Source organism: Silene latifolia, chromosome X (genome assembly GCF_048544455.1).
Source record: "Silene latifolia isolate original U9 population chromosome X, ASM4854445v1, whole genome shotgun sequence".
NCBI classification, from domain to species: domain Eukaryota; kingdom Viridiplantae; phylum Streptophyta; class Magnoliopsida; order Caryophyllales; family Caryophyllaceae; genus Silene; species Silene latifolia.
Window position 1 is genome coordinate 249,519,984 of NC_133537.1, and position 72,089 is coordinate 249,592,072.

Here is a 72,089-nt window from a genome sequence, read left to right on the forward strand (position 1 = left end):
ATGTGCTTTGGAGAGGGATCCATTGAATTGGGCCCCCACACGGTTGTGAATTCAACCGCCCAGAGACAGAGTGACTATCACCCCGAAAAGCTATTGTCTAGAGGTTAACCAGTTGCCTAATAAGTGATTGGCGAAAGCAAAGGACACTAGCCCGGAAGGGACAAACCCCATCTTAAATTTTTGAAATGTGAAAGTTAAATGAGGACAATTTTGAATACTAGTCATATCCACCCTTTGTTTATAAAGATTTGAGCATTTCATTCCCAAAAAGCCTTTTGTCAAGCCACTTTGTCGAGCTTGGGACGATCCATGACCTTTACTTTTGTAGAGAATTCGAGATTTGTCATGTCATATGCTACTAGCATCATAGGGATCATTATTCCACCACCATCCGATCGCTCTTGACGAAAGCATTTGGAAATTGAGGAAGAAAGTAGTCTAGTTTAACACCATTTGGAGGTGATTTAGTGCCATCCTCTTAGCCTTAGTAATTTGTTGAACTAGTATTTGTGAAGGATTATAAGCTCTTAAAATTGTTCTCTTTTAGTGCCTCCGCCACTTGATGAGGAAGTGGCTATTCCTTTTGTAGATGCATCCATTACTTGATTTTGTGTGCTTTAATGATTGGATGTGTCGCCATTTTGGCAAGACCCACCTTGCCTTGCAAGAAGGCATCCTACCTCATGTTTGTCTTGTTGTGAGTTGAAGGGGCGGTGTGAGACCCGCTAATTGTCTCATATCGGCTATGTTATTAGGTTAGTTTAAATAATGGTCCTAGTCTTTGTCACCTCTTTACTCGGGACGAGCAAAGGTTCGGTTTGGGGATATTTGATGTGACCATAATTAGCGCATATTTAGCCCCCGAATTAGTCTTGTTCCCATGCTTTTTAGTGCATATTTGGGTCATTTATTGTCTTTAGTTCTTTGTTTTGCATATTCTTTGAGATTTTGATCCCTTGGTAGGAAAGGAGTGCAAATCTTGCATTTTCATGGCAAAACGAGACTAAATTGATTGAATTCAATGACCAAGCATCAAGGAGAGACAAGATTAGATGGCCTTTGTACATATTATAGTAGATGAGGAATGTTGACGAGAAAGGATCCTTGCATCCCCAAGGAAATCCCCAAGGATTTTATGAAGAAAAGGGAAGAAAAGAAGAAGAAACAATGCTGAGCTACAATCCGAGCGGATTGCCTTGAATCCGCCCGTCCTCCACAGCACAATCCGTGCGTCTTCTGCCAAAGACGCCCGGGTAAGCAGCCACCAGAATCCACCCGGATTCCCTCGAAGACGCCCGTCTTCCCCTGCTACAATCCGCCCGTCCCGACACCAATACGCCCGGATTCCAGCCCAGCACGAATTCGTCTCTTCATGCATCAAAGAAAGAAGCCCTTCCTTCGAAAAATACCGGCTTCTCCCCGCTCAATCTAAAAAGTGTAATTACTACTTTAGCCCTTAGTTAACCCTAATGCATCCACCTAATTTCCACTATAAATACCCCATTAGTCTAATTAGAAGAGCATGTTCTTCTTATCAATTATTAGAGTAGTTAATATCAATCAAAATCTCTCTTTAGTATTGTAATCAACAATTAATCAAGTTTTAATACAAGTTTTATTTCCTTAATCTCTCTTTTGTTCATCCTTTATTTTGGGTAATTGAAGATTATTTGGGTTATTATTGGGAGATTGACAACCTCTCAATCAAGCATCAAGTATTTCTTTTATTCTTTGCTTTATTATTGGAATCATTAGTAGGTATAGTTCTCTTAATCCCTTTTTAATTATTGTTAATTACTTTCATTTGTTCATCATGTTTCCTTTTGTTGGTATGATTGACAACCTTGCTAGCATAATCAACATGATAATGAGTGAGTAGTGACCTAGCTAGGGTTAATGGGTAATTAGGGGAAACCAACATGGGGAATGATTCATGCTTAAATTAATATGCTTTCATGGTTTATTTGCTTGCTTGTTTTGATCTCAACTCATGCACATGTTATGTTTGATGAAATGTGAGCCTATGAATCCTTGCATTTTTTACCCATCGCCTATCTTTTCAATGATACTTGTAAGACATAAACCAACTCGAGTCTCATTAGACCATGCATGTTGTTGAGTAGTAAAGACTAAGTCGACTTGTAGGTGTTGTACAATTTAATCGATTCGGCTCCGGGACCCAAATATTCCTAGGATTGTAAGATATAACCCAACTCAATCCATCACAACAATAATTGCTTGCTTATAATTTGAGAACATGTTTGTATGATCAATTTCCATGATTCCCTATGACCCCATGACACCCTAGTGCTTTTTATCAATTGTTTACAACCCTTTTATTTCATCTTGCTTATTTACTTTCATTGCTATTTAGTTAGTGACCTTCTACATCAACCCAAATTGTGACACCCCTAAGACACCACTAGTTTCAATGGAAATCTCATCTCAATTCCCGTCCCTTGGGATCTGACCTTTACTTGCCTCTTTACTAATTGTAGAGTTGTTTGTGAAGTTATAAATTGTGTTTTGATTCGGACGTGGCCCAACGACAACATCTATTCAATTGTGAACACGAAATAGACCGATCAACAGAGCTTAGGTTATAACACAATCCTATCTTGTGTTTGTCCTGAGTGAGAGAAAAGTTAGTTCATTTTCCCAACTGCATCAAAACTACAAAAAACAACCCAATGAGTGAAGAGAGACTTGTTGGTATTGAGACAAAAATAGAGAATCTAGCAGGAAATGTGGATACTTTGCTCAATGTTGTCCATGTTGTCATGGAGAGATTTTCAAACCATGACCAAAGGAGGCAACCACCACCTTTCAGAGGAAAAGGAAGGGGGGGAGGGATTGCAATGGGAGTAGTAAGGAGACAACCACATCATGATCCTCATGAGGAAGACATCTCTGAAACAAATGATTCAAGAATGGAGGAAGGAATCTATGATGCCAGAGATAAAGATGTAAAGGTAGACATTCCTGATTTCCATGGTAGTTTAAATTCTGAGGATTTACTAGACTGGCTTAGGTCTGTTGAGAGTGTCTTTGAGTTTAAAAATTATGATGACATAAAAACTTTTAAAGTTGCTATTTTAAAACTCAAGGGCTATGCATCTCTTTGGTATGAGAGTATGAACCACCAAAGGATTAGAGATGGAAAGGAACCAGTCAGGTCTTGGCTTAAGTTGAAAAAGAAACTAAAAGAGAAATTAATAGCCAAAGACTATACCCAGGATATTTTTATTAAACTAACTCGGTTGAAACAAGAGCAGTTATCTGTTGAGGCCTACCTTAGGAACTTTGAACAACTAACCCTGCAATGTGAGGTTACTGAGAAACCTGAGCAAAAGATTGCTAGGTTTGTTGAGGGTGTAGATCCTAAGATAGCTAGTAGGGTATGGATGCAGCAGGTTTGGTCATTTGATGAGGCAGTTAACCTGGCCTTAAGAGTTGAGAAACTGAGGAAAGTGAAACCTGTAACACACAAATTTCCCACCAAACCAACATTTAAACCTTATATTGGTGTCAAAATCACTGAGACACCTAAACCAGCTACCTAACCCACATCAGACAAAGGGAAAGCACCCATGTATCATAAAACCAACCCACCTTTGTCCAGGGATAAGATCAAATGCTTTCAATGCCAAGGCTTTGGCCATTTTAAGAAGGACTATCCTTCTACCAGAGCTCTCACAGCTATGGAGATTGAAGAGTGGGAAAGGGAAGGTCTAGTTGAGTATGAGGAAGATGAGACATTGGTCCCAGGAGAAATGGAAGCTGAGGAGGAAACTAATCAAGGACAAGTTGTGGCCCACCCTGATATAGAGAACAATTTGGTCCTATGGAGGGTTATGTACTCTCAACCAACTCCTCTAGAAGCTGATCAGAGATCTATGATATTCAGGAGTAGGTGCACTGTCCAAGGGAGGTGTGTAATTTGATCATTGATGGAGGTAGTTGTACTAATGTAGCTTCCTCCTTTATGGTTAGCAAGATGAGTTTGCCTACCTAGGAGCACCCCAGTCCATAAAAGCTAAGATGGTTAAACAAAGGATCTGAAGTAAGAGTTGACAAGCAGTGCATTGTTCCTTTTTAAATTGGGAAAGTGTACAAGGATGAAGTGTTGTGTGAGGTGGTCCCTATGGATGCCTGCCATCTACTGTTAGGAAGGCCATGGGAGTTTGACAGGAATACCACTCACCAGGGGAAGGAAAATATCTATAGCTTCAAACACAATGGCAACAAAGTCACCCTGACTCCCTTGCCACCAAACCAAAGAGGATATGGAAGTCCTAACATGCCTGAGGAAGTCAATGGAGTGTTGTTTCTATCTGAGGCAGCTATGATCAAAGAGCTAAAGCAAGAACAACCTGTGTTGTTTCTTCTATCAAGGGAAATCAACACTGAGGAGAGTACTGGTGTGCCTGCAGAGGTTCAACCTCTGATTCAGAAATACAAGGAGGTTTTCCCAGCTGAGTTGCCTAGTGGTTTGCCACCCCTGAGAGGAATTGAGCATCACATAGATCTTGTACCTGGTTCTGTGCTCCCTAACAGACCAGCTTATATATGTAATCCCATAGCAACCAAGGAACTGCAACATCAGATTGAAGAGTTAATAACAAAGGGATTTGTGAGGGAATCATTGAGTCCATGTGCAGTGCCTGCTTTACTGGTACCTAAGAAAGATGGAACTTGGAGAATGTGTACTGATAGCAGGGCCATAAACAACATTACAGTCAAGTACAGGTTCCCTATTCCAAGACTAGATGACATGTTAGATGAGCTCAGTGGGGCCCAGATCTTTTCAAAGATAGATCTCAGGCAAGGATATCACCAGGTGAGGATAAGGGAAGGTGATGAATTGAAAACAGCTTTTAAAACCAAACATGACCTGTATGAGTGGCTTGTCATGCCATTTGGTTTATCTAATGCTCCAAGCACCTTCATGAGGCTAATGACTGAAGTTCTAAGGCCCTGTCTTGGGAAATTTGTTGTAGTGTACTTTGATGACATACTCATATACAGTAGCAGTCTATCTGAACATCTGTTACATTTGGAAGCAATTTTTAAAATACTCAGGGAGCAGAAGCTGTATGGAAAGCTTGTGAAATGTACCTTCATGGTCTATGAGGTAGCATTTCTGGGATATATTATATCAGAAAGAGGGATATCAGTTGATCAGGAGAAGATTAAGGCTATGCAAACATGGCCAGTCCCACAAATAATCACAGAAGTAAGGGGATTTCATGGTCTAACATCTTTTTACAGGAGGTTCATTAAGAATTTCAGCTCAATTGTTGCACCAATCACTGAGTGCATGAGAAAAGAAGATTTTGTTGGAGTAGTGTCCTCCACAATGATTGCGTTTACATATTAAATCTCGTAAAAGGAATATCGGGGATTTAATTTATTTATTTATTTGTCAGTTGGTCATCGTTAATCGGTAATGATTGGCTGACTAGAGTTTGACATTACTGTCGTGTGACGGCGGTGATCAGCTGATCCCTTTAGGTCACACCTATAGGATGACGCCCAAATTGAATAAATTAATTGTTTGTATGAGATACGAGATAATTAATTCCTTGTATTACTTGACTTTTAATTAGTCACGTAAAAGTATTATTTGATGACGGGTTACGAACTCGGGACAAGGAGATTTATTATTTAATTATGTGATATTTAAATAATAAATAATTAGAATTTATTAATTAATTGTTAATTAATTAATTTTATACGATATGTGTTTTTGTTTTGAAATGGAATTAATTAGCTATTTAATTTTTACAAGAGGTTGTAAAATTAGCTAAGTGGGATAATATTGACACATTGTATGTTGATAAAATGGTCTTATGATTACTTAATGGTTAAGTAGATATGGTAGTTAATTTGTATTATTTAAGTGTTAAATAATTAAATTAATATTTAATTATGTAAGATAATTAAATTTAATACTTATAAGCATTTGTGGAGCAAATGTCGAAAACCGAAATGGACTCAAATATGTCCACTTGACCGATTTTTTGAGAGGACAACAAGTGTCCATTAAGTGGCAATTTCCACTGAGTTTTGTTCCGCATTTTTGCCTATAAATATCCACTTAATCACACCATTTCTTATGTTTTGGAAAAATTTGAAGTAAATTTGGTCCTTTTATGTGCCTTGGCCAGTTTACCTTCATCACCAAGAGACTAACTTTTCTTCTTATTTTGTTCATCATTTTCATCTTAAAACACATATAAAAACTAACTAATAATATTATCAAAATAATAATATTAATTAGTACATCAAATATGCAATTATAAGGTTACTACTATTATTAACTAGTTATTAATTTTAGTAGTATTTTTGGTTAATCTTGGGTGCCACCAAAGGAGATTACCTATATTGGTAATTGGTGTTCTTGGAGGATCATCCATAGTTGAATAGCTCAAGAACTATAAAGGTAGGAGACCTTTGTAGTGCCCATATTTGCCTTATAGCAATGTAAGGAATTTTTGTCTTAAGATGGTTTAAAACCATCTTTTATACTTTTTATTTGCATGCATGTAGATTTAGACCACTTTAAATTAATTTGTAATTTTAATATTATAAATTGAGTATTAATTTGGTCTAAATAACTAACAAGTGGTATCAGAGGATTGTTAAATACATGCATGTTGTCTTAAGACGATTTTAGTAATTTATGAGATAAATTAATAAAATTGATATTATGTTACTAAAATTCGTTTTATCGCATAATATAGTCTTGCATGTAAATAATCTGGTCTTAGGATGATATGGGACGAAAATTTGATTTTTGTTAAATTTTTCCACTTTTTATAACTTAAATTGGCATAAAATTGAGTAAAAATGCATTAAAATTAATTAAGAGTTAATTAAAATTGATTGCATGTTAATTTTATGCATATTTATTTATAAATAACCACATGCATGTTCTATTTATGAGATAAGTAGATACTTTAGGTTAATGTGATTAATTTAGGTAGTTTATTGATTTTTATTTGATAAACATGGGTAAATAATGGTTATTTTGTAAATAAATTTTTATTTAACTTTAGGGCTCGAAATTTCTGAATTTTTAGCTCCTGGAAATTGTTCCAAAATGTAAAAATTTTTATTTTAAGTCATTTCAATTTTTATGGTTTGATTTAGAATTAAATCGTAAAAATTGTCGCTTTACCGATTAAATTGTGAAATCGTTTTAAATAAATTTTAAAATCAAAAAATTTCACTTGCATGGCATTTTTGGTGTAAGGCCAGAATGTTCATGGTTTTGAAATTTATTTTTCCATAAATTTTTATATTAAATGGAATTTTTGTATGATAATTGTGAATTATTATATCATTTTTTTTTCACAATTGTGTTTTAATTCCCATATAAATTCAAGATAATTGTTGAGAATAACTATTTTGATATTAGACCTGATTAGTATGATAAGTAAGTCTGAAAAGTGTTTTAAGAATTGATTATGAATTTTTATTGGTAAAAATTCCGTCAAGGCAAGCTCAAATGATCGTTGTTGGTAAGTTAGACGATTTGGCATGTCATTTTCCATAATGCATTTTATTATTCATTTAGATGAATGTTTTTTTTTAGAATTATAATTATGTAATTTTTCCTAATATGGCCATAGGTAGAAGTTGGTATTTCCCGAAATGTAAGGGAATATTGATTTGTTTTGTAATTAATTGTGATTTCGCATCGCCTAATTTGTAATTAATTAATAGTTTTATTTTAAATTTATTAAAAATTGTATAATAGGGTATTGTTATGTAATTTACTTATTAGTAATTAGATGAAGCTACTAAAGACGGAGTTTTCATGAAGACGGTGTTTTCGGAAAGCCGTTCCGAAATCCTAAAGAAGGAGGCCAATTTATGAAGACTCAAGGGACCAAGGAGTTGGTTTCCGAAGTGTAATAATTTTAGTTAATTAGATTAACTAGGTGGCCATATTAAGACTTGTTTATTTTAATTCTTTTATGCATTCATGCCAAATCGTCACTACATGTTTTATTTTTGTTGTTATCGATTTAATTGTCTAGCATTCACCAATTTAGTTCACTTAAAAGTGATAGACAATTAAATTGATAAGATCTCTCACATTTGTTTAAAATTGAGATTAAGCCTTACCAAATAATAGCACCTATGAATCCCTTCTTCATTAGAGGTAGGTTCGGATCACCGAGGTACACTCTTTTTACGTTGGGTAAGTAGGGTAATAAAAGTTATTACGCGTGAAAATTGGTTGGACTCAACGAGATAAATATGGGTTGAATCGGTCCACCGTGCCCATATTTATTCTGGGGCTAAAAGATAGATTTTAAGAAAATCCGTCAACCAAGAGTTCTAGTAGTAGAATCAGTCAAAATGTTGACTCACCAAATTTATATAAATATGGGTTGAATCGGTCCACCGTGCCCGTGTTTATATAAAATTGGATCTTGGAATCATTTATATAATTCAGTGGGAGATCATTATATAAATGGGAACTTGTTAAATTGTTTCACAAGTTAAATATTTCTAGACGATAAATGTTAATCTTTCCTTTATTTCCTTTGTAGTAATCACGATGACTTCTACTAGTGAAACCGCCACCATAGCTAGAGATTCATGGCTACGTTCTTTTATGGACAAATATGTATTAAAAGCCGACGGTAGTAATTTTAAAGATTGGGAAGAACAACTTCGATTAGCTGCCGCAGGTGATGGCAAATTACGCTACCTTGTCGATCCCTCTCCCTCTTCGCCTAGTACTAGGGCCACTGCCGATGTAAGGGAGGCTTTTTTCAAATTATCAAAAGGAATCCGCTGCAATAAAAAATGTTTTGATTTTTTCAATGGATCCTGCTTTACAAAGACAATGTGTCAAGTTTCGTGATGCACATGAAGTATTCTCGAGGCTTTCCACTATGTTTTCTCAAGCCCCGAGAATAATTCAGTATGACACCGCTGTTCGTTTCTTTGAGGTTAACCTCAAAGATGGTCAACCTGTAAGTTCACTCGTACTTAAAATGATTGAGTACGTGGAAACTTTAGAGGGGTTGGGATGCAAGATCCCCGACGAACTTGTGGTGGACCGAGTGCTCCACTCTCTCTCGCACGTCAAGGGATTTACCCAATTTAGGGTAAATTACAATATGACAAACATGAGAAAGAGTTTACATGAGCTCCATTCTCTGCTTGTGCAAGCAGAGAAGGACATGGGATTAAGTGGGAGTACGAGGAAAGATGTGCTTGCGATTAACGTGAAGAGGAAGAAGCAGTTTAAGAGGAACACAGGTAAGAAGCCCATTCAGGTGGAGGGCAAAGGTAAAGCAATTGCGAATTGCTCTACTAAGCAAAAACCTATAAAGGGTAATCCTCTTAAATATACTTGTAATTATTGTAATAACAAGGGACATTGGAGACGTAATTGTACAAAGTACCTAGATGACATAAAAGCTGCCATTGTGAAGCCGACATGTAATTTCTCAACTGAATCTTTTATGATAGACATAAATTATGCTTCAAATACAACTTGGGTATTAGATACTGGTTGTGGTTCTCACTTGTGTAATCATTTGCAAGGCCTAAAAAGCATAAGAAAACTAAACAATGGTGATGTCGATCTCCGAATGGGAAACGGGTCTAAAGTAGATGCCGTCTCTGTAGGAACTTATGTACTTAGTTTAGCTTCGGAGTTGGAGTTACATCTTAATAATTGTTATTTTGTACCAACTCTATCTAGAAATATAATATCCGTATCTGTGTTAGACACAGAAGGGTTTTCCTTTGTAATTAAAGACAAGTGTTGTACTTTTTCCCTTAATGGAATTGTATATAGTCAAGCTATTTCAATCAATGGTATTTATATTCTAGATACTTGCAACGATGTTTATCATTTAGATAATTAAAGACTCAAAACAAGTGATCATGATCTATCTTATTTATGGCATTGTCGATTAGGACACATCAACGAGAAACGCATTAAAAGACTAGTGTCGACTGGTGTAATTAAAGCTTTTGATTTCGAATCATTTGGTACATGCGAATCTTGTTTTCTTGGCAAGATGACTCGTTCACCTTTTCTAGGAAAAGGATCTCGAGCTAGTGAGTTATTGGGTTTAATACATACCGATGTTTGTGGCCCAATGACAGTCACTGCTAGAGGTAATTATGACTATTTCATTACTTTTACCGATGACATGAGTAGATATGGGTATATCTACTTAATGAGGTATAAAAGTAAAGTTTTTGATAAGTTCAAAGAGTTTCAGAATGAAGTAGAAAACCAATTAAATAAGAAGATTAAAGCATTACGATCATATCGTGGTGGGGAAGATTTAAGCAACGACTTTAAAGATCACCTTATAAACTGTGGTATTGTATCTCAGTTAACTCCTCCTGGCACACCACAATTAAATGGTGTGGCTGAAAGGAGGAATCGAACTTTATTAGATATGGTTCGATCGATGATGAGTCAAACAGAGTTACCTAAGTCATTCTGGGGTTTTTCCATTTTATCTGCTGTACAATCACTTAATAAAAGTCTCACTAAAGCAACTGACAAAACTCCATATGAGATATGGAAAGGGAAAGTCCCGAATCTGCGATACATGAAAGTATGGGGTTGTGATGCTTATGTCAAGAGCAAGTTTGACGATAAGCTTGCACCTCGTTCTGAAAAGTGTATTTTTGTAGGCTACCCTAAGGAAACTTGTGGATATTACTTCTACAATTGTAACGAGAACAAAGTGTTTGTGGCTCGTGAAGCTGTATTTCTAGAAAAAGAATTTATTTCTAGAAGACAGAGTGGGAGAAAATTTGAAATTGACGAAGTTCAAGAGCCATAAACTGATATGACAATTAGACCTGGCAAAAGTATACCGAACCCGAAAAACCGATCGAAAATACCTGAATCGATACCTGACCGTACACCCGAAAGGTATAACTGAACTTCACCCCGAAACCTGAATCGACCTGAATTGATTCGAAATCGAACCGAATTTGTAATATCCGAAACAGACCCAAGATCGAATGAACCTGAACTGTTTCAACCTGAATTGTTTTAATCCGAACCGATATATACCTGAACCGATTTAAACCCGTACATTGATGACAGAAACCCAACATTGAAACCCGAAATGACCTGAATGTACCTAGGCGTCACATTTACAGTGTCTTTTTGTACATGAGTGTCACCTCTTTTACGTCAATGAATTAATATTATACCGTAGTTATGCAAAAAACATTATTTATTACTTTTTTAAAAAAAATTATTCGTATTATATCCAATCTTTTGAATAAAGACCTAATCCCTTGACATCCGATCCGATTATAACCTGACTCGAATCTCATCTGCTCTGATATTGACCCGACTCAAACCTTATTTGCACCGATATTGACCCAACTCGAACCTGAACCAACCCGAAATATCTACAATCGATTAAAAGTGAAAACTGAATCCAACCTGAATTGAACCGAACTGAAATCGATAAAAAAGATAAACCGAAATAACCCGATCTGAAAGAACCCGAACCGAAACTGATCCGATTGACCCGTTTGCCACCTCTAATGACAATACAGGAAGATGTTCCTTCTACGTCTGAATCGGTTATTGTTCCTTCTGAACCTAGGAGGTCAGAAAGGGTTAGTCGCCAGCCTGATAGATACCTTGGTATTATCGAGGAAGATGGTGACTATGAGGTTTTACTTTTAGAAAGTGATGAACCCAAGACCTATAAAGCAGGTATTATGAGTTCTGACTCTAAGCTATGGCTCGAGGCCATGCAATCCGAAATGGATTCCATGTACGATAATCAGGTATGGGACCTGGTTGACTTACCTAAAGATGTTCGACCTCTTTAGTGTAAGTGGATATTCAAGATTAAAATCGGCATGGATGGACATAAAGATGTCTACAAAGCTAGATTGGTTGCAAAAGGTTTTACTCAGGTTCATGGTTTACACTATAATGAAACTTTTGCACCAGTTGCTATGCTTAGATCTGTTCGGATAATGTTAGCGATTGCTGCATTTCATGATTATGAGATATGGCAAATGGATGTCAAAACCGCTTTCCGAACGGGTTTCGGAAGAGGAAGTGTTCATGACACAACCCGAGGGTTTTGTGGATCCTAAAAATCCTAACAAAGTATGCAAACTTAAGAGATCCATTTATGGTCTTAAGCAAGCGTCAAGGAGTTGGAATCATCGTTTTGATCATGTTATTAAACAGAATGGTTTATCTCGAAGTGTTGAGGAACCATGTTTATACATGAAGTTTAGTGGAAGTAAAGTTGTTTTCTTACTTCTTTATGTGGACGACATATTACTCATTGGGAATGATGTAGATATGCTTGCTTCTGTTAAGAAGTGGTTGGGAAATCACTTCCAAATGAAAGATTTGGGAGAAGCTCAGCGCATCTTGGGTATCCGGATCTATAGGGATAGATCCAAAAGGATATTAGCATTGAGTCAAGAAGCCTATATCGATAAGATTCTTGACTGATTCAATATGAAAAACTCCAAGAGAGGTTTTCTACCTATGGCGATGGGATCACTTTGAGTAAAGTTACGTGTCCTCGAGCCTAAGGATATTAAACTCATGAAATCGATTCCCTATGCTTCCGCTGTTGGATCGATCATGTATGCTATGATGTTTTCTCGTCCTGATGTCTCGTATGCTTTGAGTATGACGAGTCGTTTTTAGAAAAATCCAGGTGAGAGTCACTAGATAGCCGTCACGAATATTCTGAAGTACTTGAGAAGGACTAAAGATTCATTCTTAGTGTTTGGAGGAGAATCTGAATTACGTATAAGAGGTTATACGGATGCCAGTTTCCAAACCGATAGGGATGATTTGAAATCCCAAGCTGGTTTTGTCTTTTTGTTGAACGGAGGGGCGGTTTGATGGAGAAGTTTCAAAAAGTCTCAGGATCTTTGATTCTACAACGGAAGCTGAGTACATTGCGCCTCGAAGCCGCAAAGGAAGCTACATTTGGATTAGGCAATTTTAGAGGGTCGAAAGTAGTTCCGACCGCCGAGGATCCTATCACTTTGTATTGTGATAACAGTGGGGCTATTTTCCAAGCAAAAGAGCCCAAGTCTAGTAACAAGTCTAAGCATGTACTTAGGAAATTTCATGTAATTAGAGATTTAATCAAAAGGAAAGAAATTACAGTTTGTAAGGTTGGGACAGCTGACAACATTGCTGATCCTTTAACCAAGCCATTGTCTCAAGCTAAACATGATAGTCATGTAGTTTCGATGGGGTTGAGACGAATGCCAGAACTGTTGTAAATTATATGATATATAATAATCAAAATATTGTATTTATTATTTCATATATGATAAGTTGCATTTATCATTATATTCAGTTTTATGTCTGAATTTATATACTTTGTTTTCTCCAAATAGGTTGTAAAGACAATGTCGAACCCTATTAAGTGAACTGGATTAACATTGTATTTTGTCCCTAGTTACTTAATGAGGTGACGTCTCGGAGTGACTATATTGTAAGGCGATAGATGACAGGTTCGACTGTCATATGGTCATAGTGATGACTGGTCGATTACATAGGCATATTGTGAGACAATTTGTCGGACAGTGACCGTTTATATAGTACTTTTGTTGCTAGGTCGTGGCGAGGACTTCTATTTATTCCTTCGAGTCAATTCTTTAGACTGGTGACTATTTGTCTGAGTTGGTACGTTTTTCCGGTGGCTTTGGTTTTTGTTCTAAGTCGCACCGTAAAAGGAGGCCGATGAGCATTTACTGGGTCATTGTGATCAGATTTAACGAAGAAAATAGGTCAACAGGATTGTCCTTTTAAGTCATATTTTATCTCAAGGCCACTCAAGGAGAGATGACTGTGAATGCGTGGCCACGCTCGGATGCGATCTATAGTAGATTATCCGGTCAGACAGTTATTCTCCTGATCGAGGAAACCACTTTATGATATGATCACGTGCAAGAACGACCTAAAGACATCTTGCATTGAGTGGGAGATATTATTGGACAAGAGAATTGGTAACGCACACTTGTGTCAGACAAGTGGGAGATTGTTGGAGTAGTGTCCTCCACAATGAGTGCGTTTACATATTAAATCTCGTAAAAGGAATATCGGGGATTTAATTTATTTATTTGTCAGTTGGTCATCGTTAATCGGTAATGATTGGCTGACTAGAGTTTGACATTACTGTCGTGTGACGGCGGTGATCAGCTGATCCCTTTAGGACACACCTATAGGATGACGCCCAAATAGAATAAATTAATTGTTTGTATGAGATACAAGATAATTAATTCCTTGTATTACTTGACTTTTAATTAGTCACGTAAAAGTATTATTTGATGACGGGTTACGAATTCGGGACAAGGAGATTTATTATTTAATTATGTGATATTTAAATAATAAATAATTAGAATTTATTAATTAATTGTTAATTAATTAATTTTATACGATATGTGTTTTTGTTTTGAAATTGAATTAATTATCTATTTAATTTTTACAAGAGGTTCTAAAATTAGCTAAGTGGGATAATATTGACACATTGTATGTTGATAAAATGGTCTTATGATTACTTAATGGTTAAGTAGTTATTGGTAGTTAATTTGTATTATTTAATTGTTAAATAATTAAATTAATATTTAATTATGTAAGATAATTAAATTAATATTTAATTATGTAAGATAATTAAATTTAAGACTTATAAGCATTTGTGGGGCAAATGTCGAAAACCGAAATGGACTCAAATATGTCCACTTGACCGATTTTGTGAGAGGACAACAAGTGTCCATTAAGTGGCAATTTCCACTTAGTTTTGTTCCCCATTTTTGCCTATAAATACCCACTTAATCACACCATTTCTTATGTTTTGGAAAAATTTGAAGAAAATTTGGTCCTTTTATGTGCCTTGGCCAGTTTACCTTCATCACCAAGAGACCAACTTTTCTTCTTATTTTGTTCATCATTTTCATCTTAAAACACATATAAAAACTAACTAATAATATTATCAAAGTAATAATATTAATTAGTACATCAAATATACAATTACAAGGTTACTACTATTGTTAACTAGTTATTAATTTTAGTAGTATTTTGGGTTAATCTTGGGTGCCACCAAAGGAGATTACCTATATTGGTAATTGGTGTTCTTGGAGGATCATCCATAGTTGAATAGCTCAAGAACTATAAAGGTAGGAGACCTTTGTAGTGCCCATATTTGCCTTATAGCAATGTAAGGAATTTTTGTCTTAAGATGGTTTAAAACCATCTTTTATACTTTTTATTTGCATGCATGTACATTTAGACCACTTTAAATTAATTTGTAATTTTAATATCATAAGATGAGTATTAATTTGGTCTAAATAACTAACATATTTCCAATGGACTAAAGCTGCTCAGCAGTCCTTTGAGGAAATCAATAAGTTAATGTGTGAGACTCCCATTTTAAAGTTGCCTGACTTTGAACAATTATTTGAGGTAGAGTGTGATGCCAGTGGAGTTGGAGTAGGAGCTGTCCTAATCCAAGGCCAGAGACCTGTGGCCTATTTCAGTGAGAAGTTAAATGGAACCAAGTTGAAATATTCAACTTATGACAAGTAGTTCTATGCAATCATAAGAGCTCTTACACATTGGAGTCACTACCTAAAACCTAAGCCATTTGTGTTGCATTCTGATCACGAGGCCTTGAAATACACCAATGGCCAACACAAGCTAACCCATAGGCATGCTAAGTGGGTAGAGTTCCTACAAGCGTTCAACTTCTCAAGCAAATACAAGGAAGGGAAACAAAATGTGGTAGCTGATGCCCTTTCAAGGAAGCACTCTTTGTTGACTGGCATAAGTAACAAGGTCCTTGGGTTTGAATTCATGAAGGAGATGTATAAGGAGGATCCTGACTTCTTTGAGGAGTGGATTACCCTCACAGAGGGAGGTTCAACTCAGGGCAAGAAATATATGCTGCAAGAAGGATTTCTATTTCATAGTAACAAGCTGTGTGTACCAAAGGGATCCTACAGGGATTTACTGATCAGGGAAGTCCATTCAGGAGGATTAGGGGGACATTTTGGGGTCAGAAAACCCTAGAGATCTTACAGGATCAGTTTTATTGGCCTAGAATGATAGGGGATGTTCAGGCAGTCCTTAGAAGATGTTCAGCCAAGAGCTCCTTCCAAGCAGGACCCTACACTCTATTGCCTGTCCCTGATAAGCCTTGGGAAGATGTGAGCCTTGATTTCATTGTGGCACTACCTAGGACATAGAGAGGCAAGGACTCAATAATGGTGGTTGTGGATAGGTTCAGTAACATGGCTCACTTCATAGCCTGCAAGAAAACTGAGGATGCTGCTAGTGTTGCTGAGCTATATCTCAAGGAAATTGTGAGACTTCATGGGATTCCTAAGACAATTGTATCAGACAGGGATATAAAATTTATGAGTTACTTCTGGAAGACCCTATGGAAGCTGCTGAAGATAAGGCTATTGTTCAGTACCTCCCACCATCCACAGACAGATGGCCAAACCGAGGTCACTAACAAAACTTTTGGGAGGATACTAAGGTGTCTAGTTAGCAAGACTTTGAAGGATTGTGATTTAAAGCTAGCGCAGGTGAATTTGCATTCAACAGAGCACCATCTACTGCTACTGGTCACAGTCCTTTTGAGATAGTCTATGCGGTTAATCCACTTATGCCCTTGGACTTATCTTCTGTCCCAAGGGGAGAGCTCAGTCCTGATGACAAGAGAACAGCTAAACAACTGCTGAAGCTGCATGAAACTGTAAAGAAACAAATTGAAAGGTCCAATGAGTTGTACAAGAAACAATCCAACAAGCCCAGAAAGAAGAAGGAATTTGAGGCAGGAGATCTGGTCTGGCTACACCTCAGGAAAGAAAGGTTCCCTTCCAAAAGAAAGAACAAGCTTATACCTAGAGGAGATGTACCATTTGAGGTCTTGGAAAGAATCGGTCCAAATGCTTATAAAATTGACTTGCCAGGGGACTATGGGGTTCATGGTACATCCAATGTGGGTGATCGCAGTCCATTCTATGAAGATTCTGAAGAGGAGGATCCAGGCTTGAGGTCAAGCCCTACTCAACTGGGGGGGTTGCAGTAGGAGCTGTTAACCAGGCCAACACTCTTTTAGAGAATGATCAGGCACAAGCAAGGCTAACCCTTAACTTACCAGGAATGCCAGTCACAAATGAAGCTAACAACAACACTCAGGCAACTTCAACTACTAGTCCAGTCTCATCAGGTCCCACGAGCAGCAGCCTTGCTAGCCACCAGCAACCACCTTGGCCAACTGACTTCTTGTTCAACTAATCACAAGTTAATCCTAAGGAGTCAGGTCAATTCCTAAAGTTTAATGCACAAAACTTCAGACTGAAAAAGCTAACTGCAGGGGGGTAAATCAGATAAAGCAAGTTGCCATTTTTTACCAAACAAGGGAAAACTCTCAACAAAGGAGATCTTGGCCAGTTTCAGCATTCATTATATAGAGCCTTGAGCCACAGAAGATGTCTGAACCAAGGCCATTTGACCTCCAATAACCAGACAAAGAAATACAACTGCCAAGGACAGCATGTCACTATCAACCTGCAGCTCTTTTGTTCCTATTCAGTTTGCCTTAATTTCTTTTGTATCCGTTGTAAAATAATTCCACTACTCTTGTTTGCTTTCTAAGTTTAATCCTGGCCCTTATATGGAGATATCTAGGGTTTTACATGTACTGAAACTTCACAGGAAGGCCTATATAAGGACCATTCCTCAGTCTGTTTTACTCAGACATTGATTAATGAAAAACCTTGAGATTTCTCTCAAAATTTGCAAATCTTATTAACTTTGTTTAGTCTTAGTTGTATTTCAGACTTAATATCTTCTTGTGCTTGCTTAGAAGGTGATTAAGGATCTGTGGTGTTACTTAGAACAGGTCTGTGCTTGCTTAAACTGTTTTAAGTGCATTATCTGATTGAGTTTGAATTGATTCTGTGCTTGCTTGAATAATTTACTCAAAATCTTCCTGAATTATTAAGTTTAATCTCTGTACTTGCTTGAGAGTAAATTTGATAATTATATCCCCTTTTAAGTCAGAAAATATCACAAAAACAGTCACAAGAGTCACACTGAGGTGACTGTATGAGAACTAGCCTGTTTCAGTCTGGTTTTCTAGTTACTAAAAATACTTAGAATGCGTGTAAAATTCTGAGATTTGGCACAGTTTAAGTTTACCATTTTATCTAAATTGTCACCAAGTTTCATAATTTTTCAAGTCCATTTACTATTTTTACAAAAATCCTCAAGTTTATTTCATTCCCTAAACATTGCTCCTTGTCTGTTTTAGGGATTGTCCAATTTGTGTCTGTCCCCATAGCTTACATTGCAATTCTCATGTTCTATATACTTATATCACCCCCTTACCCATATTCACTTACTTTTACATTACTCAACCCGCGGCTATATCACTTACCACATCTCACAAGACATACTCCCTGCCTCGATAAGCTCATCAATATCCCTTTCCTTTTTCCACTATCCATCACAACCACATATAACTCATGTCCTCCAGTCCCCACCGAGCTCATATTTATCACAAGGTGTTACTCATTACATCATAAGATTTGGTAACTTACGCATCAGAACCAACACATACGTAAAACAATGCATAAAGAACCAAAGGAACACATTTGAATTAAACTTGATATGTGACGAAGTCAACAGATAAGCATATGACCCAAAATAGGGGTCACTAGATCGAGTACAGCCTACTCGATCGAGTAGGTGAAGGTCATAAGCACGTACAAAAAATTACCTGGGTTACTCGATCGAATAAGGGGCACTCGATCGAGTAACAAGAGGTGCACTCGATCGAGTACCCTACGCATTTCTCAGCACTATCCAATTTTCTTAAAACGGTCATATCTCACTCGTTTCTTGGTCATTTTGGGCGTGTGACCTATCTCGTAAAAGAACAAGCAACCACCTCCAAGTGGTATCACATCAAAATCATATATGAATCTCAAGTTGTAACAATTTAAAGACAACTTCGCTGTAATCGGACAACATAACTATTTGATTCTAACTTCCAAACAACTTAAATAACAACAAAGTAAACAAAAACAACTCAATGCTCATAAAACCAGTATCCCTAACCACATGTTACTATTTTCAAAAGCCAAGCCACAACATCCATCATGCACATACATTATTCAACTTACCAATCATGTACTACCCGCTCGCTTTTATTCCATAACTTTTCGTAACAATATATATATATATACTAGTTGTTGTATCGCGCGCGAAATACCCCAAGATATTATTATTCGCGACTTGTTTGTTTAGTGGTTTATTTAGCTTGTTCAAACTTAGTAAGCGTGACATAAAGGAACAATATAATTGCAGGCCAAACGAACACAATTGCTTATTTTACCAAGGATTATAACCCCCTTAATCTCACGAGAAAAACATGAGTTATAACAAACTAAATCCAATAAATGAAAATTGTATTTACATCTATCCAAAAACATATTAAATTTAATTTTTCCATCAAACATGTAATAATAAGTGTCTTTTCCTTTTGCTATGTAGGCTGAGCTGAAGACGCCGAGCATAACTCCTCTGTAGATATAAAAAGATATACATAACAGAAGAATTAGTGTGTGCAAGAAAAAAATATTGAAACCACAAAAATATAGCAAAACCACAATATGTGCATATCCAGTTGAGCTTGCCTTTCAATTAGTGGCGTTAATGAACAAAGAGAGAGTTAACGGCCATTATAGTCGAGGAATCAAAAGTTGGAATGTTTGATCACATTCCATACCTTTAGAGGACTAACGCTAAAATTAAGCTAACTTTACCGCACTAAACTATCAAAAGTGTTCTAAAAAAATTCAAGCATCTTATCTTCTGTAAGACAGATTTAAGTAAAACCATAAATAAGGTTGCAAATACCTTAACAAAATCAAGGCAAGTGTCCAGTCTTTCTAATCCTAGTAGGTAAAAAAATTGCTCAATCAACTAAACTTAATTAGAGTGCTCTCCTCGGCCTTACTATAACCTTGATGTAATACTCAAAGGCTTACTGGTTCGGTAAGATCTTATTAACTAGCAACAACAACAACAACATCAGAGCCTTAATCCCAAAATGATTTGGGGTCGGCTGACATGAATCATCTTTTCGAACCGTCCATGGGTGAACGCACGCCTCAAAATGCGAATAAAAAAGGGAAGATGAAAAACAAAAAGGAAGAACGAAAATGTAATGGAAAGTCAAGGTGAACTTAGGGGTTTTAAAATAGAATTCCGTCTTTCTTTTATAAAAACTTAAAATTTAAATCGAGAGAAAAGATTAAAACGATTTTTAAAAACTGAAACAGAGGTAAGGATCCGGAATGAACCAGATAAAATCTATAAGAAAGTGGTTGGTGAAAAAGTGTAATAAAGAGGAGAAAAATAAATAAATTACTTTCTTTAAATTAAATAAAAAAACACAAAAATAGTGTAGTGTATATTTACTCATGATGGGAATAAGTCAGAATTAATAATTACCTGTACCAAGAATTTCACAAACTGGTATAAGACTTAAAAATGACAGCAGTGCATGCTACCGAGTATTTAACAAGGAGGATGTTCTGAGTTCAAAGGCATTTGTGCCTCACCCTCCCTCTCTTTCTCTCCTTCCTCTAGTTTCATATCTCTTTCGCTTTTATTCACCTATTTCATCTTTCTCCCTCCCTCACTCTCCTTCACTTTTGTTCACTTAATCACCCTTCCAGAGTTCCATACTTCCATATATCTACCCTCTTTCCTCTCCCCCTCTCCTTTCTCCCTGATCCCCTTCTCTATTCCTCCCTTTATTTCTACTTTGAGATGCTTTACTATTATCTTAATATGTAATACCCCAAGGCCCAAGGCTCCACAGTTCCATATCTTTTTCGCTAATGTCCACATGTTCATACTTTTCCCCTCTCTCCCTCTCCCTATCTCCCTGTTGTTTTCACATATTCATCGCTTTTGTCTCCCTCCCTCCCCCCTCTTTTGATCACATATTCATCCTTTATCCCTCCCACGCTCCTTCATTCATCTCACGTACACCAGTCAATTAATACATCATCAGTTCGTTGGATGTGCAAATATGGAGATAACTTATGTTTCGCTGCATGTGCAAATATACATTAAAAACTTGTACAAAGGTTAAAACAGGCGGGCTGAAATAACTTGTGTTCGTTGGATGTGCAAATACACCAAAAGTTGGAATAAGATTGTTGATTCCCTACCAAGCCCCTTTCAGTTTTTAAAACCAACACTCTCGCTCTCCCCTAGTCTCACTCACATCTGTTAAAACTAACAACGTAAAGGCCTCTATCCCTGCCCCCTCTATATCTTTCTCTCATGTGTATTTGTTAAAAAAAGTTAACATACTGGCTTCTTCCCCACTCCCTCTCTCGTGTATATTGTTAAAACTAACAGTATAAAGGCCTTTCTGGCTTTTTCCTTTTCCTTCTCCCACTCCTTACATCTGTCTTTCTTTCTCTCCAGCTTAACAGTAAAACTGTCCGCTGAAGAAGACGCTCATACAGAAAACAAGTGTCATAACTTCATAAAAGATAGAATAACTATTTTAGCGGGTCAAGATTGAACCTGCACGTGGCACTTCCAGGACCTAATTCACCAGCCCCTGAACTGGCAACATCCAGAATCTGTTTTCCTGGTGGGTGTCTTGTATAGCGCTTTAAATTTTTACCATCTTGACATGATTCCCATTAACTTTCTATTAATCCCTTGTAGTAGGGTAAAGTCACCTATGTCCAGAATAAATAGAAGGAAAATGCTATCAATATATGAGGAAAAGAGGAACCTTTGAGAAAATGCAGGTCGTATGGGGCGGGGCAACTGTGGCTTAACACAACTTTTTAGCTAAAGTTCACCGGCTAGCAAGAGCGAAAATTAATACAAGAAAGCGATGATATTATTATTAGCAGTAGTACAATTAATAAGTATGCAAAGAAATAGTAATAAGAAAATGTTGTAACTAAAAAGATAGAAGTTAAGTCCAAGAAAAAGATAGTGAGATACCTTGTTGAAAACCTCAAAAGAAATTAATACATTGTTTTTATTTACATATATTTACTTGCCTGGTTAAAGTTTGCTGCCTCCTAATACTCACCTATGATGAAAGTAATATTTCAATGATAAAACACAAGAGTCAGTGATGGGTCATGAATTCATCAATGATCATAATAGTTTGTTTCATTCACAAATTCATGTACGACTCTTAATGAGACAAACTTTCTTACCGGTATAGTCATGTGCGGAAAATCAAATACTAATGAGTATCTAGATTAATCACACAAAAACTAATACACATTATACCTTATAGACTATGTTACTCCGACTCTTCTAATTCTCCCATGTACTCATGAGTCATGTCCCGACACTCGACACTCGGATAAGGGTATGACACTTTGACACCTCATTTTAAGTCAAACTATGCATATTTTTTATAAAAATGACCGAGACCGACACTTGGAGACACACCTGGTTGGATACTTCTTAACGAGCCTGAGCAACATAGCTTATAGGTTAATAGCCTAGTTTTAAGATCTTCGTAATCATATGAACTTGTAGTTCTCTACATAAACATCGTATCATGGGCATGTACAAGCGGCAAGCAAAAGCAAGTATTTAATCATCCACTTTTCACTAAAATATATCTCTTCCACATCAAAGACAACGAAACTACCACAGATCCTCAAAATAAGAAACGTTACTTTCAACCTTTCATAATATCTAGATCATTGCATGGTCCTTTCTGAAACCCAAGGCACCCGCTAATTAAAAATCAGAAACATATTTATTTTTGTCCTAAGCAAATACAAATTCACTACAACTTATTACCTTTCAATCAACAATTTTGGTAACAACACATCAAGCATCAAGCCTAATTGGCACCACAAAATTCAGTTGAAGACTAATATTAAGGATCATATTCGTGAACGAACATGGACCATGATTTCCAAAATGGTTCAAGATAGCCTAACATAAACTCTAATACGACCATGAATAAGAGGTTAGCAAGACCAGTACATGCTGAAGTCGTAAACGCATATCAACTACCCTCGAATTTATGCTATGATTCTCCTACATCAAAATCGAACCTTTGTATCACTAAAATTGTGTCATTTTCTAGCTAGGATGATTTAAGGAAAACCGGGTTGTGGATCATGGTTGAGATTTTTTCCTCGCGTCTGATTCGGGTTTACAAGGTCCAGCTGAATATGACAACTCCCAAGTGTAATCATCTCTTAAGTGATTATCAGTCTATATTGACAATACTATTTCTTAGTTCCACTATTTTTCGGATATGTTCTCCTTCTCCTATGGTTGAAAACGAATACTTTAAACTTACAAAATTATTTACATCCGGAGGCGACTTTGACAGTAGAACATGATCAAGTTCTTGAGCAAGAATATCATACTAATTTTTGAATAATGGTTGTGAAATAATATAAAAGACAAGTTGAATCAGAGTGAACCACTTGTAGTGTTATGTAAGTAAGGAATTACGTAACTTAACTCTTTTTTGATATTTTGTATTAATAGCTTAACTGGGAGCAGGGGATGGAATAGAAGAGATTAGGCAAATGAAAGATTGTTGATAGTTGATTTTGAAATTAAAGGTAGTAATGCCTGTGAATTAAGGGAAGCAATGCCTTAAAAACTTTATGTGTTCAGCTTCCATAAGCCTGCGAAGGAGATAGGATTGAGAGAAGTTTCTTGCATAAGATGAACACAGAGCCATCATTGATAACAATAATGAGACGACATGTGACTTCTACCTCATAAATCTTATTAAAATTCATAAAACATAAATTACAAATATGTAACAATGTTATGAAGTTTAAACTTTAAAAGCTTCAGAAGCTCACCAAGATAGATTAATGGAAATGACATTTATGGCTAGCTAAAATTAGAAACCATGCACCTATGATGTCATTTGTGTATAACTACTTATTTATGGCTAATCAAATCTAAACCCAATTTAATTCCAGAAATTTATCAGTGGCGTAAGAAATAATTAAAACCAGAAATAAAACGTAAATCAATAGACATAAATGGAATGTAAACCAATAGACATAAATTGAATGTAAACCAATAGAACAACTTAGATGAATACCTGATAGATTGTGTGTCCCCCCTTTCAATCTTGTGCACAACTTGGTATGTACCCACCTTGAACAATAAGAAATGAACATGGCGTCAGTAAGAACACATTAACGTTGTAGATCACAAGTACTATTAACATTGACAAATAGTATAGCAGTAAATTAAATTAGTTACCAATCTCATGCCGCTAAGTTATCATGTGACTTCCATCCCATAATTCCTATTAACTCTAACGATAATCAGGATTCTTTACTAACTTCTTTTGATGATTTCTTCTAATTAACATTCAAAACTTTTCAATCAATTCTCATTTACAAATCAATTTAAACCTTATTATTTATAAATAAATTAACAAGCAACAAAGCTGCAAATTTCTTAATCCAGCAGCAATACGAACCATAATAACATCATACTAAGGATACCCAGGTAATCATTAATTCAATTTGGAGAGCATGAATCAATAGCATCTCGAAAACCCTAATTACCATGGCAGAAAGGAAATATAATGTAAAAAAAAAAAAAAACAGAAAAGGAAAAAGAGTGGGAAGATCAGTTAGCATACCTTGATTAATTGCTAAGGAGAATAAGGATTTCTGCAAGTGGGCATGATTGTAATGAGAAGAGTGTTTGTAATGCAGGTGGTAATGAGAAGGCCAAACTGGATCCATTTGTATAAAGGCCCAGCCTGTAAAACCCAGTAGCGCAAACAAAGCCCAGAGAAGTTAGTCAGTTTAAGGAAAACAAACACGCCAAAACGACAGAGTTTGTGTCGTTTTGAACTGTTCATATGAACAGTGTACTCCCTTGGGGACTTTTAGAATATACTAGTTGTTGTATGGCGCGCTTCGCGCGCCATACCCCAAGATAGTTATATAAGCGTAGTTTTATTATTTGAGCTTAGCGAGGCCACGAAAACCACTCCAAGAACCACTTGCAATTGAGATTGCCTTTAGTGCAACTATCCGTAAAAAAGTGTTCAAACGTAATTTTGGGGTCAAAATCATTCCAAAATCCCAATATGTTATTATCTATATTATTATTATTGTGGTTGTTTGCCTAGCGTTTTATTTCAACTTGATCATATTTTGCAACAACAAAATTTGTTTGAAGTTAGTAAAAATTTTTTTGTTGAAATGCCAGAATTATAGAATAAAGAATGCAACTTTGCTATCCTACATTCCTGCTGCCAGTTGATGCTACTACTGATACTGAGAAGCTTCATTTGGATTGCATATCTTCTTAATCCATCACTTATCTCTTACACACAACCCATTCATGATTCATAGAATCTTGCCCCTTCTCAGTCCATTTCAGTTTCAGTTCAGTAACTGAACTTTCTGAGCCACTACGCAAGGTCTGTCCAGTTTGTACTCGGCCCTGCACCAGTTTCTATGAAACCAAAACTGGTAGATGCTTGCATTAATCGTGGTTCTAATCACATTCCTCCCAAGGAAGGAGCCTCTGCTCCTTAATACCCATTCAAGTGTATTATTTTTTTCAACAATGTGACTCTACTGTACTTAAAAACTGGTAGAACACCATTAGTAGTTAGAAACTGGTAGACCACCAGTTCGTAATAGGAAAAAACGTCGATGTAAGCACATAATAATCAAATTGTTGTTTTTAACAAGGATTCGAACTCAATCTCATGAGATAGCAAAGAGTTCCCAAATTCAAGAGAAACCTAATACGTGATCAATCAAATATGCTGAAGTATTTTGCCATCTAAGCATACAGAAGAAAAGAAACAAATGAATTAAGTTGTTAAGTGAAAAATATATGACACGTGATCCTTTTCTAAAAATTCGAATCACTCGACCACACCACAATTAGTTGTCTTTTGACATTTCCTCCCAATTGTCAGCTGAAAAAACTTCAATTCTGCCCATTCTTCCAGGAGGCGCTCCAGTTGACATGCTCATCCGAAACAGGCTACACTGTTCTTGTCAATACCAATAGGGACATCTCCTTTTAACACCACTCCTTTTTTCCTCACAAATTAAGAGGTTGCTGACAACTGCAAGAACATTTATACATGAGATAGCTAGATCCAATTGTAGCTAACATTCTATCAAGCAAAATTCAAGCCTTCTAGCTAAGGTGTGACTCACGTCTACATAAAGATAGAGGCACTCACCATCAATGGATTCACGAAGCACCTATAGATAAAACACGGACAAATATCATTTCTTTTTATTCTAGCATTGTTCTCCTAAAACTCTAAAAGGAGGGGGGTTCTACACTTCCTTAACCCCATTTTGGTACTTAGTATTTGTATTGTCTAGAAGAACACATATCGAGACTTAAACACAGAACAAATACAGAAGATTTAGATCAACCAATGATCAAATGATTGGTACCTTGGGTTTTGACTTTGATACTTGGCTGAACACTGGTCAGATTGAACATCTTCAACAACAGACTTACCCACACGAGGTTTCTGGTAAAGCTTTCTAAAAAGCGGATTCATCTGCTTATAATGTCAAAATGTAAAAGAAGACATTATTTAGAAATAATGCACCAATACAGTTATTGTGATTGATTGTCCTATATGATAGCCTAAGACATTATATTTCAAACCTCGAAAATCAAAACGCAAATTGCTGGCACAAAAATGTTTCAGCTAGGTTCCACTTTTCAGTACAAGTATGAGATCAGACAGGTCAGAACTGCCACAAAATAAGTGTCAGTGTGTGTGAACTACATTATTGAAAGCAAAAAAGAAGCAACACACGTTTACGTATTGGCAACCAACTCGAACTTCTTTGCTACACAACGGAAAAGAAGTATAAGAAGCTATGCTACCTGCGACATGTGTTAAAAGTAATTACAGGATTCGCTTTCAGGCACTCGCAACCAACAGAACCCTATCAAGAATATAGTCCCACCCGAACAAAAATTGCTTAGTACTTACATCTGATGTTGCAACAACTTCTAGATAAAAAAAAAAACAGAGAACACATTTGCCTTAAGACCTTGCATCTTTGTTCTCTTGGTCCTAATTATGAAACGTTAATAGAGGGTTAACAGCAAGAAATGCCTTTAATGAGGTACATTCTTCAACCTAATTATGAAAAGTTAGAGTTATTGAATCGCCATCAAACGCCACACAAGGAAGACACGTATGTGAAAAAAAAAAATGTATTGCCTGTATTTGATATACTTTCTTCAAAACCTTCTTCACCGCCATTGTCGTCCTCATCGTCAATATATTCTTCTCTGATTTCCACAAGACCCTCCTGTGTTTCGTAAAGGGAGACTAAATAAACATGTAATATTTGACATGAAAAACAATGACTAAGAACTAAGAAGTAATTCAAGAGCATGGATACCTTCATCGACTGTCTTGTCAAAAAATGAAGCCTCGATTTTGAGATCTTCAGTCACAAATATAAGTGAATAGACTTCAGAATCCAACATATATCCTCTTCTCTTAAGAATCTAGATGGTTTGTTTGGCTGCTCATTCGGCAAAATAGCCCTCACTTGAGAGAACCTAAGATCCATTAAAACATCATTCTATCAGAATGCCCGTGGTTGTGAAGTCCATTCTACGAATACAAGAATAATATTAAGGTCATAGTTAAGTTAAAAACAAAGACCAGCTATATACACTACCAAAATATACCTTACTCATGGCAAAAATAATTCTCGCAATTTAAAAAATCACCATTGTTGAAATAGTGTGCAAACAAAGTTGAACCGCAGTATACCTTTTCCAGAGTTGATTATGTTACCACACGAAGACAACGACATCCTTCAAAAGTTCAAATAGTTGTTTACACCAAATCTAGCATTTCTCGGTCACAGGTTATTATTAAACCGTCAACCAAACGGCCGAGCCAGGAAGACGGATACACAAAATCCTAACTTATGAGTAAGTGAAACTCACAGGAGCCTGCTCACCTTCCCTAAGTTCAGACTACTTTACTTTGTTTGTCAAAAACCCAAAATGTGATTCTACTCATCGCATAGGCTACTAAATTCATTGTGATATTGCTAATGATTTGAGAAGCGACATACTTACATAATTAGCCATCTTTTAAAAGGTACTGTAAATTTATGCAAGATGCAGCTGAGCCCGACGACTAAATTTAAAACAATAATCTGAAAATAATTTAACCAATTAACAAAGAAGGCAGGTGCCAGGATAATATAGAAATGTCACAGAGAAATATAACGACTAAATTTAAAAACAATAATGACACATCTATTTATATGACATGCCTTTCATCTGATGCCCCATCTTTGTATGGTTATCTGAAATAATAATATGAGAGGAGATGCTTTGCCTTTGAAACAAAACACTCCCATCTTTATATGGTTATCTGAACTCATGTATGCGGAGAAAATGGGAGTTTTGTTTTTCTACTTCTTTGAGAAGTACTCAATAACGATAAGGGCGATTATTTCATACATTATAGATTGCAGGGGAACAAGCGGGTCCAAAATTATTAGTTTCTCCTCAAAAAAGCAAAAAGTACCTGAAGTTGCTAAGTGAATTGCTTCTTTGAAGATGTCACCACGAAAAAATTGCAATAACTATCGATAAGGTAACCGTTATGCCATACATTATAAACCCTGCAGAGCAAATAAATCAAACCCTGTAATCAGAGCATGATAGTGGCATACGGCCACATCCACATAAAACTGTTGGGTTATAATTAAAATCAAAACATTAAGAAGACAATAATCATCCTTTGTTTAGCTAAAACATGTTGGATCATAAGGTAGCAAGTAAAACTTAATGAGAAAAACTCAAGTCACATTAAAATTTTGAAACTAATAGCTACTCATCAATTAGAACCTAAAATGAAAACAACAAAATAAACTAAGATCCACAAGACGATCTCTCTGAAGCCATGAATCATCAACAAGAAGAATTCCAAATAAACGCAACAAAAAAAGGCTTTACTCATACCAAATTAAGGGGACAACCCTAAACCTATATTGTTATTCATTTCATCCCTTTACGCTACTTGTGATCAGCGAGATCAACTTGGGTAGATAGTAAAAATTGGAAAATGCAACTTGAGAGATGCTTGTCATTATAGGGATCGAAAAACCACAATTAAACAGATTTGGGCAATCAAAATCAAACAAACCCATAAAAAAGGCAATCAAAAACCTAAGCTTTACACAAACAGTCAACAAAAACTAATTCAAATGAGATTTCTGATGAAAATGTTACCTTTTTGCGCAACACCATATTTTTAGGGTAACTCTTGTATGATCTGATCCGACGTTGGCCGATGGTTCAAAATGATGATCATCAACTAAAACACAATGTAAGATCATCCATCAAATTAGAAAGCATTAAAATAACAACTCTAAAGCCATCATTCATAAAAAAATGAACGCAACAAAAATACAGAAGGATAAAGAAAATCAGTAGCAGCTTATATGAGAAGGTGAAAAGGGATATGAAGGATGATTGAGAAAGAGAAAGGAAAGGGAAAGGATGAATTGAGAGAAAAGCAAAGGTGAAGTGATAGAGAGAAGGACGATGATCGGAATACAGTGAAGTCCAAGTGATTGAGCTATTGAGGTAAGACTTAAAGAGGCAGTGATGCACAGTAATAGGAAAACAAAATAAATGAGAGGTCTCTAAACGCTGCGTTTTCAATTGAAAAGAGGTGAAGTGCCGCTCCTCGTTACTGTTCATTATGAACAGTAACATAGCTTAGCCACTTTTTTGTAAGGGGGATAGAAGTATAAGAAGCTACACAACTCGAACTTCTTTGCTACACAACGGAAAAGAAGTATAAGAAGCTATGCTACCTGCGACATGTGTTAAAAGTAATTACAGGATTCGCTTTCAGGCACTCGCAACCAACAGAACCCTATCAAGAATATAGTCCCACCCGAACAAAAATTGCTTAGTACTTACATCTGATGTTGCAACAACTTCTAGATAAAAAAAAAAACAGAGAACACATTTGCCTTAAGACCTTGCATCTTTGTTCTCTTGGTCCTAATTATGAAACGTTAATAGAGGGTTAACAGCAAGAAATGCCTTTAATGAGGTACATTCTTCAACCTAATTATGAAAAGTTAGAGTTATTGAATCGCCATCAAACGCCACACAAGGAAGACACGTATGTGAAAAAAAAAAATGTATTGCCTGTATTTGATATACTTTCTTCAAAACCTTCTTCACCGCCATTGTCGTCCTCATCGTCAATATATTCTTCTCTGATTTCCACAAGACCCTCCTGTGTTTCGTAAAGGGAGACTAAATAAACATGTAATATTTGACATGAAAAACAATGACTAAGAACTAAGAAGTAATTCAAGAGCATGGATACCTTCATCGACTGTCTTGTCAAAAAATGAAGCCTCGATTTTGAGATCTTCAGTCACAAATATAAGTGAATAGACTTTTAATCCAACATATATCCTCTTCTCTTAAGAATCTAGATGGTTTGTTTGGCTGCTCATTCGGCAAAATAGCCCTCACTTGAGAGAACCTAAGATCCATTAAAACATCATTCTATCAGAATGCCCGTGGTTGTGAAGTCCATTCTACGAATACAAGAATAATATTAAGGTCATAGTTAAGTTAAAAACAAAGACCAGCTATATACACTACCAAAATATACCTTACTCATGGCAAAAATAATTCTCGCAATTTAAAAAATCACCATTGTTGAAATAGTGTGCAAACAAAGTTGAACCGCAGTATACCTTTTCCAGAGTTGATTATGTTACCACACGAAGACAACGACATCCTTCAAAAGTTCAAATAGTTGTTTACACCAAATCTAGCATTTCTCGGTCACAGGTTATTATTAAACCGTCAACCAAACGGCCGAGCCAGGAAGACGGATACACAAAATCCTAACTTATGAGTAAGTGAAACTCACAGGAGCCTGCTCACCTTCCCTAAGTTCAGACTACTTTACTTTGTTTGTCAAAAACCCAAAATGTGATTCTACTCATCGCATAGGCTACTAAATTCATTGTGATATTGCTAATGATTTGAGAAGCGACATACTTACATAATTAGCCATCTTTTAAAAGGTACTGTAAATTTATGCAAGATGCAGCTGAGCCGACGACTAAATTTAAAACAATAATCTGAAAATAATTTAACCAATTAACAAAGAAGGCAGGTGCCAGGATAATATAGAAATGTCACAGAGAAATATAACGACTAAATTTAAAAACAATAATGACACATCTATTTATATGACATGCCTTTCATCTGATGCCCCATCTTTGTATGGTTATCTGAAATAATAATATGAGAGGAGATGCTTTGCACTGAAACAAAACACTCCCATCTTTATATGGTTATCTGAACTCATGTATGCGGAGAAAATGGGAGTTTTGTTTTTCTACTTCTTTGAGAAGTACTCAATAACGATAAGGGCGATTATTTCATACATTATAGATTGCAGGGGAACAAGCGGGTCCAAAATTATTAGTTTCTCCTCAAAAAAGCAAAAAGTACCTGAAGTTGCTAAGTGAATTGCTTCTTTGAAGATGTCACCACGAAAAAATTGCAATAACTATCGATAAGGTAACCGTTATGCCATACATTATAAACCCTGCAGAGCAAATAAATCAAACCCTGTAATCAGAGCATGATAGTGGCATACGGCCACATCCACATAAAACTGTTGGGTTATAATTAAAATCAAAACATTAAGAAGACAATAATCATCCTTTGTTTAGCTAAAACATGTTGGATCATAAGGTAGCAAGTAAAACTTAATGAGAAAAACTCAAGTCACATTAAAATTTTGAAACTAATAGCTACTCATCAATTAGAACCTAAAATGAAAACAACAAAATAAACTAAGATCCACAAGACGATCTCTCTGAAGCCATGAATCATCAACAAGAAGAATTCCAAATAAACGCAACAAAAAAAGGCTTTACTCATACCAAATTAAGGGGACAACCCTAAACCTATATTGTTATTCATTTCATCCCTTTACGCTACTTGTGATCAGCGAGATCAACTTGGGTAGATAGTAAAAATTGGAAAATGCAACTTGAGAGATGCTTGTCATTATAGGGATCGAAAAACCACAATTAAACAGATTTGGGCAATCAAAATCAAACAAACCCATAAAAAAGGCAATCAAAAACCTAAGCTTTACACAAACAGTCAACAAAAACTAATTCAAATGAGATTTCTGATGAAAATGTTACCTTTTTGCGCAACACCATATTTTTAGGGTAACTCTTGTATGATCTGATCCGACGTTGGCCGATGGTTCAAAATGATGATCATCAACTAAAACACAATGTAAGATCATCCATCAAATTAGAAAGCATTAAAATAACAACTCTAAAGCCATCATTCATAAAAAAATGAACGCAACAAAAATACAGAAGGATAAAGAAAATCAGTAGCAGCTTATATGAGAAGGTGAAAAGGGATATGAAGGATGATTGAGAAAGAGAAAGGAAAGGGAAAGGATGAATTGAGAGAAAAGCAAAGGTGAAGTGATAGAGAGAAGGACGATGATCGGAATACAGTGAAGTCCAAGTGATTGAGCTATTGAGGTAAGACTTAAAGAGGCAAAGTGATGCACAAAGAATAGGAAAACAAAATAAATGAGAGGTCTCTAAACGCTGCGTTTTCAATTGAAAAGAGGTGAAGTGCCGCTCCTCGTTACTGTTCATTATGAACAGTAACATAGCTTAGCCACTTTTTTGTAAGGGGGATAGATATATATATATATATATATATATATATATATGTATGTATGTATGTATGTATGTATGTATGTATGTATGTATGTATGTATACATCAAACGCAAACATTATATTCACATGTTACTAATATAAAAACATTATAAAAATTCACTTCCGTCATATAAACATGCTTAAATCATGAAATCATATTCTTATGCAACATTACTTCACCTTTTTCCACCAAATCATCCATCGTACACTTTATCCAACATATGCATATGAAATAACAATAAACAAGTAGCTTAACCATTAATCACATTACCACATACGATTACTTTCATCCTTTCCACCACATCCTCCATTCAACCACATACCATTCATCCAACAAATTCATATATATATATATACATATTCATCCAACATATGCAATAGAACATTAGTAAACTCATAGCGATCCCATGACACCCCATAGTGACCGATTTAAAGTTGTAGGGAGAGTTCGCGACTTTAAGACATCTCCCAAGTCTTTGCATTAGCTCCTAACAACTCCTACCCGGGTTCTTTTTATTTTGACTCCCTAGATTTATTGGGTTCATTAGTTACAGGTTCCAAAATCGTCGCTCTGATACCATTTTGTAACACCCCCATACACCAAGGTGCCTTACCAAGACCACCTAATGCATGAACGTGCTACCATCTCGGTTACCCGAGGCAATGAATAACAAATAGACCATAAAAGAATGTACTTTAATAGATAAGTTTAAGTGATTACATAATAAAACCAATTGTAAAGTAAAGTAGAACTGTTCTAAAACCAAACTACAACTAAAGTAACAAAAGTATTACGATTACACAGCGGAAGACTACTATCAGACTCGTGGCGACTTCATCCCCTGTTAATCCCGCACGCATCCATATTATACCTGCTAGACAACTGCTCACCACCCCCGAATGGATCACCACAGTTTTTAAAATATTTAAACAGGGTCAATTACTGATTACATAAAAACAATACAATAGATACAATACACAAATCACCCAATCTCCATCACAACTCCACACACCTGACTACACACTAAAGTGTGTAGTCCTGCCAGAATACCCATCGCAACAAGTATTCCACTCCGCCAGTGGGGGACCGCAGCTGTTCCCACCTAAGCCCCGCTCATTCCATCCGAGCGATAACCCATGTTCCTTAATGTGCACATTCCCTCCTGTGGCGGGTTCCACATAGGGCGAATCAAGGGAGTGAAGCCACTCCCGCAAGTGACTCCACTCAGCCGAGGATGCGCCTCGAGAACCACAGACAAACAATCACAACCAACCACATTATACAACAACAATTACCAATCACCAATTCCAACACGATATGAATCAACAACAATAAAAAACCATCTACAACACTATGTAATCAATAACCGAGTAGGGAAACCCTACCTGGAATAGCAATCACCAAGATCATCACAATCAGCTAATCAAAATCGTTCTTCAATGAAATCGCCTCCTATCAAACATACAATCATACAATCAGCATCTAATAAACAAAATACTCCCAGAACCCCCAATTTTACCCAATTAGGGTTTCAACCAAAATTAACGAAACAACATAAAGACTGTAAAAGAATCTTACCCACAACACGACGGTCTCAACGGCGTAAAGAACTCAACGATCCGATGACTCTAGCCCTTAAGATTTGATAGAAATGTTAGAAGCGAAGCTACGTAACTTGTGTTCTCTCGTGAAAAGTTTAGAATGAAGTAAGAATGAAAAAGAAATGACGAAATATGTTTTTATAACCTTCTCGCGTTGCCATCAAAACCCGACAAATAACCCGTAAAAACACACTTACTCGATCGAGTGACCCTTACTCGATCGAGTCCCTAACCTACTCGATCGAGTACCCTTCAGCAGAACACTGTTTCGTAAACCAAACATACTTACTTGACAGAGTAAGCCCCACTCGATAGAGTACCCAACAACACATAAAACCGTAGTATTACACGGGTATTGTATTGATTTATCGGTTGTAGAGAGTTATGTCTAAGGGTGTCACGATTTGGGTTGAGTTTGAGGTTTGCAATCTAAACTACTTAACAATGAAATGTAAACAAATGAAAGCAAAACAAAGCAAGTAAATAGATGGGGTTTTTAAACAATTAATTAAGGCACTAGGGTGTCATGGGGTTATAGGGGAATCATGGTGAAGATCGTACAAACAAGTTTACATAGATGCAAGCAAGTTATTGTTGTAATGGAATCGAGTTAGTTTATGTCTTACAATTCCTAGGAAGATTTGCATCTCGAAGCCGTGTCGGTCAAGACTTTACAACACCTACAAGTCGACTTAGTTTATTCCTATTTAACTATATGCATGGTCTAACAAGCCTTGAGTTAGTTTATATCTTACAAGTCTTGTTGAATGGATAAGAGATTTATGTTAGGTTGTCAATCAAGCATTTCATCAAGCATACCACGTGCATAAGTTGAAACTACAACAAGCAAGCAATCATATGAAAACATATTATATTAAGTATGGATCTACCCCCATGATTAATTCCCCAAGTCCCCCATTAACCCTAGCTAGGAGGCTACTCACTTATAATCATGGTAAACATGCTAATAAGGGTGTGAATCATACTAACAAGGTTAAACATGGTGAATGAGTAAAGCAATAAACATTAATTAAGTAAGGGATAAAAGGAATTGTGCCAACTTAAGATGATCCAAATAATAAGTAAAGAATAATAGAAGAAAACTTGATGAATGATGAGGTGTTGTCAATTCTTCAGTAAAACCCAAATAGTCTTCAAATTACCCAACTAAATCTAAGAACACTTGAATGATTAAGGAAAGATTAATATTTGATTAAGATTGAGTTGTGTAATTACAACTTGATTAATACTAATAAGCTCTACTAAAACTAGATTAGGAATTGGTGTTTAACCCCCTAATGCAATGAGGTATTTATACTAAGTACAAGTATTAGGGTAACTAAGGGCTTAAATGACGATTAAGTCCCTAAGATGAAGATTAACGCCTTGTAAGTCCCTAAGGAGCCTCACGACCTATCCATGTAGGACACTCATACAGCATTGGGAAACACCCATCGTGCCTGTGGGAGGCTCGTGCTAAGCCTTGGGACGCCCGGTCTGCTCTTCAGGACGCTCGGGCTGCTCTTCGGGATGCTCGGGCTGCTCTCGGGACGCCCGGATCATGGGTCAGATTGGCTTCCTCTTCTCTTGACTGCCTCAAGATCCGTGGGGATCATTAAGGTGTCGTGGGGGTCTTCATCATTGCCCATTCTACTTGTTCTATCTACTTAGGCCTTTTTGTATCGGTCTCCTCCTTGTTGCTTGGTCGTTAAATGCGATTAATTTAGCTTCTTTTTTGCTCCACGCACGCAAGGCTAGCGCTCCTTCCCTATGAAGGGCACAAAACCTCAAAGAATATGCAAAGTAGGAAGCTAAAGATACCAAATAACCCTAATACATGCAAGAAAGCATAAGAACGAGGCTAGTTCGGGGACTAAATGTGTGCACATATGAGTCACATCAGATCCTCAAGAAAATGATCGATAATTATCGAGACTGGCCTAGATAGATACCCCGCGTTATGGGGATATCGAACCTCGGTCAGAACATCCACTTGGGCTATTCCTTTCTATCTAACTTACGGAATGGAAGTTGTACCTCCAGTAGAGCTAGAGATCCCATCTCTACTTATTCTACTCGAAAGCCAAATTCCGGAAGCATAGTGGAATAGGGATAGATATGAAGAACTCATCCTCTTGGACGAACAAAGACTACGTGCCTTGCATAATGTTCAAACATATCAAGCACGGATCAGGAGAGCCTTCAACAAGAAATTAAAACCTCGGAACATCAAAGAGGGAGATCTAGTGCTTAAATCTGTTCGAGCTCTTCTACCAGTTGAGCCAAGGGGAAAATTCAAACCTAATTGGGTCGGTCCTTATTTAGTCAAATCCATACTCTTAGGGGTGCGGTTAGAATCACAGACTTAGACGGGAACGAGTTTTCAAATCTGACTAATCTAGACCAACTCAAGCGGTATTACTCTTAGAATAGAACTAAAAACGCGCCACGCAGAACCCACATGCCGCTCTTGCGACACGAAATACATGGCACCAGCCAAACCTCGAGATTCATGCCACCTCGCTCTTGAGTTTTGGCATTTCTATCTATCCTCAGTATCATCAACATAACTTAATTGCATTCTTAAGAGTAAGTAAAGCACCATGCTTTTTCCCTATGTTCATTACAAGCTCTTGCTTTGAGCATTTATTCTTTTACATTTCTATTTTCGAACTACGTTCTGGGTTTGATTTCATTTTCAATGAATACGTAGGCAATTGTTCACATGACACAACCCAATCAATTTCTAATCAAAATGTAAATTGAAGGACATTTGCTTTGGCACTTGGAATTCGAAAGAATAAATAACGGGAGATGATTTTAAGTTCCTAATTGAAAACAATCAGTTTATTCATCTATTAATAATACGCCAAATAATAGATAAATGCTGAAATAAAATGCTAGGCTAGGATTCCAAAAATCCCACCATTTATTACAAACGATAGTTAATTAATAATTTATAATAAGTAATATAAAGACTTAGGCTATCTTTATTCTTCCATCTTCCCTTTGCCTTTGTCATTTTTGTCATACTTCTTATCTCGACCTCAAGGGGGTGCTCTTGCTTTATCTCTGGCCTAATCACCAATGGTCTTGCTCGAGGCCTAATCTTTCCATTTCGATCCACAATCATCTTACCAACAGGAGCATTCTTTGGTTTCTTCTTAGGGCAGACGACTCGGAATCCAGCTTCATCTTCTTCTTCTTCTTCTTCTTCTTCTTCTTCTTCTTCTTCTTCTTCTTCTTCTTCTTCTTCTTCTTCTTCTTCTTCTTCTTCTTCTTCTTCTTCTTCTTCTTCTTCTTCTTCTTCTTCTTCTTCTTCTTCTTCTTCTTCTTCTTCTTCTTCTTCTTCTTCTTCTTCTTCTTCTTCTGTCAAGTATTTCTGGTTCTCTTTCGCCACTTCATGGATCTTGTAGTAAATCGACTCATGCTTCCTCAACTTCTTGCGCTCTTCCAAAGTGCTAGCCTTGAACCAATGCAAATAAGAATATGACACCTGTAATGAACCAACTGGGACAGGCATAAACCTTATGTTCCGTTGAGCCCAGTGCAAAGCCCATTCACGACAAGTCTCAGACGTATGCGCCAAAGCAACCTGCGGAATGGTATCAAGTTAGGGATTTTCTGCCTCATACCAACTTGCCTCATTTGCCTCTCCGGGAAGATATGGACCATGAAATCCAGGCCTGGGATGCGAACAAATCGAGAAGGGTCAAGCGATGATACTCCTGTCAACGCCCTGAGGTGCCACCAAGGGACAATCCATCTGATCAGCGGACCTTCTTCATTCTTTAGTTTGTTCTCCCAAGAGTTTCAAACTCGAGTAAAATCAACCATGTACAGCCTTGTCCTCATCACGATCGATCGTGATCGATATCCAGGCACATCAACTGGGGGCTCGATCAATCGTAGCCTTTCCATAAGCCAAATCTGCAAAAGGAGACAAGTATTAATGTCCATGTCTCTCGAAAAAAAACAACAACAAAAAACGGAAAAAGCAAAAAAGAAAAGGGAATATTAGACGGGAGCATTTTTACTTGTAAGAATAGTACTTCCAAGATACGGGAGCTTACGATTCGTCTTTTCGATTATCCAATCCTAAGATAGTCTCTCCTAATACCAAGCAAGTTGGGCTCTTGCGCAGTTTCATTTGATCAATGATACCTAAAAACCGCGGGTCACCTCTCATTTCCGCGTCAACGTGGCCCTTTAAGACGAAACAATGAAGAAGGAAAAATTCGAAGGCTCTGCGCCTCGCAGCATAAGAGATAGAAGGGTCATCCCTATCTATGAAACAGTCCATAAAGTCGAATATCCATACACCCTTGGAGGTTACAGGACGATCAACTTCACCTTTGGTCAATCCTAGAAGGTCCCTAAATTTATTTTTATACCCTTGAGACCTAGACGGTAAGGCTGGAAGACTTTCCGTATCCCACCCTCCAATTGCTTCAAGTTCTTCGAAAAAAGGACAGATTTCACCTCCAGGAAAGGCGAAAACATGATAATCCGGGTTCCAATATTCAAGACAAGGAACAAGAAACGGTCTTACCACTTTCACTTGTTTAAAACTTATGATTGATCCAAAGACACCCATGTCATACTTCTCCGCGTTTGAGAACTCATTGGTCTATTCCTTGAGTCGGGATTCGAAAGCATTCATATTTCCTTGAAAATATTTTTTGAGAGAAATATTATATTTGATGAGTTATGAAGTAATAGAAGGAAGAATTGTGAGAATAGAAGCTAAACCGAGGCCTCTATTTATACTATTCGGCCTTTCCTAAAATCGCTCAGGAAGAGAACACCTAGGGAAATAACGCAGCAAATGCTGCGCCCTCTGGAAGCACCGCAGCTCTTCCTACGCCTCTTCCCTAGCTCGATTTCCTGCGATTTCCGCGAAGAACCGTCCTAAATCTGTTTTGGGGTTAACTTTCCTATTCATATAAGAATATGTTTTGTGATCTACAGAAATTCTTATTTCCTTACCTTTTTTTATTCCAAATCCGTTGCGAAATCCTATTTCGATACGGGTTCGCTTTTCGAGACGATATCGTCACTTTGCATTTCGTCACAAGCACACTTGCCCATTTTATTTCATATTTATTTTTATTTTGGATGAGTAATTTTGATCCCTAATTCATTTAAAATTTTATAAACTTATTTGCTTTCATTTTTTTTCTATTTTTAAGGGGAAGCACTTCCAATGTCCGTCGCGCGTCGAGTCATTTTTGCTCACTAATGGGGCACTTTTTTTTTCTTTTTTTCGACTTGACCAAGTTATATTTTGTGCTATTTAAGGCCAAAGTTTTATGCTATATGTGTTATGTTTGGTTTTTTCTATGTGAATTTCAGCAGCATGACGGCGTAAACCGTCAAAATGCCAAACCTATTTCCAAGTTAATCTGTAGGTACCAACACATTTTACACTTAGCAAAAGCAAATGGCTCGCAGGCCATGATATATATACAACCAAAACATTCATATGTACAACAGAAATTCGAGCTCATGACCGAAAGCAAAATAAATGTTCAAAAATACAAGTCTAGCCAAGTCGATCAGTTAGACGACACCTCAACTTTGCTACCGTCGCCTCAAGAATGGCAGTGCCGGCATCTCGAACCTTCAGCTCCCTGGACAGGCGGGCCGTCTCCTCGCGTGACTCGTCCAACTCACGCTTTAGTTCATGCTCCCTCTGAAAGAAAGAAAGCCGATAAATGCAAGTACTCCGAAAGTAATTCAAATATTCATGCATATCAAAAAAAAGAAAAGGGATGTTCATACCTGCCGACTCGGGCCGCCCAAAAGAGTCTCCACATCTGTCGCTCGCAGCCGGTTGGCCATCCTGCACTACTCCGCGTGCCTCGACGATGGCACCTGTTTTTCAACAAATAAAGCCAAGATGAAAACCGTGTTCCAACACGATCATTTCAAAAAGAGAGAGAATAGCCTAAGCTTGGGGCTTACCCTTCTCACGACGTGCTGCCACTCATCGAGTCCAGCACTTGTCACCGCCTCAGTAAAAGACGGAATCTCCATCAACATCGTCGTACCAACCAGCCCAGGGTACCCAAGTGTCTCAGGAAAAGCTAGGGGCTCGATGCCCGCCACCTCGATCTCTTGCCAAGTTAAATTTATAATTTCCAAGCAATATTCAAATACGTCATTTTAAATAGCTAAGAAATAGGTATACTTACCACGATCGGCAAATACGCTAGGCTCCTCCGCAGAAACTTCGAGTACTTGAGCTCGGGAAGTTTCCGCTCGCTCCTGCGAGGTCAGTCGTCGTCTCAGCCTCCCTAAACATCGTCCGTGGAAGATGGATGGGAACCACAAAAGCATCACAGAGGCACTCTCGAGCAAACCGCTCACCCAAGTACCACACGGTTCCCATGGACTTCGCTAGAAGTAACCTACTCGAACTCCTAGGTCAGAGAACGTCGGCTACGAAAGCTGGAGCGCCAGTGTAGTTCTCCCAAGGTCTCAGCACTCATTGAAAGGGATACCGGAGGGTCATTCCTATGATAACTATTATTTCAAGAAAATAACAAATAAAAAATCGAAAGCAAGAAAAAATGCTTACACTGTCAAGCTCCACAGCGTTGACACCCTTCCTACAGGTGTCGTAAGAAGACCGCTGGCTCTTCTGCTGAGACACGATCCAGTCTCTAACTATGGGATACTCTCTCGCCATATTCGCAACCTTCTTGGGAGCGAAGCCAGGGAAGTATGAGTATACTCATGCGTGAAAATCAGAAATGATTACCACAATCCTTTATTCCTTTTCAAAATTTCATTTTTTTTCCAAATTCCTATCAAATCAAAATGATGAATTAAATCAAAACGATCCATCGTTTCTATCTCTACTCGGTCTATCAATTCAAATTCAATTCCGAATTCCGAATTTTAATTTCCAATTCAAATCAAGAATTAATAAATCAATTCAAATTCAATTCAAAATTTCGAGTCAAATTCAATTCAAAAATTTGAGTTCAATTCAAATTCAAGTCAAAGTTTCTACTTCAAATCAATTCAAAATTTCAAATTCGATTCAAAATTCAAATTCAAAATTCCAAAATCAATTTCCAATTCAAGATCAAAAATATGGAGCTCAAAAAATTCCAAATTCCAAATTCAAAATGTAACACCCCTACATACCAAGGTGCCTTATCAAGGACCACCCTAGCATGTGAAGCTGCTACCATCTCGGTTGGCCGAGTTTAATATATCAAAAGTAACCATTCAGAAATATTTATTAAAGTATAACCTTTGCACTACGCCAAATCTGGCAATCAATAAGGAGCGTATCATAACAGTTTAATGCATTTAATAACGACACTTAGATTACCGTTTTCCAACTATTTGCGGAAACCTAGACCGCGCTAATAGGAATAACGGTATCCCTCGAAAACCATTGTTATTATAATGTGACAACGGCTCTTAACAAACCGTTGTCAAAAACGTTTAACGGTTTCCAAAAACTCGTTATAGAATCACTCTTATCAACGGTTGTTAGAAAACCGTTACCAGTTTAAGAAAATGGCATTTCGAAAACTGTTACTAAATTAACACCAGGAACAGTTTGTGGTACCCGTTGTTATGTTATAGCTACGGATTTTTTGTAACCGTTATTATTTTCTAATATGAAATAACGGTTTTTCAATTCAACCGTTGTCAGCATTTGACTAGATTTTTCAGTTTGACTACTGCATTCAAAACTTAATCAGAACTTTAATAAATTTTCAATTTGACAAATAATATTAAATTTGACAAAAATAAATCTATAAATATGTCTTCATAATGTTTTAGGTCAAATTCTAAATTATTAAACATTTACTCGATCTTTAATTTATCTCTAAATTTCTCACTAAAAAAAAATATGGCTGGTGTATCGAAGCTATAATCTCATTCTCGTTACGCACAGCCTTTTACTTACATTCTCCATAGTCTTCCGGTTCATTATGATGTGAATGAAAAAGGTTTAAACCCTAATTTTGGGTGGTTGATGCAAATGCTTCATGACTCCGGTTTCACCGCGGCTAAAAAGTGTACCCTGTGTCTACAAACAATTAAGGTTTTGTAGGCTTCGCTTTTATCGTGTTTGACGAACCAACTGGCATGAGAGTTTTCGTCAGGCAAGAAAATTAGGGGCTAGATTTGCGGGGGAACATGCGGGGAAAGAAGACTTATATTCGGATGATAAACAACAAGGCCCTTATTTATGGGTTGCGATCCATCTTGATCATCATCTGCTGAAACATTACAGGAAGCATCACATTCTTGCCACTTTGCCTATGTCATAGGAGAAAGAGGCCATCCCACCTGCGCTTCCCTGTGATAATGAAGGACCGATCTACGACTTGCTCTATACCGAAATTCATGATGAGTATCCTAATACTTCATCAGATTCTAATAATTAAGTCTTTAATTATTATCTGGCATTATAAGTTGTATTTGGATTATGGTGGTTGTTTGAATTAAAGTTTAATTATTTATGTTTTGTGTTATGTTTTTTGTTACCCCATCAACTGGAATTTAGAGACAATATCACCGGAAAAATATCTAACTTTTATTATAATGACTTAGGTTTTTAGGAGTACATTAAAATATTAAGCTAAAGATATTTATCGTGTAAAACAAGCATTGACAAACGTAAAAAAGCAAATGTGTAGTGTGGAATTGAATGGAGGGAGTATGTTTTTTGTTACCCCATCCTCTGGAATTAAGAGACAATATCACCATATATGTCTCTTTCACCTTCACCCTAACCCACATAGTCATTTTCCCATTCAAACGCACTGTCCCCTACTCGGCACTGCGACCTTGGCGGTGTAGAATCGGAAGTAGTAGGAGACGGTTAGATTCATTTCAACCCATAAATATGGGCCTACCCGCTGATTATCGTGATCAAACCAGAGTCTCGAAGAGGCATTGTTATAGAATGACCGCTCAAGTTTGCGAGCATGACGAAAACATTCCCACTCCTCACCCCCGCCAAACTCGATGAGGGCACACCGCCCGAAGCCATCATGTGCATCATTGTCCGGGTAGATAGTTTGAACCAAATTCAATCCGGCTAACCGAATCAAACCTATTAACCAGTCAAGGCTATACGAGAGTATAGCCTTTCCATGCCCGTCTTCTGTATACGGGAGATTGTGAATGATGCACGTAAAGGGTTTAGCGTACATAATTCTACTTGGGGGTCCTGCAAGAGGTTCATATGATTCATCATCATCATCATCATCAGCGGATGAATAATATGAACCACTATAAGTTGATGAACTTGACAATATAATCGATGTTGAAAATTAATGGAGGACTAGCTTTTTTTTTTTTAAAGAGGAAAAATTATAATTCTACTTATAATGAGTTTGGGTTGTATTTGAAACAGTATAATAAGATAATAAGAATTGGAACCGATATAATAAGATTAGAATTGGAAACTTAACAAGTTAAGAATTGGAAAGTGGAAACGGTACAAGTTAAATAAAAATCGGTTAACTCTACCATGTTAAACAAATAAACTTACAATGACTATCCAAAAAACCGTTGTCCAATGTGTAAGAACAAAACGGTTATCAAAAAACCGTTGTCCAATTAGTAAAAACAAAACGGTTATCAAAAAACTGTTTTCCAATGATAAAAAACACAACGGTTGCATTCCATGTAATTTTTGTGATTTGAATAATGCATGCCTTGTAATTTTTACTTTTTCTGATTCAAAGTTGCAGTATTGATTGTTTGACCATATCTATAACATAAAATGATAACGATTCTTTGTTAAGCCGTTATCATATTACATATATCAACAACAGTTGGACAGACCCCATTTTAAAATAAATTGTTTAATTATTTGTGAATTTCCAGTGTTTGTGATTTGACTAATGCATGCCCTGTAATTTTTACTTTTTCTGATTCAAAGTTGCACTATTGATTGGTTGACCATATGTATAACACAAAACGATAACGGTTATTTGTTAAGCCATTATCATATTACATAAATCAACAACGGTTATTTTAATGTCGTTGTCATATTACACCAATAAACAATGATTTTTCTTATACCCGTTGTAAATACAGATCCATTATAAAAATTGAAAAGTTTGTGGTTTTACCAATGCATGCCCTATTATTATTGGCTGTTTAACCATTATTCACTTCATGCATGCATGCACAATTAACACAAGTTTGAATGTAATGTATGGATGGAAATAATCTAATTAATTATAGCTTTATTATACTATAAATAACATCACATTTGCAGTAACAATAAGAATCACTTTATTATTACTAACCTTTGTACTTCAATTTTTAAATAATATACATATCATAATTAAAATGTCGTAGTCTTCATCATCTGCAGTCGCATCTCCTCAGCAATCGGTAACCCGCTATATCAACCCGATTACATGCATTATTCACAATCTCCCAGTAATACGCGATGCTGCTGGGAAGTCAGTTTCTAAGACCCTTACCCCATTGAGGGACATCCTTATTGAGAAGGATTTTTAAAATGTTAAGGCAATCCGCCGACTTGGATTTCTGGTCGTGGGTTTCTTAGATATACTCTGATCGAGTTTCGAGGGGATGGTCTTAAATTTTTTCGCCAAGCAAAATAACTCGCTGCAAGGTATGCATCACGTGAACATCAAAGGGGCAAAAGTGACTTTTATGCCGACGACCGTAAGGATCGTTATGTACACCCTGGGCCTTACTTATGGGTTGCCACTGCTGAGGACGCTCATCTGATGAGAAGGTTCATTTCGTACAGTTTTATTAATGTACCGAAATCATGGAAAGACGAAGAAGTGCCTCATTTTTATCACCGTCTTGATGCCGATGTATTAAGCTTGATTTATAATCAAGTTTATCCTCAGTACCCACCTCCTAGTCAAACTCATGTTAGGGTGTTTAATTAATTTACTTAGTTAGCTTTTTGTTTGTGTGGTTTTTTATTTTTTATTGTGTTTCCTTTTTTTCCCCTTGTTGTACTGTTTTTTTGTTTTGTTTTTGCCATTATATGATATATTCGTTTTAATATATAGTTCTACTCTTTATTACATGCAAATGCTTATTAACATTGATTTTAAATAACTTGCGAATAGACAAATGAATAAAACAATAATAATGATTTAGGTTACATTAATTACAATAACATATAATATAATGACAACGGTAGTGCATAAGAACCGTGTTAGAATATAAATACCTCTAAAAATAAATGGAAATTGGAAGATATTAATAATATAATTATAACGGTTCTTATAAAAACCGTGTTAGATTATGCAATTGCTGAATAACATAGATTTTAAATAACCTCCTTTCTCTCTCTCTCTCTCTCTCTCTCCCTCCCTCTCTCTCTCTCTCTCTCTCTCTCTCTCTCTCTCTCTCTCTCTCTCTCTCTCTCTCTCTCTCTCTCTCTCTCTCTCTCTTATTACTCAAATTATGTCAAGTGGTAGCTCTTCTTCTTCCTATATTTCAACAGAGACATGTAATTGATCAGTTCCGGCAGCATTGCGGACTTCTTGGACTTTGCAAAATCCGGGAAGAAAGTTTCTTACTTGCAAATTCTATAATTGATGTAACTCATATTTGTGCACATTTAGTCCCCGAACTAGCCTCATTCCTATGCTTTCAAGTGCTTATTAGGGTCGTTTCTTATCTTTAGTTCCCTACTTTGCATATTCTTTGAGGTTTTATGTCCTTGGTAGGAGAGGATCGCTAACCTTGCACTTATGGAGCAAAGTAGAGCTAAATGAAGTGCATCTAATGACCAAGCATCAAAGAGGAGATCATTACTAAAGGCCTAAGTGAATAAATGAAGTAGAAATGGGCAATGATGAAGAGCCCCACGACCTCCCATCGATCCCCACGGATCCTTGGGCAGTCAAAGAAGAGGAAGAAGAGCTGATCGAAGATCCGGGCGTCTCAAGCCTTGATCCGGGCATCTCAACCGTCAATCCGGGCGTTCCGAGCCCAGGTCGGGCGTCTCAAGACTTGATCCGGGCGTCTCACCATCAGGTCGAGCGGATCCCTGGGCAGCACGAGTTTGCTTCAATGATGACAATCCGGACGGCTCTCTCTAGGACTTGTAAACCACTAATCATCTTCTTAGGGACTTAATCGTCATTTAAGCCCTTAGTTACCCTAATACTGGTACTTAGTATAAATACCCCATTGTGTTAGGGGATTAACAACCAAGTTTACCAAGTTCTAGTTTAGTATTAATCAAGTTGTAATCACTCATTTCAATATTAATCAAATCTTAATTCCTCTTTAATCCTTCAAGTGTTCTTAGTTTTAGTTGGGTAATTTGAAGACTATTTGGGTTTATTGAAGACTTGACAACTCTTTATCATTCATCAAGTATTCTTCTATTATTATTTGCTTATTATTTGGATCATCCTCAAGTTGGTATAATCCTTTTTACCCTTGCTTAATTATTACTTTACTCATTTACCATGTTTAACTTTACAAATATTATTGACACCTTCATGAGCATATTTACCATAATCATGAGTAAGTAGTCTCCTAGCTAGGGTTAATGGGGGATTAGGGGAACTATAACATGAGGGTAGATTCATACTTAATCTAATATGTTATCATAAGATTGCTTGCTTGTTGTAGTGTTAACCTATGTACATGTTATGCTTGATAAAATGCTTGACTATGAAACCTTGCATTTATACATATCTTATCTATTCAACAAGACTTGTAAGACATAAACTAACTTGAGTCTTGTTAGACCATGCATAGAAGTGAATAGGAAGAAAGTAAGTCGACTTGTAGGTGTTGTACAGTCTTGATCGACTCGGCTCCGGGACACAAATCTTCCTATGAATAGTAAGATATAAACTAACTCGATTCCACTACAACAATAACTTGCTTGCAATTATGTAAACATGTCTGTATGATCACCATCATGAATACCCTATGAACCCATGACACCCTAGTGCTTTCTTTAATTGTTTACATCCCTTTCTATCTTTTTACTTGCTTAATAGTTTAGACACTCATCTCAACCCAAATCAATTTGTGACACCTTAAGACATAGCTACTTGCAATTGACAACTTAATTCAATACCCGTCCTTTGGGATCCGACCTTTACTTACCACTCTACTAAGAGTAGTATGTTTAGTTATAAATATTATTTTGTTTGGTTGACATAGACGACAATGTTTCGAACCACACCAAAAATGGCGCCGTTGCCTGGAACGGTGTTCAATTGAATTGTTATCACTTGTTATCACTTGTTGTTTTAGTTGTGTCTTCCTTGACCTTGGAGAAGTCAAACTCCTCAAGGTAGTTTTAATTTTTTTCTAGTTGTTTGCTTTTTGCATGTCTAGGAGATCAAAAGGTAGACCTTTGTCTATTGATCCCGAAATTGGAAGAACCTTGACCAATCTTAGAAGAACCGCTAGAGGGGCTTCGACAAGTTTGGATATTGGAGAACTTGTGGACATTGATATTGTCTAATCGGATAGTGTTGTGTTTACTGACCCTTGTGCAAGAGAAGAAGAGGAGAACCCAATTCAAAACCAACCACAAAATCAACCCACAATGCCTAAATTTTCATTTCATTCCGTACCAACCGAGGAGAACCTACCAAATGGTACTCCAACACCACCTCACATAACCGGTAATTTCATTGCTAAATCCGCATTCATAGAACTAGTTAAGAGAAGCCAATTTGGAGGGATGCCGAGTGAAGATCCTCATCTACACATGGAGACTTTTTGTGACTATTATGATGCAATCTCTCAAACCGGAGTGACTCAAGACCAAATTCGATGGGTGTTGTTTCCTTTTTCCTTGATCGGAGCCGCAAAGAAATGGTTAAAGAGCCTAGACAAGGCTACCCTTGGAATTGATTCATAGAAGAAGTTAGCACTTGCCTTCTACAAGAAATTCTATCCTCCGGAGAAGACTAACATGTTGAGAGCCCAGATCACCGGGTTCAAGCAAAGGGATGAGGAATCATTATATGAAGCATAGGAGAGATTTAAGGATACTTGTCGCTCTTGTCCACACCATGGACTTAGTGAGTGGTTCCTTGTTCAACAGTTTTGGAATGGCTTATATGAAGACTCACGAAATGTGCTTAATATGGGGTCCAATGGGAGGTTCACCGAGGTTGATGACAACCAAACATGGGCCAAAATCGAAGATATGGCGGTTTATAATTCCCAATATAGTAGGCCACGAAAGGCCACTAGAGGAGGGAAGCATGAGGTGGATTCCATGACACAATTGGGTGCTAAACTAAGTTCTCATATCGATACCATAAACTTGAAGTTTGACAAAGCCATGGCCAAGCTTAATGAAGCTTCCAAATCACCCAAACAACATGTCAATGCTATGGTGGCATCTTCCTCAATCCCAAATGGATTATGTGAGAGTTGTGGAACCTTGGGACATGATCAAAACGAATGTAGGGGAATAAATGAACAAGTAAATACTTTCCAAGCATACAAGAACGACACCCGTTATTCTAACTATTACAATGAGAATACCAAATTCCATCAAAACCTCTCATACAAGAGCCAAAATGTCCAAAATCCTCAACCCCCATACACACTCCCTCCAATGAGAAATCCTACTCAAAGACCATACTACAATCAACCAAATGACCAAGCTTTTGATGTTCAAAAAGCGGTCCTCCAAGTGCAAAAGAGCCAACAAGATTTCTTTGCTCAAATGCAAAGGGATAGTCAAACCAAAGAAACCACCATCAACAATATCCTTGCTCACACCAAAATGTTGGAGACTCAATTATCTCAATTGGCCTCTTCTAGCTCCCAAAGACAAAAGGGACAATTACCTCCCCAAGGTAATCCTCCCATGAGACCATCAATGCTATCCACTTGAGGAGTGGTGCTAGATATGAGGGACCAGAGATGCCGATTGAAGAAGGAATTGTTGAGAAGAATGAAAAGGAAAGTGATGTGATTGAACCACTAAGGAGAAATCCTAAGGTGGTAGAGACAACTACCGATGACTCATCAAAGAAGAGAAATGAAGAGAAGGCTAAAGATATGGATAAAGAGTCTATTGTGATTAGATTTCCATTCCCAAGTCGCCAAGCTAAGCCCATGTTTTATGAGAAACTTGGAAAGTTCATGGAGATTGTGAAGAACTTCGAGGTTTCTATACCATTCACGGAGCTAATCCATCATGTTCCGGCTTATGCAAAGTACATGAAAGATATCCTTACCAAGAAGAATTCCATCTAAAAATTGGAAACCATTGCCTTCACTAAGGTGAGTAGTGCAATTCTACAAGAGAGTTCTCCTCCAAAGCTCAAAGATCCGGGAAGTTTCTCCATTCCATGTACCATTGGTGATACCACAATCAACAAGGCACTATGTTATCTAGGTGCAAGTGTGAGTGCCATACCACACTCGGTATGTGAAAGACTAGGAGTGGGAGAGCTCAAGTGCACCGACATGACCTTACAAATGGCGGATCGTTCAACAAAGAAACCACTAGGGGTATGGGAAGATGTACCCGTAAGAGTTGGGAAATTTTTTATACCGGTGGACTTTGTCATTGTTTATATGGAGGAGGATTCCAACATTCCAATCATTCTAGGAAGACCATTCCTACACACCGCCGGAGCGTTAATCGATGTGAAACATGGAGAGCTCACACTTGAAGTAGGTGATAAGACAACCACTTTCAACCTTGATAAGACTATGAGAGCTCCCAACTTGTTTGAACCATGTTTTATGGTTGATCACTATACTCGGAAGGGTGAGAAGAAGAGAATGGAATCTCCATTCAAAGAACAAGGGAAAGATGGACATCTTAAAGAGAAGGGCAAAGACACACCGCCCAATTGGAAGAAATATATTGATGATGTTGAAATGGCTCTATTCGGATAGCATGGAATTTTTCATAGCAAGAATGTGAGCTTGCAAAGCTCACTCATGACAAGTAAAGATGAAGGCCTCATTGGCCATGATAACAAGGAAGAAAGAGTTTCTCTTTCCAACTCATGATTCACCCTACATAGGAGAGAAAACAAATGAAGTTTATGGTCTATGGGACGATGAATTTGAGGGATTGGTTAATCCCTACATTGGGAATGCTATGACTCTAGACCAAGGCTTGACGAATCCTTGCCAACACTTTGACTCGGATTACAACAATGAAGACAACAAAGTGCAAGGGTCAATGCAAGACCTTTTACCATGAGAATGAACAAGCCTTTGACTACTGTTACAAGGTATTAAGTGGTCGGACTATATTTTTCGGTTACTTTTCGTTAGGAGCACCTAGACCAAAACAATATTTATAACTTCACAAACTACTCTACTATTAGTAAAGAGGTAAGTAAAGGTCGGATCCCAAGGGACGGGTATTGATGTAGGATTTTCGATTGGAAGTAGTAGTGTCTAAGGGTGTCACAATTTGGGTTGAGATAAGAAGATCACTAAACTAAATAACAATGTAAATGAACAAGCAGGATGATTAAGATGAGATGTAAACAATTGATTAAAAGCACTAGGGTGTCATGGGTTCATAGGGGATTCATGGGATTTGATCATACAAACATGTTTTCAACTAGATGCAAGCAAATATTGTTGTGATGAGATCGAGTTAGTGTATATCTTACAATCCCTAGGAAGGTTTGGGTCCCGGAGCCGAATCGATTAGATTGTACAACACCTACAAGTCGACTTAATCCTCCCTATCCAACAATATGCATGGTCTAATGAGACTCGAGTTGGTTTATGTCTTACAAGTCTCGTTGAAAAGATAAGTGATGGGTAAAAAATGCAAGGATTCATAGGCTCACATTTCATCAAACATAACATGTGCATAAGTTGAAATCACAACAAGCAAGCAAATTAATTATGAAAGCATATTAGATTAAGCATGAATCAATCCTCATGTTGGTTTCCCCTAATTCCCCATTAACCCTAGTTAAGGAAACTACTCACTCATTATCAAGTTTAACATGCTAACAAGGTTGTCAATCATATTAACAAAGCAAAACATGATGAATAATAAAGATGATTAACAATAATTAAAAAGAGATTAAGAGAATTATACCTAATGATGATTCCAAAATAATAAGCAAAGAATATTAGAAGTACTTGATGAATGATTGGAAGGTTGTGAATCCTCCGAATAAACCCCAAATAATCTTCAATTACCCAAAATAAATGATGAACAATAGAGAAATGAAGGAAATGAGATTTGTATTAATGCCTAATTAAAAGTTGATTACAAGATTAAAGAGAGATTAGAAGAACATAAATTATATTAAGGATTGATGTCAATCTAATTAGTACAATGGGGTATTTATAGCAGGGATTAGGTACATAAATTAGGGTTACTAAGGGCTTAAATGACGATTCAGACCCTTAAGAAAAGTTGTGGAAATGCTCCTCTTGAAGAAAGATGCGAGTCTCCTTTTTGCTAGTCTTTCAGAAATATGCGCATCCCGAGTAGGATAGGGAGAAGGCGTGTTGTACTGGATGACAATCCGAGCGGCCAAGGGGTCGGGACGAGCGGATTGTGGGGGTTGGACGAGCGGGCTGGAAGGTGGGACGCTCAGATTGTGGAGGTGTTGGACGAGCGGACTGGAAGGAGGGACGCTCAGATTGTGGAGGTTGGGCGAGCGTCTCGATGCTGCGACGGGCGGATTCTAGTTCAGCAAGCTTTTTCTTCTTTTCTACTTCCAACAATCCTCAAGGATCTTGTCGGAGATGCAAGGATCATCTTCATCATTGCCCATTATTTACAAAGGCCTTCTAGTCTTGTCTTCACTTTGATGCTTGGTCATTAGATTCGATCAATTTAGCTCCATTTTGCCATTAAAATGCAAGGTTTGCACTCCTCTCCTACCAAGGAAATAAAACCTCAAAGAATATGCAAAACAAAGGACTAAAGATAGTAAATGAACCAATTATGCACTAAAAAGCATAGGAACGAGGCTAATTCGGGGACTAAATATGCTCAAATATTGGTCACATCAAATATCCCAAACCGAACCTTTGCTCGTCCCGAGTAAAGAGGTGACAAAAACTAGGACCCTTATTTAAACTATCCTACTAATATAACCGATATGAGATAATTAGCGGGTCTCACTCCGCCCCTTCAACTCACAACAAGACAACCATGAGGTAGGAAGCCTTCTTGCAAGGCAAGGTGGGTCTTGCCAAAAATGGCGACACTTCCAAGCATTAAAGCACACAAAATCAAGTAATGGGTGCATCTTCAAAAGAATAACCACTTTCCTCATCTAAGTGGCGGAAATTATCTAAAGGGGAAGCAATTCAAGGGTACACACTCCATTATAGATATGGTTTCTTCAAACTACTAAGCTTAGAAGGATACCGATAAATCACCTCCAAGTTGTGTCAAGCTAGGGTACCTTTGTCCTCAAATGTTAAATGCTTTCGTCAAGAGTAGACTCCCTATGGTGTTAGAAATACTGGAGGATCGCGGAATTCCCCTCCTTGCTTAGACAAGAAGAAGGGTCGTCCCCTCTCTACCATGCACAAAAGTGGATTCGATGGGAAAGGGATCATTTGAATTTGAGTTTCATGTGGGAGTTTGCTTTTTGTTGTTGTTTTTCGCCCCAATTTCTTGTGGCATTTGACTTTTGAGAACTTTTTCTTTTTGCCATTTCTTTTGATGTTTTGACATTTTCAACACTTGACAATTTTTCAACTTTTTCTTGCATTTCTTTTTTGAACATTTTCAAAGCTACCCCATTTGTAGGGAGGGTGCTTATATTTGAAGCTTTAGGAGTCTATTTTTGCTCCTCTTTTCTTTTGATGCAATTTGCAAACTTTTTCTTTCATCTCAATTCTTGAACTCAAATTTTGAGCAATTTTTGTGCCCATTCCCTTTGATGACAAAATGTGGTAGAACATGGATGATGGTAGCATGGTTTCAAGGGTCACCTTGGAATAAACGGTAGCCAAGGAGTTATCACACCACAAGGTACTCTTGACTAGGCCTTAATCCATGGGTCAAAGGATACTAGCATGACACATCCTAGGGTATTTTACAAGCATTCTAATGAGCAAAGTCTTAAGAAGAAAAAGTATCTACAAGGGCCTATATACACTTGTCAAGCTTCCCAAATAGACGCTTTCACAGAATTTTTCCTAAACGCAACTACATGCCATGATGCAACTAACATTTATACATCCTAATGCATATGCTTCTACCAACTAGTATGCCATATAAGCTAAATGCAAGTCCTAAATTCACATTGTTTATACCGTATCAATCAAAATAAAGCCACATAGTCATTAACATAAAGAGGAAAAAGGAGATTGGAAAGATCATACCATGTGGTCTTCAATATCCTCATGTCTCGGATGTGGCGTAGTCAATCAATGTGAAAAAGGATGAACAAACACAATATATACAATATATACAAGACTACACTACAAAGGAAATGAACTTGTTTTTGGATTTTTCAATTTTTCAATTTTTTTTTTTTTTTTTGTATTTTGTTTTAATGAAATTAAAGGAAATATTTTTGTATTTTTCCAAATTTTTAATTTTTTTTTTAATTTTTGTTTTTTAAAAAGGTCAAGTTAGAATTTCCCATCCCCACACTTGTATGGGCATTGTCCTCAATGGTCAATACGATAGGAAAGTATGCAATTTATATGAATATGCATGATTTCTAAACTAAATGCAAACTACACTAAACTACACTACATGATGCATGTGTTTTTGTTATGGTGGAGAGCATAATTTAGATTAGCTTCCAATGCATATGCATAAACTTCCCCAAACCAAAATAGAAACTATTTCTAATGTCAAAAATTTTGGGGAGTTCATGCATATAAAATGCAATGCATGAAACTACAAATTGTCATTTTGGATTTTGAAAGTTGGGAACAATAAAAATGAACACCTTAATGAAGCCAAGGTGTTAGTCCTCTAATGTTGCTAGGACTCCACAAAATGATCAAGATAAAATAAAAACAAGAGAAGTAGACAAACCATAAAGGAGGTGTAAGAATGTAGGAGCCTCCAAAAGTTTGCTAGTCCTCACCCATCGTGTCACCATCATCTTCTTCACTTGAGGCATCATCATCCTCCATGGATGTGGAGTCATGTCCACTCTCACTTTCACTTTCTTGTTCTTCCTCACTTTCCTCTTCTTCTTGAACTTCTTCATCTTCACCTTCTTGGTCACCACTCTCATCAACAACCATCTCCTCTCCACCCGGTCTACCACCACTAGAAGTGCTAGGAAAGAATACCTCCCTATCCGCCCAACTAGGCAAAGGACAAGATGGATCGAGAAGTCCTTGCCTAGCAAGATGTAGGAGGGGCGGATATTGGGCCTTGTAAGCATCAACTCTATCATTATGAGCTTGTTTATGCATTTCCTTCATTAGTAGAGTCAAGTAATCATTTCCCGCCTTGGCATTTTCGGGGTTGAACTCGTGGTATTCAAATGGATAAGGTGGGGTGATAATGAAGGAGGAGGGCTCGGCAACTTCTTCCCCTTTGTGTTGAATAATGTATTCGGTCTCTTCGGAGAGTGGGAGAAGGTAGTTCGGTCTATGAACATTTCAATCGGCAAATTTTGCTAGGCAAGGTGAAGGATCTAGCTTCATTTGTCAACCACCCAAATTTGTTGTCAAAAGTGTCGTTCTTGACCCATTTGAACTTTAGAATCATGGTGGGCAAATCAATAAGATGGCCTCCTTTTACCGGTGTATAAGTGTTATTCTTGTTGAAATCCCGGTTAAAATGCTTAGCTAAATAGGTAACTAATGCTCCATTGGCAATAAAGGCCATGCCTTCTTTGCCACAATCAACATTAAGCCATCGATCAACCAAAAGTCGTAAAGCATTGTATGGCTTAGTAAATTCTCTCCCAATGTTCAAAGCCGACTCAAGAAGGATAAAATCAAGTTTGGTAAGATGGTTTGTACCATTTCTAGCTATCAAAGTATTCCCAATGACCTTATTCCATACTCTAAGGCCCGGATGGTGGACTAAGAGCGCACGACAATCATGAAAACGTGTGAATTTCCTTCCGGAAATTGCCATCCAAAGAGGAGCGGGGTCATACTTGGTAGGCATCTTTGTAAATTTCGCACTATCACTAAGGCCAAATGTCTTACCCATTTCGTCATAAGATAAGCATCTATCAACATTTTCAAGACGAAACTCAATAATGGTTCGGGTCTCCACCTTTGTGACTTTCAAAGAGCTCAAAAAGTCTAAGGTGAGGGAGGAGTATGTCAATTCTAGCATTGTAAATAATTTACTCAACCCCATAGACTCGAAAAAGGTCTTATTTTGCTCAAGGACACCCAATTTTGACAATGCATCTTCACATATGAACTTAGTAGGCATGATAGTTTTCTTAGCAAAGGAAATAAATTTCTTCCTATGGGAGTCGGAAGTGAAGATTACCTCCGGATAGTCGGCTAATTGTTCAATGACCGGAGTGGTAGAAGTAGTAGCTTCCATAGGAGGATTTTGTTCTTGAATCTCCAACCTTGCATCATGGACTACCAATGCCTTTGATGTTTTCTTATCAAGAAGGACTTGTTGCCTCTTAGAAAGGGTCTTCTTTTGGGGTGCCTTCTTTCCACCTTTTGTTCTTGTCATACTCCTTTGCTTAGTTACACCAATGAAAGATTGAAATCTTCAATTTCTAGTAATGTCCAAATCAATTTAGGATAAATAAAAGTTGCCTTGTATCCCAAAAATCGACTCAAAACTTGAAGATTTTGGTGTTTGGATCACTTGTTGATGCTAAAGGAGTGATTAATTTTTGTTTTGAGGAAGTTTGGATTTGATGTGGTTGATTTTGGTTGAGAAAATTTGTTTTTGTTGATGGAAAGGATGAGGGTTTTGGGGTTTTGGGTAGTGTTTGTGTTTTGAAATAATGAAAATGAATGGGAAATGAGGGTTTAAAAGACCCGTTGGTTTTTTAAATGCAGAGGGAGACGAGCGGACCTAGTGTCGGGACGCTCAGATTCTTCAAAAATTGGATTCAGGTAAAGACGCCATGGGACGAGCAGATTGCAAGAAAGACGAGCAGATTCCTTGGCTGAGACGAGCGTCTTTGGCTCAGGACGCTCGGATTCCTTTCCAATGAAAAATCCTAAATTTTAGCAATAGAAAGACGAGCGTCTTTCCTGTTGGACGACCGTCCTGACTAAGACGAGCGGTTTCCTGGCTTGGACGCTCGGATTCTCAGTCAGACCCAAAATATATTTTCTACAGCTTCACAAGACGAGCGTCTTGTGACTTGGACGCTCGGGTTCTTTCACGACGAGCGGATTGTCCCTCGGGCCGCTCGGATTCTTCCTTGACCATACGAATTCAGGTCCATCCGTGGGTGCTTCGTAACCCGTGTCAATTCATTCTTCAATTCTCGTGTTCTTCATTGTAGGGGCACTACAAAGGCATGAATATCATAGGCAATTGCTATCCCCACACTAAGGCAAAGCACTACACATCAATAAACTCATAAGTCCCTCCCTCACTTCTCTCAAAATGATGAAAATCTTGATCAAGGCATAAAAATGTAAATCCAAAGATGACAAAAATGCAATACAATAATTGAAATGCAAGTTAGGGAGTTAGAATATTTACAAATGGTGGTTTAGGGAGGACTCCACCAAACTCTCATCCACTGTGAGATGTCAAGGGGGCATGTTCAAGGTGTTGTTGATGTTACTCAACACCTTGAAGAAGTAGTCGAAAGCTTGCTCATTATCATGATAATGATCCTCAATAGACCTTCGCACTTGTTGTTCTCCATGATGGTCTTGGGTCATAGCATTACCAATATAGGGATTGAATATCCCTTCGAACTCATCATCCCAAAGACCGCATACTTCGTCTACTTGATCACTAAAAATGTCTTGAGTTGATAAAGACAACTCTCCTTCATTCTTGTCTTGGCCAATAAGGCCTTCTTCTTCACTTGTCATGGGTGAGCTTTTCAAGCTCTCATTGTTGAAATTTCCTTGCTCTTTTGATGGAGCATCATCCACTTTCGTTTTCCATTGAAATTCCAACTTCTTCCTATCATCTTTCCGGCTATAATGATCAACCATAAAACATGGCTCATGCAATCGGGGAGCTTCCATAGTCTTGTCAAGATTGAAAGTTATGGTTTTATCTCCCACTTCAAGGGTGAGCTTTCCATGCTTCACATCGATCACCGCTACCGCGGTGTGCAAGAATGGTCTTCCTAAGATAATAGGAATGTTGGAGTCTTCTTCCATGTCAACAATAATGAAATCCACCGGGATGAAGAATTTTCCAATTCTCACGGGAACATCTTCCCATACCCCTAAAGGTGTCTTTGTTGATCTATCCGCCATTTGAAGCGTGATGTTGGTGCATTTGAGTTCTCCCATTCCTAGCCTCTTGCTAACCGAATATGGCATGACACTAACACTTGCCCCAAGGTCACATAATGCTTTGTTGATTGTAGTGTCACCAATAATGCATGGAATGGAGAAACTTCCCGGATCCTTGAGCTTTGGAGGTGAAGTCACTTGAAGAATAGCACTACTTACTTTAGTGAAAGCAATAGTCTCAAGCTTCCGGATTGATTTCTTCTTTGTAAGAATATCCTTCATATACTTTGCATAGGCCGGTACGTGATTGATTAATTCCGTGAATGGAATAGAGACTTCTAAATTCTTCACAATCTCCATGAATTTTCCAAGTTGGTCATCAAACTTAGGCTTAGCTTGACGACTTGGAAAAGGAAGTCTAATCACAATGGGTTCCTTCTCTTTGACCTTTTCTTCATTCTTCTTTGAAACTTCTTGATTGTTGGATTCTTCTTCCCTAGAGTTTTGCACAACTCTTTCCTTGTCACTCGTCTCCACAATGTCATCCTCAACTTACTTCTTTGGCTCTTCATATCTTGTACCACTCCTCAAGTGGATGGCACTAACCGATTCATGTCTTGGGGGATTACTTTGAGGTGGTAATTGCCCCTTTTGTCTTTGAGAGCTCGAAGATGCTAATTGAGTCATTTGGGATTCCAACATTTTTGTGTGGGCTAGGATGTTGTTGATGGTGATGTCTTTTGTTTGGCTATCTTTTCGCATTTGAGTGAAAATTTCTTGTTGATTCTTTTGCATTTGGAGGACCGCTTTTTGAACATCAAAACCTTGGTCATTTTGTTGATTGTATGGAGTTTGATTTTGGTAACCTTGGTTTTGGTTGTAAAAGGGTCTTTGATTTTGGTTTCTCATTGGAGGTGGGGTGTATGTTGGTTGAGGGTTTTGAACATTTTGCTTTTTGTATGAGCGACATGGATGGAATTTGGTATTTTCATTGTAATAGTTAGAATAAGAGGTACCACTCTTGTATGCTTGAAAAGCATTCGCTTGCTCACTTGTTCCCCTAAGTTCACTTTGGTCATGTCCCAAAGTTCCACAATTCTCACATATTCCACTTGGAATTGATGAAGATGCCACCATGGCATTAACATGTTGCTTTGGTGATTTTGAGGCTTCTTCAAGTTTAGCCATAGCCTTCTCAAACTTCAAGTTGATGGTATCAATATGAGCACTAAGTTGAGCACCCAATTGAGTAATAGAGTCCACATCATGCTTTCCTTCTCTAGCAGCCTTGCGAGGTCTACTATATTGTGAGTTATGGACCGCCATTTCCTCAATCTTGTTCCAAGTTTGATTATCGTCAATTTCGGTGAACATACCATTTGATCCCATGTTGAGAATGTTTCGGGAGTCTTCATAAAGACCATTCCAAAATTGTTGTACCAAGATCCACTCGCTAAGTCCATGATGAGGACATGAGCGACAAGTTCCTTTGAATCGCTCCCAAGCTTCATACAAAGATTCTTCGTCCCTTTGCTTAAAACCCGTGATTTGAGCTCATAGCATGTTAGTCTTTTCCGGAGGGTAGAAATTTTTGTAGAAAGTGAGAGCCAACTTCTTCCAAGAGTCGATTCCAAGAGTAGCCTTATCAAGGCTTTTTAACCATTGTTTTGCGGTACCAATTAGAGAAAAAGGAAATAAGACCCATCGAATTTGGTCTTGAGTTACTCCGGTTTGTGAAATTGCATCGCAATAGTCACAAAAAGTCTACATGTGAGAATGAGGGTCTTCAGTAGGCATCCCCCCCAAATTGGATTCTTTCGACTAATTGGATAAATGCGGATTTTGCAATGAAATTTCTGGTCAAGTGTTGTGGTGTGGGAGTACCATTGGGTAGGTTCTCCTCGGTTGGTACGGAATATGATGAAAACTTAGGCATTGTGGGTTGATTTCGTGGTTGATTTTGTGTTGGGTTCTCCTCACCTTCTCTTGCAAAAGGGTTGATGAACTCAATAGTATTTGGTTGAATATCTACAACCTCACCAATACCTCTCAAAGTATTGCTAGCAAGTCTTCTATTGGTTGTCAAAGTTCTCTCAATTTCGTGATCAATGGGTAACAAGTTACCTTGTGATCTTTTAGACATGCAAAATATCAAACAACTCGAAAATAATTAGAACAAATCATGAGGAGTTTTACTTCCCTAAGGTAAAGAAAGACACAACTAATAACAATCAAAGAAAATCAAATCAAGTTAACACCGTCCCCGGCAACGGCGCCATTTTTGGTCGGACTATATTTTTCGGTTACTTGTCGTTAGGAGCACTTAGACCAAAACAATATTTATAACTTCACAAACTACTCTACTATTAGTAAAGAGGTAAGTAAAGGTCGGATCCCAAGGGACGAGTATTGATGTAGGATTTTCGATTGCAAGTAGTGGTGTCTAAGGGTGTCACAATTTGGGTTGAGATAAGAAGATCACTAAACTAAATAACAATGTAAATGAACAAGCAAGATGATTAAGATGAAATGTAAACAATTGATTAAAAGCACTAGGGTATCATGGGTTTATAGGGGATTCATGGGATTTGATCATACAAACATGTTTTCAACTAGATGCAAGCAATTATTGTGGTGATGGGATCGAGTTAGTGTATATCTTACAATCCCTAGGAAGGTTTGGGTCTCGAAGCCGAATCGATTAGATTGTACAACACCTACAAGTCAACTTAATCCTCCTTATCCAACAATATGCATGGTCTAATGAGACTCGAGTTGGTTTATGTCTTACAAGTCTCATTGAAAAGATAAGTGATGGGTAAAAAATGCAAGGATTCATAGGCTCGCATTTCATCAAACATAACATGTGCATAAGTCGAAATCACAACAAGCAAGAAAATTAATTATGAAAGCATATTAGATTAAGCATGAATCAATCTCCATGTTGCTTTCCCCTAATTCCTCATTAACCCTAGTTAAGGAAACTACTCACTCATTATCAAGTTTAACATGCTAACAAGGTTGTCAATCATATTAACAAAGCAAAACATGATGAATAATGAAGATGATTAACAATAACTAAAAAGGGATTAAGAAAATTATACCTAATGATGATTCCAAAATAATAAGCAAAGAATAATAGAAGTACTTGATGAATGATTGGAAGGTTGCCAAACCTCCAAATAAACCCCAAATAATCTTCAATTACCCAAAATAAATGATGAACAATAGAGAAATTAAGGAAATGAGATTTGTATTAATGCCTAATTAAAAGTTGATTATAAGATTAAAGAGAGATTAGAAGAACATAAATTATATTAAGGATTGATGTCAATCTAATTAGTACAATGGGGTACTTATAGTGGGGATTAGGTACATAAATTAGGGTTACTAAGGGCTTAAATGACGATTCAGACCCTTAAGAAAAGTTGAGGAAATGTTCCTCTCGAAGAAAGATGCGAGTCTCCTTTTTGCTAATCTTTCAGAAATATGCGCATCCCGAGTAGGACAGGGAGAAGGCGTGCTGTACTGGATGACAATCCGAGCGGCCAAGGGGTCGGGACGAGCGGATTGTTGGGGTTGGACGAGCTGGCTAGAAGGTGGGAAACTCGGATTGTGGAGGTGTTGGACGAGCGGACTGGAAGGAGGGACGCTCGGATTGTGGAGGTTGGACGAGCGTCCTGATGCTGCGACGGGCGGATTCTAGTTCGGCAAGCTTTTTCTTCTTTTCTTCTTTTCTTCTTCCAACAATCCTCAAGGATCTTGTCGGAGATGCAAGGATCGTCTTCATCATTGCCCATTATTTACAAAGGCCTTCTAGTCTTGTCTTAACTTTGATGCTTGGTCATTAGATTCGATCAATTTAGCTCCATTTTGCCATTAAAATGCAAGGTTTGCACTCCTCTCCTACCAAGGAAACAAAACCTCAAAGAATATGCAAAACAAAGGACTAAAGATAGTAAATGACCCAATTATGCACTAAAAAGCATAGGAACAAGGCTAATTCGGGGACTAAATATGCTCAAATATTGGTCACATCATTAAGCAACATCAACAACACCTTGGCTTTGCTTCCTTGACACCTCTCAAAAGAAGGAGAGTTTGGTGGAGTCCTCCCTAAACCACCATTTGTAAATATTATAACCTCTTAACTTTCATTTCATTTAACTTCTACATTACTCAATTTTTGCACTGTATTTTACATGCTTTGTTTGACGAATTTGTGTGACATTAGAGCAAGTGAGGGAGGGATTTTAATGTGCTTCAAATGTGTAGTGTTTGATGATCAAGTGTGGGGAAGCACATGCCTAGGCTAACCAAGCCTTTGTAATGCTACCCAAGAAGAAATCATGAAGAAAAAGAAGAAGAAATCACACGGGGAGAAAATCCCCACGAGCAGGCCTGAGCCCGTGGGGACTGGGAAAGGGTTGCAAAATGGAAATATGCTCTGTAAGGAAATCTGCCCGAGCTGACCTCAAGTCGAGCGAGCCAATGCTTAAGACGCCCGACCTCAGCTCAGGTCCTTGGACTTGGAGGAGCTCTCTATTGTAAAATATGCACTAGAAGACAATCTGCCAGTCTCCTGCACAAGTCGAGCGAGCCATATATAAATCCGCCTGACTTGCTTCCAAGCCGCCCGTCTCCAAAGCATTGCAGATAGTAATTTTTCCACTGTCCAAAAATCCGTCCGACTCCACCCTAAGTCGCCCGTCCTGACCTGCTATATCAACAAAAACACGAGACCAAACCTCTCTTCTTCATTTCATTTCACTTCATTCAAACACAAACACCATTATTTCCCTCACTTCAACCTTCAAACCCTCAACCAAAAAAAAATCTCTCATCTAAATTCACCCAAATCAAGCCCAAACTTGCTCAAATAAAAAATAAATCACTCTTTCATCAACATAAGACCATTCAAACAACAATTTCTTCACATAATCAATCAATTTCTCTAGGGTTAGGTGAAAATTTGAAAAAACCCCCAATTGATTGGGCATTCAATTAAAACTTGAAGAAAAAAAGGAGCATTCAAGCATTTACTTGGTGTGTTGATACTACTTTGAAAGGAGGAAAGCAATGGCAAGGACCAAGGGAGGTATCAAGGCAACAAAAACACCAACATTGTCTAAAAGACAACGAGCTCTAACATCCAAAGCAATGCTCTTGGTACAAAGGGAGCAAGCTACTACTTCAACCAATAATGCTATTGAGGAAGCTACTAATATTATCCCGGAACTGGAACAATTGAAGAATTATCCGAAGGTAACTTTCATATCCGATAAGCATAGGCTTGCATTTGAATCCCTAACCAAGAAAAATATTCTAGCTACTAAATTTGTATGTCAAGATGCTTTGAGAAATTTGGGTGTCCTTGAGCAAACAAAGGCATTTTTCGAGTCCATGGGGTTAGCAACCCTCTTTGAAATAAATGAATTGACATACCCCTCCTTGACTTTAGAATTCATTAGTTACTTGAGGGTGTATAAGATTGAGACTCGAAATTATGTAGAATTCCGTCTCGAAAACAAGACTAGAACGATGCTCAAAGGTGAATTTGGCAAAGTGTTTGGGCTTATGAGGCATGACCGGTTCACAAAGAAACCGTTGGAATTTGATGCCGAACCAATTTGGCTAGCTATCTCCGGTCGTAAGTTCACTACTTTCAAAGAGTGTCATGCCTTGTACATTCATCATCCGGGTATAAGGTATTGGCACAAGTTCGTGGCAAACACTTTGATTGCTAGGAAAGAAGCCAATCACTTGACGGAATTAGACTTTGTTTACCTTGAGTCTTTCTTGAATGTTGGTGGGAAACCCAAGAGTGAGTATAATGTTCTCCACCTATTGATCAAAAGATGGTTGGATATTGAGAATAGGAAAGATGTTGCGGCTTTTATTGTTAATGGAGGCTTGGTGAAAAGGTTGGCAAAACATTTTAACTCGGATTTCAAAAAAGATAACACTTATAAATCTGTTAAAGGGAGCCACCTTATCGACATGAGCAACATGATTCACAAGTTTCAATGGGTCAAGCATGATAACTTGGACCATACCTATGAGTGGCTCATCAAGGATGCCAAGTCCATTGTCTTACCAAGTAAGATTTGTCGCATCTCCACCCACCGGACAACCTACCTCATCCCCGTTTCCGAGCAAGCCGAGACCATCATCAAACAACAACAAAGTCCAAGAGAAGAGCCCTCCTCCTCCTCCTCCATTGTTACACCACCTTATCCCTTTGCCTACCAAGAGTTCAAAGATAATGATACTATGGTGGGCAATAACTACTTGACCCAACTAATGCAACATATGCATAAAGAAGCTTACAATGATCGGGTGAATGCATATTACGCACAATATCCACCCCTCTACCATCTTGCTAGGCAAGGAATCCTTGATCCTTCGAGTTCTTTGCCGGATTGGGTGTATAGGAAAGTGTTCTTTCCTAATGCTTCTCAACATGAAGAAAGGGATACAAGGAGAGAGGAGGATGTTGATGATGAGAGCGGGGAAGATATTGGGTCTTGCCAAGATGATGAGGAAGAAGAACAAAGTTCTAGTGAAGGAGATGATGGTGAAACCTCCGGTTCCATGGAGGTAGATGATGATGATGATGTCACGATGAGTAACAATTGATGGTTGACAAAGGTTGAAAGAGGACACTACAATGCGGGGTTGATCACTTATGCTAGTACCAACTTATTCCATTGTAAGTCTCCTACCTCTCTTTTTGCTTTGTTTTTGTCTCATGTTTCTATAACGTGTATAGTTTCTAACTTGCACCACTTTGAGAGTTATTTTGGACTCTTGGTAGTTTTGAGTTTGGAGTTCTAGCACCACTCAAGAGAATCCCACCTCGGTCCCATTGAGGTGTTTATCTTTTTGCTCCAAATACAAGAATCCAAAATGACAATCTTCATTCATGCATTGCATTTCATGCCTTGTGAATGAACTTCCCTTTCTTTTTGCACTAGCAATAGTGTTTTGTCCGGTTTGTGGAAGTTCAATCATAAGGAATGCGAGTTAATTCAAATTAGCTCTCCGAACAATAGAAAGCATGCATCATGTAGTATAGTTTAGTTTTCATCGCTTGTATAAATTTATCACATGTACATATCTCACACATAGTTTGCATCTAGTGTAGAATCATGCATCATTCATTCCATTGCATTTGCACAATCCCCTATTGTTTTGTCCATTGGGGACAATGTTCACTCTATGTGTGGGGATGGGGAATTCTAACACCTTCTAACTAAAAAATTCAAAAAAATGATAAAAATTTCAAAAATTTCAAAAATCCAAAAACATGTTCTTCCATTTGTAGTGTAGAAATGTATATATTGTATATATTTGTTTGTTTATGTTCACTCCTATTACATTGGACCGACTACGCCACATCCGAGGCATGAGGAATATGAAGACCGCATGGTATGATCTTTCCAAATCTCCTTTTTCCTCTCTATGTTAATGACAATGTGACTTCTTTTGTTTGATGCGGTACAAACCAATGTGATTCCAGGAGTTGCATTTAGATTTTATGGCATACTAGTGATAGTAGCATTTGTATTAGGTTGTATATATGCTAGTTGCTTCATGGCATTTAGTTGCATTTTAGGAAAAATTTTGTGAAAATGTCTAGTCGGGAAGCTTGGCAAGTCTATATAGGCCCTTGTAGATAATTTTTCTCCTAGAGACTTTGTTTGCTAGAATACCTTCAAGACACCCTAGGATGTGTCATACTAATATCTTTTAACCCATGGACTAAGGCCTAGTCAAGAGTACCTTGTGGTGTGATGACTCCATAGCTACCGTTTATTCCAAGGTGAACCTTGATGCCATGCGACCGTTCTTCCATCTCTATCATCATGTTTTGCGAAATACAAAGGGAATGGGCACAAAAATCTCCAAATTGAGTTCAAGTACCAAAATCAAAGTAAAAAAAAGTGTGCACAAAAATTGCCTCAATGAAAAGAGCAGCAAAAATAGACTCCTATGCTTCAATAAAAGTGCCCTTGCTACAAAATAGGGTTAGTTTGAAAATGTTCAAAAATGCAAGGAAATTGTGAAGTATCAAATTGCCAAACATCAAAAGTGGCTAGGAAATGTTCTAAAAAGACAAGTGCCACAAGAAATTGGGGGGAAAACAAAACAAAAGCATACTACCATTATGAAACTCAAAGCACATTGATCCCTTTTTATCCATTGATGATCCTTTCTTTGTTGCATGGTGGAGTGGGGACAACCCTTCTTCTTGTCTAGGTAAGAGGGGAAATTCCGCGATCCTACAGTGTTTTTAACACCATAGGGAGCCTACTCTTGACAAAAGCATTTAGCGATTGAGGATAAAAGTACCCTAGTTTAACACAACTTGGAGGTGATTTGTTGGTATCCTTTTTTACTTAGTAGCTTGGAGAAATAATATCTAGAATGGAGTGTGTACCCTTGGATTGCTCCCCCTCTAGATGATTTCCGCCACTTAGATGAGGAAAGTGGCTATTCTTTATGTAGATGCATCCTCTATTTGATCTTGTATGCTTAATTGCTTGGATGTATCGCCATTTTGGCAAGCCCCACCTTGCATTGCAAGAAGGCATCTTACCTCATGGATGTCTTGTTGTGAGTTGAAGGGGCAGAGTGAGACCCGCTAATTGTCTCACATCGGCTAGTAGTATTAATAAGGGTCATAGTTTTAGTAACCTCTTTACTCGGGACGAGCAAAGGTTCAGTTTGGGAATATTTGATGTAACTCATATTTGTGCACATTTAGTACCCGAACTAACCTCGTTCCTATGCTTTCTTGTGCTTATTAGGGTCATTTCTTATATTTAGTTCCCTACATTGCATATTCTTTGAGGTTTTTTGTCCTTGGTAGGAGAGGATCGCTAACCTTGCACTTATGGAGCAAAGTAAAGCTAAATGTAGTGCATCTAATGACGAAGCATCAAAGAGGAGATCATTACTAAAGGCCTAAGTGAATAAATAAAGTAGAAATGGGCAATGATGAAGAGCCCCATGACCTCTCATCGATCCCCACGGATCCTTGGGTAGTCAAAGAAGAAGAAGAAGAGCTGATCGAAGATACGGGCGTCTCAAGCCTTGATCCGGGAGTCTCAACCGTCAATCCGGGCGTCCCGAGCCCAGGTCGGGCATCTCAAGAGTTGATCCGGGCGTCTCACCCTCAGGTCGAGCGGATCCCTGGGCAGCACGAGTTTGCTTCAATGACAATCCGGACGACTCTCTCTAGGACTTGGAAAGCACTAATCATCTTCTTAGGGACTTTATCGTCATTTAAGCCCTTAGTTACCCTAATACTGATACTTAGTATAAATACCCCATTGTGTTAGGGGATAAACAACCAAGTTTACCAAGTTCTAATTTAGTATTAATGAAGTTGTTATCACTCATTTCAATATTAATCAAATCTTAATCCCTCTTTAATCCTTGAAGTGTTCTTAGTTTTAGTTGGTTAATTTGAAGGTTATTTGGGTTTATTGAAGACTTGAAACCTCTTCATTATTCATCAAGTGTTCTTCTATTATTCTTTGCTTATTATTTGGATCATCCTCAAGTTGGTATAATCCTTTTTTCCCTTGCTTAATTATTACTTTACTCATTTACCATGTTTAACTTTGCGAATATGATTGACACTTTCATTAGCATATTTACCATAATCATGAGTGAGTAGTCTCCTAGCTAGGGTTAATGGGAGATTAGGGGAACTATAACATGGGGGTAGATTCATACTTAATCTAATACTTTATCATAAGATTGCTTGCTTGTTTTAGTGTTAACTTATGCACATGTTATGCTTGATACAATGCTTGACTATGAAACCTTGCATTTATACATCTCTTATCTATTCAACAAGACTTGTAAGACATAAACTAACTCGAGTCTTGTCGACTTGTAGGTGTTGTACAGTCTTGATCGACTCGGCTCCGGGACCCAAATCTTCCTATAAATAGTAAGTTATAAACTAACTCGATTCCACTACAACAATAATTTGCTTGCAACTATGTAAACATGTCTGTATGATCACCATCAGGAATCCCCTATGAACCCATGACACCATAGTGCTTTCTTTAATTGTTTACATCCCTTTTTATCTTTTTGCTTGCTTAATAGTTTAGACACTCATCTCAACCCAAATCAATTTGTGACACCTTAAGACATAGCTACTTGAAATTGATAACTTAATTCAATACCCGTCCTTTGGGATCCGACCTTTACTTACCACTCTACTAAGAGTAGTTTGTTAAGTTACAAATATTATTTTGGTTGGTTGACTTAGACGACAAAGTTTCGAACCGCACCAATAATCCCGAGACTAAAATGCGTGGATGCAATTACTTCAAGTGGGTTGAGGAACCAATGACTGAGTGGCAGAGGAATGTTTTAAACAGGTTAGTGAAGGAGAAAAAGAGCATGGATATTGAGATTTCTCAAGTGAGAAGTATACTACGTCAACTTGAAGAATCAAAGCGGGGAAATGACAGTGAAATATTGAATGCAAAAGAAGAATGCAAGAAGTTAACCATGGATATTGTAGAACTCAAAAATAATGAGGCATGGCTTAAGTTAATTGTCAAATACCAAATGATGGTAGTTTGTACTCTTTATTATGTATGGTGGTAGTTTGTTAGCTAGTTTATTAGGTATGGTGGTAGTTTGTACTCTTTATGTGTAAACCTGTACTCCTTTAAATTAATGGAAATAAGCAAGATTTCTTGAGAAACATATTGTAATTAGCTGGCATATACCAAATGATGCTTTATTTCTTAACGGTAAAATCAAACAAAAGGAAATATAAAATAAAACGGTTATACCTAAACCGTTGTTCAGGACGTATACAGTTATAGCGGTTCAGGTCGTTGTTATGTATATAAAAATGATGCTTTATTTCTTGGCGGGAAAATAAAAAAAAATGAAAATCTTTAAGAACACGGTTATTTCTAACCCGTTGTAGATAATATTAATCAATTACGGTTTCAAATAAAACCGTTGTCTGTTTGGAAACAAAAAACAACGGTTTTTCTTATACCGTGCTTATTACTTTCCATTAAACAAAGTCTTGCAAGTGTTGTATTATTCACACATATATACTCTGAGCTTCCCCTCCCCCACATAATATCCTCAAACACTGAGCTTCCCCTCAACCATCAGCCTACCCCATCGTCGTCGCGGTCATCGTCATCATCGCCATTGCCGCCACCAGATCAATTCGGATTCTCCTCTTTAAAGAAGGAATAAACTGTTGGAATATGTGTCCTCCGACAATAATGCGATCACAACTGTTGATCATAATGATCACATGTTTAAATCTAATTTTAAAAGAATACGATTGGGAAGTATTTATATCTTTGTCAATGTTGGTCCACACATATCAGTAATGATTGGCTGACTAGAGTTTGACATTACTGTCGTGCGACGGTGGTGATCAGTTGATCCCCTAGGTCATACCTATAGGGCAACACTCTTAATTGATCGTATGAAGATACGGGTCAATTAAAATATTTAAAATTGACGGACGATTTTGGAAGTAAAATTTACGTATTTCATTATAATATGATTAAATGAGATACGGTCTGAGTAATCGAATTGTATCATTACTCAGATGAAATTATTGTTTAAGGAAACAATTGGATTTGAATGAATTATTATAAATACAATTATTGTGATTTATAATTGATAAAATATTTTGGTACTAGTAATTGGGAATTACTAAGTCGATTTTTGTATATGACGTATTTTTATTAATACGTTGACTTTTAATGTGTTAAAAATACATAACAAATTTATGTTAACATATGACATGTGACATAAGACAAATTGACATTTTGACAAAGATAATATGGAGTCCATATTATCTATGTGTGCCGAAATTAAGAGGTGGATTAGGCAAATATTAAGTTGATTTTGTTAGTGGTAAACACCATGATTACCTACTAAACTAGCCATGCAAACTAGTTGTCATTGTGAAGACAAACTAGAGCATGCATTGGCTCCCTCCACCCCCTCTTCCACCCGGTTTTTTGGAGAGGAAAAACCACTTTGGTTTTTCCTCTTATTTTACCTATTATACACAATAATGTAATTGTTGTTCATTAATTCATTCATCTCATCAAAATATTTTAGAGAGATAAAATATTTCTCCTTCCTTCCTCTCTTTCTCCTAACCAGTTTTAGGAGATAAAACCAAATATTTTTGGGTCAGTTTTTCTACAAAATTAATATTGTACTAATATTTATAATATTAATTTTAATTATGAGTGTGCTTTGGGTATTAAGCTTTGGGAGAGATCCTACACTTGGGTCTTTGTTCATCCATTGAGGAAAGCACAAGAACAAGAGAGAAGGAGATTTCTCTTGTGCCCTTATAAACCGAAAATCACAATGTAAGATGGAGATTTCTTCTTTTAAATAGTTTATAGTTTGCATGCATAAGATCACCAATTAATTTTATGAGTAAATTAACAAACATATATGAATATGTTAAGTATATAGATCTACTTTTCTATCAATCGGTATCAAGAGCCTTGGTTGTTTGCATGCAAATCGGTTAAAAGTTTTTCCGAGTTATACGATTAACATATAAAACTTGTTTAATTTGTGTTATTATGATATATCACGAAAATCATTATGCATGTTAAAATTTCTGGTCCTAAAATGTTTTTAGGATATTTTGGTTAATTTATGGATTTTTATTAATCATATGATATAATAATGGCATTAAAATATGATTTTATGAATAAAATGTCATTTTCGGACTAAAATTAGCTAAACTTCGAATTTTCTAGTGATTTTTGGATATGTTGTCATATATATTATTTTAAGATGACCTGTAAATTTTCATACTTTTTGGACTTCTTATGCTCGAAAAATGGATTTTTCATTATTAAAATCAGATTCAGATGAAAAATAGGTTAATATGAGATAAATTTCGAATCTCGTCATAGAAAATTAGTATGTTGTCACATGCAATTTTACAAGATCCGTGTAAAATAATAGGCTATATTGAAGTCTTTATGCATGATTTATGATTTTTTGAAGAAAAATAGCATAAATAGTGACTTAATTAGTGAAATATTAATAAAACATACTCTATGACTAAGGAGAAACATAATATGTTGCATTTTATTATCTTTTTCAGATCTAAAATTGAAAGGTTGTTGGATATAATTTTTATCATGTTTTTATGTTTATTTTTGTTAAAACCGATAAACCGCAACATTGTTTTTCCGGATAAATTTCGAAATTTTTAACCTAAGTTTTTGAACATTATGAGTGTCATGGTATTTTTCCAGAATGTTCATGAGTTTAAATTTCAAATTTTGAATTTATTTGAAATTTTGTGATTTATTTGAAGTTTATAGCTTGTTTTTATAATTTTAAGTCCATTAATGAACAAATTTTAGAAATATGAGTTAATTATGGTCAGATAATTAGTGAAGACTAAATTGTTGAAATCACGCAAATCCGTAAAAACCGAGTAATATACGATATTGGCTAATTAAAGGCGATTTAGCATAAAATTGGGCATGTTCATACATATTATTATGCTGCATTTTCTTTATGATTGTCATAATTTTATTTTATGTAATTTTTGAATTATGTAATTTTACTTAGTATGGCCTTAGTTTTTAATTGGTATTACCCGAAATGTATGGGAATATCGATTCGGTTGTAATTTATTGTGATCTCGTATCACCGTTTTGTAATTTAATAGATTTATTTTATTTTAGTTACAAATGTATAATAGGAAATTATGTAATTTATTATGTAATTTTATTCATTTCGGAGTTCCCAAAGACGGATTTCTTCAAGATGACGATACATAAAGACGGTGTTACCTCGAGATGCGTGCCACAACCGAAGTTCAAGGGACCAATGGAGTTGGTTTCCGAATATGTAATAGTTAATTAGATTTTCTATTTTAGGAAGGCCATACTAGGATTTATTTTATGCTTTGCATTTTATTTATATGTCGCATGCATCGCTAAATCGCCATAACTAAAACATGCATCATCATCTAATCGAGTTCATCGACCGTGTCAATTAAAATTATCGTAGTTCACCGCTTTAGTTCACTTAAAACGTGATAGATAATAAATTGACATGACCTCTCGCTAAAACAATCAATTGAGACTTAGCCTTACCAAATAGTAGAAACCATGAAAACCTATTTCGCGAGGGAGTGCACTCGGCCATCCCGGGGTACAAACCTTGTTACGTAGGGGAAGTGGGTGATGAATGTCTATCCACCGAATTCATGTTAATAAGGGGTATTTCGGCACACCGTGCCCTA

At 37.2% G+C, this 72,089-nt stretch overlaps 3 long non-coding RNA genes and 2 other non-coding genes across 11 annotated transcripts; 1 reads left to right on the forward strand and 4 right to left on the reverse strand.

The window, feature by feature from the left end:
- Window positions 1-19,456: 19,456 nt before the first annotated feature.
- LOC141623898 (uncharacterized) lies at window positions 19,457-24,823 on the reverse strand. Its single transcript, XR_012533712.1, has 4 exons — window positions 24,717-24,823; window positions 24,165-24,220; window positions 21,629-21,789; window positions 19,457-19,603 (listed from the first exon to the last, which is right to left on the reverse strand). It is a non-coding gene; the product is annotated as an uncharacterized LOC141623898 (long non-coding RNA).
- A 919-nt stretch (window positions 24,824-25,742) lies between these two features.
- Window positions 25,743-29,789, reverse strand: LOC141623899 (uncharacterized). Of its 7 annotated transcripts, none has more exons than XR_012533718.1 (5): window positions 29,550-29,789; window positions 29,075-29,183; window positions 28,638-28,734; window positions 26,515-27,649; window positions 25,743-26,171 (listed from the first exon to the last, which is right to left on the reverse strand). It is a non-coding gene; the product is annotated as an uncharacterized LOC141623899 (long non-coding RNA). The 7 variants fall into 7 exon arrangements; XR_012533715.1 differs by lacking the exons at window positions 29,075-29,183; window positions 29,550-29,789 and adding an exon at window positions 29,345-29,450 and having other exon boundaries at window positions 26,515-27,393; window positions 27,487-27,649; XR_012533717.1 differs by lacking the exons at window positions 29,075-29,183; window positions 29,550-29,789 and adding an exon at window positions 29,345-29,450 and having other exon boundaries at window positions 26,515-26,624; window positions 26,735-27,649.
- A 100-nt stretch (window positions 29,790-29,889) lies between these two features.
- On the reverse strand, window positions 29,890-32,422 carry LOC141623900 (uncharacterized). The gene is made up of 4 exons (XR_012533720.1): window positions 32,317-32,422; window positions 31,610-31,706; window positions 30,462-30,623; window positions 29,890-30,368 (listed from the first exon to the last, which is right to left on the reverse strand). It is a non-coding gene; the product is annotated as an uncharacterized LOC141623900 (long non-coding RNA).
- A 15,973-nt stretch (window positions 32,423-48,395) lies between these two features.
- Window positions 48,396-48,502, reverse strand: LOC141625105 (small nucleolar RNA R71). Its single transcript, XR_012534901.1, has one exon. It is a non-coding gene; the product is annotated as a small nucleolar RNA R71 (small nucleolar RNA).
- Window positions 48,503-59,237: 10,735 nt separating this feature from the next.
- LOC141624831 (small nucleolar RNA R71) lies at window positions 59,238-59,344 on the forward strand. The gene has a single exon (XR_012534635.1). It is a non-coding gene; the product is annotated as a small nucleolar RNA R71 (small nucleolar RNA).
- Window positions 59,345-72,089: the final 12,745 nt, after the last annotated feature.